The 72,089-nt window shown below is 38.4% G+C and overlaps 1 pseudogene; it reads right to left on the bottom strand.

The window, feature by feature from the left end:
- Positions 1-30,075: 30,075 nt before the first annotated feature.
- Positions 30,076-35,620, bottom strand: LOC140532125 (ubiquitin-conjugating enzyme E2 L3 pseudogene; annotated as a pseudogene).
- Between the last annotated feature and the right edge of the window lie 36,469 nt (positions 35,621-72,089).

The raw sequence follows: 72,089 nt of genomic DNA, 5'->3' as shown, positions 1-72,089 counted from the left end.
TTAAAGCTTGTTTAAATATAGAGATAGAAGATCATTTTGAAATCAAGTGAACTTGGAAAGGAAAATGTTGTTCTAGTGGTGGCTGCATAGCTCTGAAACTAAATTGGCTTAGTCAGTTCAAATGAGCAATCAGCAGACCCGGGTTCTATTCCTTACTCTACCATTGTCATCGTCTGAAGTGGGGGGGAGGGGGGGGTTTGCTACTGCCTTAGCCTTTCTGGGTTTTATTTATTTGTAAAATGTAGCATTTGGCATCATGACTGACTACCATTTCAGAGGCCACATGATGAAAGATGCCATCCTCTTTTGACACAGAGATGATAGACTCAGGGTACAGATTAAAACATTTTTTTTTTTTACACACGGTCACTGTGGGAATTTGTTTAGCTTGACTATGTATATTTGTGGCAGATTTTTCTTTTTGTTTTTGAAGGGAGAAGGAGGTGAGAGGGAGAGATAATTTGATTTTTATTAATTGAAAAAAAGATTTTTTAAAAATGTGGTGTTTGACCTCAATGGTTTCTAAGGATGTTTCTGAATTTCTGTGATTTTGACAATTTAGTCAAAAAATGAATTGTGTTAGTTGATAGTAAAAAAAAAAAAAATCACCATTCCTCTGTTAATCCTGGGAAATTATAAATAGGGAACTGGTGATGAATTGCAAGTCTTGCACTCACCTTACATAAGAAACCTTGCTGTCTTGTTCTTCCATGTTTCCCTTCAACCGCATAGTGGAATTCAATTAAAGGCTGGGTAAGAAATATCCTCTGGCCCCTGCCAGGCATAGGACACTCAAATTTTTCCAATAGACCCTTGTAAACATATAGTGCAATTTAGCTAGGGGTCTGGGCAAAATCTCACCAAGGTATCCCTTCAACCCATGAGATAAACCAAATTTTCTCCAAAGGACCTTTGCCAATACATAGGACAATCCAAGTGGAATATCTAACTTACCTATGATAGGACAAGCAGACTGAATTGAAAAAGAAATAAAGAAACTGAAGTGAATTCTGAAAAGTTGTATGGCTCTCCAAAAGGGATGAAGCATGCAGGGTTGATTGAAATCAGCCATTCAGAAGCCAGACAAGGTGCTCACATCTGAAAATAAGAACCACAGCTGGGCCCAAGAGTCTGGAGCCATTCCACTCTCTTTTTCTTTCTTTTTTGGAAGAGGGAGGTGAGGCAATCAGGGTTAAGTGACTTGCCCAAGGTCACACAACTAGTAAGTGTCTGGTGTCCGGATTTAAATTCAGGTCCTCCTGACTCCAGGGCCAGTGTTCTATTCACTGTGTCAACCAGCAGCCCCAACCTCCTTTTCTTTTCTTTTTCTTTTTTAAAAATAATTTATTTATTTTTAGTTTTTAGCATTCATTTCCACAAAATTTTGAGTTCCAAATTTTCTCCTCATCTGTCCCCTACTCTCACTCCATAATGCCCTGCATTCTGATTACCCCATCCCTCAATCTGCCCTCCCTTCTATCACACCCCTCCCTTCCCTTATCCTTTTCTTCTCTCTTTTCTTGTAGGGCAAGATAGATTTCTATACCCCATTACTCATATTTCTTATTTCTCAGTTATATGTGAAAACAGTTCTCAACATTTATTCCTAATACTTTGAATTCCCACCTCTCTCCTTTCCTTCCTCCCTTCCCATCCCCACTGAGAAGGCAAGCAATTCAATATAGACTGTACATGTATAGTTTTGCAAAAGATTTCCATAATAGTCATATTGTGTAAGACTAACTGTATTTCCCTCCATCCCATCCTGCCCCCCATTTATTCTATTCTCTCTTTTGACCTTGTCCCTCCCCAAAAATGTTTACTTCTGATTATTCATGTCTCCCATTTGCCCTCCCTTCTATCATCCTCTTCACCCCACTTGTCCACTTCTCCCCTACCTTTCTGTAGTGCAAGATATACTTTCATACCAAACTGAGTGAGCATGTTATTCCTTCTTTAAGCCAAATGTGAAGAGAGTAAGCTTCCCTTTTTCTCTCTCACCTCCTCCCTTTTCTTCTCCACAGAAAAAGCTTTTCCTTGCCTCCTTTATGAGTGATAATTTGCCCCATTCAGTTTCTCCCTTCCTCCTCCCAATATATTCTTCTTTCACCCCTCCATTTTGCTTTTTTTAGGTGTCATCCCTTCTTATTCAACTCACCCTGTGCTGTGTGTGTGTGTGTGTGTGTGTGTGTGTGTGTGTGTGTGTAATCCCTCCACCTACCCAAATACTGAGAAAAGTTTCAAGAGTTACAAATATTATCTTTCCATGTAGGAATGTAAACAGTTCAACTTTAGAAAGTCCTTTATGATTTCTCTTTCCTGTTTACCTTTCCATGCTTCTTTTGATTCTTGTGTTTTAAAGTCAAATTTTCTATTCAGTTCTGGTCTTTTCACCAAGAATGCTTGAAAATCCTCTATTTCATTGAATGACTATTTTTTCCCCTAAAGTATTATACTCACTTTTGCTGGATCCCAGTCTCCTTTTCTTTACTAAGGAAAGTCTCTTTGTTCTGAACCTATGTAAACTGTCCAAACTGGGGTCAGTCCTGAGGGAGACTGCCACCTAAAAAATCCAGATTCCTTTACTTAATTCTTTATGTCCTAACCCTAGTGCCTTGCAGAAAAATTATTTAAAGCTTAGATTTTGGATCAGTGCCTCTCCAAAGGGAGGAAGTGGAAAGAAACTCTGTGTATAATGTAGCTGGTGGGTATTTATTTTCACTGCACAAAAGAAATGTTTGACACAAATGCCCACAAGTATGACGAGAAGACTTAAAACAGGCATCAGTAATTTACAACTATTATTATAGTTAGTAGACGTTAACAGAAAATAAACAAAAAACAAAAAGAAGAAAACAAGCTTCTATTAAGCTCCTACTATGATCTGGCTACTGTATTAAGTACTTTACAAATACTCTCATTTGATCCTTACAGCAACCCAGGGCTGTTTTAGGTACCATTGTGATTCATATTTTACAATGACTCACATTTACACAGGAAACTGAGGCAGACAGAAATTGGGTGATTTGCTCAGGGTCATACATCTGCTAAATGTCTGAGGCTGGATTTGAACTCAGATTTTCCTGATGCCAAGCTCAGCGCTCCATTCACTGCACCATCTAGTAGCCTCCCTCCTGGAAGCTGTAATAGCAAGGACCCCAACATACATAGAAGGGCCTGCTGTATAGATTCTTAGATCTGCTTTTCTAAAAGAAAAGGCAACTTTTGAGGGGTCAACAATCACTTTAATCAAGCACATAGATCATTCACTAAGTTCAGGGGGAAAAGTCAGCAACCTGAACTTCAGAGAAAATACAAACAGAGAAACAGAGATCAACAGATAAGGGTCCCTACTGTCTAACCATAAGCAATACATACTGTTTGATCATTACAAACATACATAATTACCAGAGAAAGAAACATCAATATCTGGGTTTTCAAATCTGAGGGCTCCTTAGTGGCTTCCCAGAGTCTCCTCTGGTCAAACAAACACTTTCATTGACTAAGCCCCAACATAAAACCTCATCTCAGAGTATATATACACTTTTCAGAGCCAGAGGGCATCACAACCCTTGAGAGCCAATGCCTCATTAGAAATTAACAAAAGGTGGGGGCCTTCCTACAAAACAAATCTCCCGTAATCAAACTTCCCTTAATGGGCGGGCCTATTAATGGGTCCAGAAGATCTTTAACTCTCATAATTACCATTATGGAAGCTGAGCCATAAGCATCAGAACATAAATCATTCTGTGGGACTATTCGATAGGCATATTATATTTTACCTTGGCTTTTCACTGTTTTCCTCAAAGTCCATGCCTTTTGGAGAGTCAGGGCTTAGTTTCCTTCCTTTGTAGGTGGGAGCAATTCCTCCAGCTGTCAGTCAGTGACAACGAAGAGATCCAGGATCTTCAGCCCAGACTGACTGCACCCATCTCAGGATTGCTATTTGGTCTCCTATCCTTAGAAAGGCAAACATAGTAAAAAAAAGGAAGAAGAAAAGAAAGCCCAGGTTCAATTCAACTACCTGAGTATGTATTGTAGTTTGCCATGTGGGAGATGTTGGCATTTCTTTTGGGACAGGGGAAAGGTCAGCCTCTTTCTATTCTCTGCCCCTCTAGAGATATCCTCTGGTAGACCCGACGCAATCTGCACTCAGAGAGAGAAGATAGTATTTCACAGATATCTTAGATTTCAGTGTCCTGGGGGACTTGATTCAGCTTTGGAGATAATAGGAAATTACCTCATTACTGGAGCCACTATGGTAAAGTGGACAGGATGCCAGATTTTTGGTCTAAGGATCTGGGTTTGTTTCACAGTTCTTATCTTACTGGATGTGCAAACTTTTGGCACTTTGCCTCTTAATTTTCTCATCTGTAAAATAAGAGATCTGGACTAGATGGCTTCCAAAGTCCCTTCCAATCCTAAATCTATGATCCCATGGTCTGATTCTAGTAATTCAACCTAAGCCATTTAAAGTCCATTTGCTGAAGAATCTACTGACAGTTGAGCAGCACTTGGCAGGCAGGTGCTTGACCTTTCTATGTATTTGGAGATATTGTATCCTCCACACTATGACTTTGGATGGACAGAAATTTTAGCTTTTGTTGCCATGGTGATGGGGGGGGGTAGTTAATGTGTTGGAACTCATCATAGAGCAGAGAGGGTTGTTTCACACATTGACTCTGATCTATTCAGCAGCAAGAAGATGACTGGAGGTGCAAGAACATAAAATGGTCAATATAGTTTACCAACCCAACTAAACTCAACATTTTATTTCAGACTTCACTGAAAATAAAACTCTTCAATCAAATCACTCACTTGTTTTTTCATTTTCATACCAACCTCTTGGCTCTGACCTAAGAAGACAATAAAAGCAATCTGAATGACTCAATTCATGCCTCAGTTTACAGCCTGATTGACCTGTCAACTGACAGACTCTGATTACATGTTTGGGAGAATAATAACATCTCCTAGTACAGTGGAAAGATCATTGGATACTGAGTCAAAGGATCTACGTTCAAATTTCAGCTGTGCCACTTACTGCCTTGAAATACGAACCCAGATCCTCTGGAGTACTTCTAAGGCTCCTTCTACTACACCAAAGTTGAATTCCCAGCACCTAGGAAAGTATCTTGCCAAGGGTAAGAACTTAATGAATGCTTGGTGAATTGAATTGAATATATCCTAGAAATGTGGGTGACACTCTACTGTGTCTGATTTAGAGAGGAAGCTGATTCCACAACAACTCAGTAACACCGACTGTTTCTCTTTCAAAGCAGTGGCTTGAACATAATTTGCTTTTTGGCCTGGAGACACATGGCATCTTCTCGTGGGTGCTATGGACGCTCAGTTCTGGGAATAAGAATCATTTCATATGGAGGCTACTGAACAACATTCATGTCAGACATCCTTGTTCTGGCTACTGAATGTGAGAACAGAGACTCTTTAGGAAGAGAGCATTATTGGCTGGTCCAAGACATTTATTGGAAGTATGACCTTGGGCAAATTGCTTAACATCTTTAAGCCTCAATATTCTCCAAGTAAGCTAAGAGCAATACTTACATTACTTTCGTCATTGTGTTGCTGTGAGAAAGGTGCTTTGTATCCCAGAGTAAGTGTTGAATAAATAGTATTCCTTCATTAATTTTTTATTCATTTATTTACTCATCTTCACTCATCCTTTGGCACATTCTCTGTACACAAGGGGAAATAACAGGAATGTGTTTAGCTAATTACAAAGAATTCTACGATGTTGGGACCTGAATGGTCTTCAAAAGCTACTTAATCCAACCCCTTCCCCTGCTCCCTTTCTTTCCCTCCTCCCTCCTTCTCCACTTCTTTCCCTCCCTTTCTCTTTTTCTTTCCTTTTTTCCTTCTTCCTTCCTTCCTTTCTTCCTTCCTTCCTTCCTTCCTTCCTTCCTTCCTTCCTTCCTTCCTTCCTTCCTTCCTTCCTTCCTTCCTTCCTTTCTTTCCTTCCTTCCTTCCTTCCTTCCTTCCTTCCTTCCTTCCTTCCTTCCTTCCTTCCTTCTTTCCTTCTTTCTTTCCTTTTTTCCTTCCTTTCTTCTTAATAAAGTGAGGTCCAGAAAAATTACTTTATTTATCCTAAGTCATATACCATGCAGCTCTCATGAGTATGTGTCAGAGGTTAGAATATCTAGCCCAAAGTTAATAATCTCTTTTGGTGAGTAATAGTCACAGTGGCAACCTGTTTTTACCTCTCAGACACACTTTTTCGATTTAGAATCTTGTCAGGGACTTCCTTAGCCTCAAGCACAATTATCAGAGCATTCATGGGTTCAAACATAGATGGCTTTCTAAGGACACATGTCACAGATAGGTAGGATATTTACCCATTTAGGATGCCACAACAGGTATCCTAAACTCTTGCAGTCATTTCTTCTAGTAATACTGCCTATTTTATGCCTCATTTGGGCTTGTTGAGGAGTTTCAGTCACAAAGATAATTCAATTGAATTCATTTCAACAAACATTTATTAAATGAGAGAATGCATGAATAAAAAAGTATTTGTTAAGAACTGATCATGCCAAGTACTAGGAAAACAAATAGGAGTTAGACAGTCTCTGCTCTGAAGGAGCTCACATTCTAATGAGGAAAGCAACACATATAAAAGGTTTCAGGGGCAAGTCAGATGAAAAGACTCTATGACACATAGGATATGGAGGCAAAGGAGATATTTTGCATTGCTAAAACTTTTCCTTCTGGGTTTTCAGTAGCAGTGGCTGCAGTAGCTGCTGAAGGAGTTGCCAGGTTGGATTTCCATGTGGACTGCTTGTCAAGATAGTTGCTGTAAGGAGTGGTCTGGAAGCTGGTCTGGGTGATGCTGTCACTCTGAGAGCCTTTGGGCTTACCTGCTTGGAGGAAGCAGTTGGTGCTGTTGGTTGTGATAGCAAGGAAGGTGCATCCTTTCTCCACTGTGATTGCTCATTTCAATGATGGCTGCAGGAAGTATGACTGGAGATAGGGTCAATAGTCTCGGAGTGGGGTGAGGGTATGTGTGGGGGTGTGCACAGCTATTTGTGAGATTCTTGCATCCAAAGTCTCAGGCTACCTCTGTTGAAGTCTGTGGGAGTCAGTGATGGCTAAGTAGACTCATAATGTACCAGGCACTGCTACATACTGAGGGTATATGTTCGTCCTTTGTTGCTGAAGAAGACCATGCCATCAGAGAAATAATGACGTGACTTGAACTTGACTTTGTTTTGAGTGAGGGAGGGCTATGCAGGTCATCAGCCTCACTTCTCCTCCAGAGCCATCTGAATCCAGTGGCCAGATATTCATCAGGATGACTGGAGATGACCCAGGATGAGGCAACTGGGGCTAAGTGACTTGCCCAAGGTCACACAGTTAGTGAGTGTCAGTATCTGAGGTTAGATTTGATACATACTGAGGGTACAAAGACAAAAAGAGAGTTATTTCCCTCAAAGAACTTATATTCTATTGTGGAGAAACAAGTATACAAATAAGCAGATAAAAAAATGAAGATCACCTGTCTCAAAAGGTCAGTAAATAAGATCAGGGAGACTTTCAGCTTTCATTTGTAATAAAATCCAAGAAACCAAAATATCCAAAAGAATAAGATTGCAAGCTCCACAGGTGAGTACATTAAAATCTAAGTGAAGCCAGATATTGGGAGGCGTCAAGCAGGGGGCAATCTTATTGCTAGCAGAGGGAGGAACAGAATAATCTAATCTTTCTCTTTCTCTTGAATTTCAGCTCAATCGTTTTTCTGCCATGGCAGAAGAGGAGGACAGGAGAAAGGGAGAGGGAAATATACAAGTCACTCCATGCTTCGCATTTGTAATGGTGAGACCTAAATAGGTTGTGTATTCGGGAAAGAACACCTTCCTTCAGACAAAGCACATTCCCTTCAGGGGAACTATCTCTGGTTATTTCTGGAAACTCACAGGTTCTGAGATCAGATGTCATTTCCACAGCTTCTCTGAGATCTGTCTGGTGGATCTTTCCAGTGGAGGATTTCACCTCTTGCCCTGTGACTGGTGGCCCATTAATCATAGCAAGTGTTTCAACTATTGGAAAAGATAGGATTATAGATGAAGCTGGGGGGAAAATGGAGATCTATCTTCAGAGTAATGGATTTATCTTTTTTCAGACCTAAGTCGAATAACTCAGAATGGAAGAAGCAATTTATCTACTTGAGAGATGATTTCAGAGGCATAGTTGTGGATATGTCAATTCCATAGCTTGCAAACTTAAGGGTAATATATAAAGGACTGAAGCATATTTTCCAGGACTTGGACAATGACATGTTCTTTTGAAGACAACATAAAGCAACGAGGGTGACTATAGATTCCCATATTGATCTGTCTGGCAGTGATGCCAGCAACAGCAGGGTGCTAATTACAAAATCCTTTTCTGAATTTGAATATATATTGTTCCTCTTCACTTCTTTTTGATTATCTCAATGCAATTTAGAAATAGCTGAAGATCAGTGTAAGTGGAGACATGGTTCATATTATTGCCTGCATATGAGCTTAAATAGCTCCCTCTAAAATATGTAGTTTTATTTATGTTCTTTTCATGGTCCTGAATTTCTTTCTGTGTTATTCTTCAAGTTGTATTTAAGCAATAAGGGCATAGATTCATTGTATATCTTATCTGTCTTGTTTTATTTTCATTTTCACCCATGTATAATGAGAAAGTTTATCATTTTTATGTAACTTAAAAATATAATGGAAGAAACACATGTTCCGAGGCCAGGGATGCTCCTATCACTCTTTCCCGTTTCTAGGCCAAATGAATTATCCTCCTCCAAACCCTTTAATGTAAAAAAGAATGCCAATTTGCAGTTTGTACTGGTGATCCGAAGTTAATGTTGTTAATTTGAATTTTCAGCTTTTTCTGTGATGATAAACTGGAATATACATGATTGGTGAGCAAAATATTTTTTAATACTTCAATTTAGGCTGGTGACATGGGGCACACTGGTTTATAGGGCTCCCATTTCCCCTCATCTGTGGACTCAACTCCATCTGCTATATCTATTTGACAAAAGCATTTGTAACCATTTCCTCCATTTTTTTCCCTCCTGAGATAGCTTATTTGTGAACATCTTTCTAGCTCTTCTAAGATGGGTCAGCTGGCAAATAAATATAGTGTATATTTCACAAGAAATGTTTCCTGGAGTCATTGATCTATACTTCTGTCTCTAAGACTTTTCATCTCCCTTCCTAGTCAGAACCAGTGCTCTTGCCTTTGAGCTAATTCTTCTTCTTCACAGTTAGGGACCAATAGAGTAGAGTCTGTGAAAAGTAAAAATGTAAAATAAGTCCAGAGTGTTAGGCTAGTGTCAGATTAAGAAGAGCTTCGTATGCCAAGCTGAGGAATTTATACTTTGGTCTAGAGGCCATAGGGACCCAATGAAGGTTTTGAGTGAGGTAGTGATATACTAGGTCTGAGTTTTAGTATTATCAATTTGGCATCTGTATGGATGATAGATTGGTCTGGGGAGGAACTGGAAGCAAGGAAACTAGGAGACTAGTGCATAGGGGACAAGTTGGGAAGACCTGAGTTTAATAATCACTGCTAGCATTTGTATAGCACTTTAAGGTTGGCAGAATGTTTTACAAATATGTCCTTTGATCCATATAGCAAGGTACTATTAATATCCCAATTTTATAGATGAGGAAAGACATAGAAACATATACATATATAATATATACACACATACATATACATGCACAGATATACGTATGTATATATACACATGTACACACAGAGGTGAAATGACTTGGCCAGAGTCACACAATAAGTATCTCAGTCTAGATCTGAATTCATGTCCTTGTGACTCCATGTCCAGCTCGCTAGCTACTGTGCTACCCAGCTGTTTCTGATGCTTGCTATCTGACCTTGGGCATGTCACTCAGTCTCTCTGAGCTTCAGTTTCCCTTCATTTGCTAGCTGAGAGGAGAACCCAGGAGGAAACCAGAGCAAAATTACGATTGTGGGAAAGTTACCCCCTAAAAGAATATTTTTCTTTTTTAGACAAATTGTATTATTTGGGAATTTGTAAATTGGGGGTACTAATAGCACCTGCTTGTAAAGTCCCTATGTTGTAAGGGACAAATGAGACTATATATGTGTGTGTGTGTCTGTATGTATATATATCTGAAAATTTATATATGTATGTATTTGTATACATATCTAATATATCTATATATCTATATCTACATATATACACACACAACACATAACTTATGACTTTGTGTTTTTAGGTCTCACCATTACAAATGTATATATATATATATATATATACATATATATACATATGTATATTTGAAAAATGTTATATATAGTATACAGATGTTAGCTATTATTATTATTTGAAAGGTGGTAAGGGTATGAAGTAGGATCATGGCTATGTGAATGGAGAGAAGGGGTGTTGTGGAGGTAAAATTGTTAAGGTTTGTCAACTGATTAGCTATGGGCAACAGGGGAGGGGAAAGAGTTATGCACCCTCCAAGGCTGTGAATGTGTGCGATGGAAGGAGGGTAGAGCCCTCAGCAGAAACAATTGCACTAAGACTTTTGAGACTTCCTGTATGATTTGGGAGACATTAGCAGAGACATGATCCATGAAAATCCTCATAAGCCAAGAGACAGTAAGAACAGGATAAGGGACTTGGCCTAGTTCATAAAGTTCTTCTCTTTTCTTTCACTCATACCCCTTAGGCTATCTTTTACCTTTTCCTATCTCTTCTCCTTCAAGCTAGATGTTGTTAATTTTAATTGATGTTACTTGGATTAAAAAAATGTGATGGGACTAAAATAAGGAAAGAAAAATTGTAGAAGGTTGTGACCTCAGAAGACTGGGGCTTCAGGTAGGAGACTGTGTGTGTGTGTGTGTGTGTGTGTGTGTGTGTGTGTGTGTGTGTGTGTGTGTGTGTGTGTGTGTGTGTGTATCTGAGACAGCCAAATGAATGAATGGACAAATGAATGAATAAAAAAGCATTTACTTTGTGCCAAGCACAGTGTTAAGTGTTGGAGATACAAATAGAAGAGCATGATAGGTCCTAGTGTATAGGAGTTCACATTCTAATTGTGGGAGACCACAAATATGGGGAGAGGGGCATCAGAGGCAGGGTGATGGAAGAGCCTGGAAGGTGCATTAACAGCATAGAGGCCACACCAAGTAGTCTCTGGGATGCACTGGTAAAGGTGGATGTTAATACCTGGAGGTAGGAAGGTCTATATATAGCTTGTGACTCCCTCCCTGCACCTCAGAATAGTGTGAATGGTTATGCCCACTTTGTAGACTGGAGAGGGGGTACCAATTCAACCAAGTCAAAGGTTCTTAAAACTTTTCTGGTTGTTGCTGCATTCCCACTTTGTGGCCTACTCATTTCCCAAGGCTTAAGGAGAGATAACCTGAGGGAGGCTCAGTCTTACTCAGCCCTTGAACCTCAGCTGAATTTGTGAAGTGACCATGAAGCCAAAATAATTATGCATCCTTGGTTTAGGTTAATATGATCATACCTTATATCTTATATCAATATCACACTAACTACAGATTAGCTAAATGAACCATAGCAGCTGGGAATGAGCTTTTAAATACAATTATTATTGTAAATGTATTCATATTTTAGTAGGCACCCTGCATATGAAGCTTTTTGCAAATATCAATACACATTTGCTTGACTGACAAAAACAGATCAAACAAAAGTGAGCAAATTAATCTCAGTAATTTTATTTTTACTTTCCCTCTTTGTCTTTTCCTGGGGAGTATAAATGATGGAGAGATCTTGGGTTTAGGCTGGTCTGCCATTGTTCCGATGGTTTATCTGATGATTTATCTCTCAACTTGCCCAATCTATCAATATTTACCAGTACTTTATCTCTCAGAATAATAAATAATTGGGGAAAGATTTTCACCCCTTCCCCCCACCCTCCACTCCAAGCCTCTCCAGAAGGCCACTGGTTGGGACTCACAGAGTTAAAAGGAGAGGTGTTAATGAATATTGTTGAAAGTCTATGTAGGTAGTTCCCAGGGTACAATGGGGGATAATGTTCCAAAGATTCATTTGTAAGTCACTTGTTTGGAACTTAGAATTCCTGGAGAAAAAGATATTAGGTGCATATATGTATATTATGTGGAAAAAAATGTACTGTACAAGGAACAGACTAGACTAGCAAAAGGCACCTATCTATTTATTTACTTCATGCCTTTGCTCATGCTACATCTCATGCCTGGAATGCTCTTCCCTCTGTCTCAAGGAATCCCTACCTTCTTCCAAAGTGCAACTCAAATGTCATCTTCTATAAGAAGCTCATTTGGATACCCTCACTTGCTAATGCCTCTTCTCTGGAAATTACTATTTATTTTTCATTTACTTATCCATGTAGATGTTGTTCCCCACCTCAATTTAAGTTCCTTGAGGATATGGACCATTCTTGTTTCTGTGTCCCCAGTGCCCAGAACAATTCCTGGTACCACTTGTTGGTTGGTTGTTTTCAGTTGTATCAGATTCTTTGTGATTCCTTTTGGGGTTTTCTTTGCAAAGCTATAGGAGTGGCTTGTCATTTCATTCTTCAACTCATTTTACAGATGAGGAAACTGAGACACACAGGGTTAAGTGATCTGCTCAGGATCATATAGCTAGTAAGTATCTAAGGGTGAATTTGAACTCAGGTCTTCCTGATTCCAGGCCCAGTGCTCTATTCACTGAGTCACCTAGCTTCCTAGTACCACAATAAGCACTTAATAAATGCTTATTGTTCTGGGCTGAGTCTGATCCAGGCCAGTTTTCGAGTAGTTTAGGATGGATATTAAGTTAACAAGATACTCACAGGGCAGTCACATCAGAAGGATACGTATTGAGAATTCCTTGAGTTGATTCAACTGAGAGAGGCTCTTGTGATCCACCAGCCAAACGTCTCTGTAATCTTTCAACTCCTCAAGTGGCATTGATAGTCCTTGACTTTTAGTCAACCTAGTCTTGAGGAACATGTCAGTACCTTTTAAGTATAAACTAATCTGGCTTGCATGGGGGAAGGGGTTAGAATATTGCTCTAACTGCACTTGTAAAATGAACAAGTACATACTTAGAACACTTGTGATTTCACCGGTGTGGTGGGTGTTTCCATTGACACATCACCATTGTAACTCATATCTTTGTAGCATTTTAAATATATTCTCTGGGTAGAGCCATGATGGTGGACTAAAGGCAGGGACTTGCCTGAGTTCTCCCACAAACTGCTCCACATACCTTTAAATAATGACTCTAAACAAATTCTTGAGTGTTAGAACCCATAAAAAGATGGAGTAAAACAATTTTCCAGCCCAAGACAACTTAGAGGATCAACAGGAAAGATCTGTTGCACCAGGGTGACAGAGGAACACATCTAGCTCAGGCCACACCAATACAGACCGGGCACCAGCCAACCTGGAGCAGGCCTTGGGGTGACTGAGTCAGTGGCAGCAGTGGTGGTTTCCAGACCTCTCAGCCCACAGATAGTAAGGGAATTGGACAACAGGTCAGAAGGAGATTTAGAAGGGTTCTTTTTCTGGCACCAGGGGCAAGACTCTCTGTTGCATTACCTATACTTGGATCTGGGTCACAGTCCTGGGTCTTAGTCCCAATGTGAGGAGGAACACTAGCACAGCAGAATTTGTGGCTGCAAGGGAGCAGGGACCCTGGTTCCAGAGTTTCAGAGTTGAAAAAAGTACACAGTACAGGAGAGTAGTAAACATGCATCTTTCTAGGTCATATCATCTTGAAAGAGCCAAAAGAACCAAAAATTTACAGATCTGCAGAATTACCTCTGAAAAGAGTTGCAAAAAACCCGGGAGCTTGGGACAGTGCTCCCTCCATTTGGGAAGCAGAACCTCACTGTGGCAGAGTTAAAGTCAAGGAATATGCTGGAAAATGAGCAAACAACAGAAAAAAATCCTGACCATAGAAAGTTACTACAGTGACAAGAAAGATTAAAACACATTCAGAAGAAGACAACAAAGTCAAAATTCCTGCATCCAAAGCCCCAAAGAAAAAATAAGAATTGATCTCAGACCATGGAAGGCCTTAAAAAGGATTTTGGAAATCAAGTAAGAGAGGTTGAGGGAAAATTGAAAGAGATGAGAGTGATACAAGAAAATCATGAACAAAGGTCAACAGCTTGATAAAGGAGATACAAAAAATATTGAAGAAAATCACACCTTAAAAAACAGAATAGGTCAAATGGTAAAAGAGGCACAAAAATCCAATGAAGAGAAGAATGCCTTGAAGAGGCAGAATTGGCCAAATGGAAAAAATATATATGAAAATTCACTGAAGATAAGGACTCCTTAAAGAGTAGAATTGGCCAAATGGGAAAAGAGGTCCAAATGCTCATTGAATTAAATAATTCCTTAAAAGTTAGAACTGGGCAAGTGGAAGCTTTACGAGACATCAAGAAACAATCAAACAAAATTTAAAGAGTGAAAAAATAGAAGAAAACATGAAATATTTAATTGGAAAAACAACTGACCTGTAAAACAGATCTATGAAAGGTAATTTAAGAATTATTGAACTACATGAAAATCATAATAAAAAAGACACCTAGACATCATCTTTCAAAAAATTATCAAGGAAAGTTGACTTGATATTACAGAACCAGAGGGTAAAATAGAAATTGAAAGAATCCATCCATCACTTCCTGAAAGAGATCTCAAAATGAAAACTCCCAGGAATATCATACCAAAATTCCAGGCCTCCAAGATCAAGGAAAAAAACACTACAAGAAGCCAAAAAACCCCCACCAATTCAAATATCATGAAGTCAGAGTCAAGATAACACAAGATTCAGTAGCTTCTATGTTAAAGGATGGGAGGGCTTGGAATATGATATTCTGGAGGGTAAAAGAGCTAGGATTACAACCGAGAATCACCTACCCACCAAAACTGAGTTGAGGAGGACTTTCAAGCATTCCTAATGAAAAGACCAGGGCTGAATAGAAAATTTAACTTTCAAATACAGGTTGACAAACAAGCATATGGTATACAAGAAAGAGAAATCATGAGGGATTCAATAAGGTTAAACTATTTATATTCCTACCTGGGAAAAGGATATAACTCCTAAAAATCTTTGTCATCATTAGATCAGTTAGAAGGAATACACGTAGACAGGCAGAAAGCAGAGGTGTGGGTTGAATGTGATGGTGTGATAATATAAAAAAAAATGTGATAAGAAAGAAGAATGAACTGGGAGAAGGGGAAAGGGAGAGGTAGAATGGGATAGATTCTGTGATATAAAAGAGGCCTGAAAAAGATTTTACAGTGGAGGGGGAAATGGGGGAAGTAGGGAGGGGAGCACATGAATCTTATTCTCATTGGAATTGGCTCAAAGAGGGAATAATGTACACATGCCGTTGGGTGTAGAAATCTATCTTTACATTCAGGAAAGTAGGAAGGAAAGAGGATAAGAGAATGAGTGGAGGGAAGCCAATAGGAGAGAGGGCAGTTTTGAGAAGGTAAAAGTTAGAAGCAAAACACTTTGGGAATGGATAAGGTAAAAAGAGAGAGAGTAGAATAAACATGGGGGGAAATAGGATGGAGGGAAATACATAGTTGGTAATCATCACCGTGAAAAAATTTTTTACAATGAGTTTCTCTGATAAAGATTTGATTTCTTAAACATATAGAAAACTGAGTCAAATTTATAGAAAAAAAGAGCCATTACTCAGTTTCTAAATGGTCAAAGTATATGAATAGGCAGTTTTCAGACAAAATAATCAGTTTAGTTATACGAAAAAAATTCTAAGTTGTCACTGATCAGAGAAATGTAAATTAAAACAACTCTGAGCTACTATGTCACACCACTCAAATTGACAAGGAAAATGGAAAATGACAAATGTTGGAGGGGATGTGGGAAAATTAAAATACTAATATACTATTGGTGAAATTGTATACTGATTCAATCATTCTGGAGAGCAATTTGGGACTATGCCCTAAAGGGTATAAAACCATGTGTACCCTTTGACCAACGACTAAGTCTCTATCCCAAAGAGATAAAAAACATAATGGTAAATGATCTAGGTGTACAAAATATATTTATAGCAGCTCTTTTTACTGGTGGTAAAATTGGAAATTAATGGGATGTCTATCAATTGGGGAATGGCTGAACAAGTTATTTATTATGATTGTGATGGAATAGTATTGTACTGTAAGAAATGATGAACAAGATGCTCTCAGAAAAACATGGAAAGACACACATGAACTAATGCAAAGTGAAACGAGTAGAACCAGAATAACATTATACACAGTGACAGCAATATTGTGTGATGACAGACCATGAATGACTTAGCTCTTCTCAGCAATACAATGATCCAAAACAATTCTGTAGGACTTAGGATGAAAGAACTGGTAGAGCCTGAATGCTGATCAAAGATATTTTTTCTTTATTTCCTTTATTTTTTTTGTTTTTTTTGGTCTGTGTTTCCTTTCAAAGAATAACTTACATGGAATGTATTTTGCATGATTACACATGTATAACCTATGTCAAATTGCTTGCCTTCTCAATGGTGGGGGGAGTTGGAACTCAAAATTTGAAAAAAAAAGAATGTGAAAATTGTTTTTACATGTACTTGGGAAAAATAAAATATTAAATAAAATTTAAAAAACCACTTTGAAACAGTGAAACAAAAAAAAATTCTCACAAGAAACCCATTAAGGTTGGTAGTACAGTTATTATCATACTCACTTAAGAAGTGAGGAAGCTGAGCCTTTGAGAGATTGAGCAGATTGTCCATCATTACACAACTAGTGAGTGTCTTTCTAATAGACTTATAAGATGGTCTTTATGAGTTTCAGCGGCCAAAAGATTCATCATCTTTACAACCTGATAATGATGTGGTTGGTCCATTACCAGGGCCATGTCCAAAGCCTTCCATTTTATGAGGGCCTGTTGCTCCTTGAACTCATCTGTCATAGCCTTCAACATCTCCACACCAAAATTAGATATTGGACTAGGATTTAACGGACGTTGACCCTCACTATGGACAGCTGGGTGGCATGGGGGATAGAGCAGTGAACCTGGAGTCAGGAAGATCTGAGTTCAAATCTTCCGTAAACACTTATTCACTAGCTGTGTGACCCTGGACAACTTACTTAACCTTATTTACCTTGATTCCTCATCTATAACATAGGGACACACTAAGAAGAAAATGACAAAACACTATAATATCTTTGTCACTCAGAGTTAATCATGATTAAACAACAACAACCCTCACTATAGTTGAAATATTGCTTATCTACAAAAGAAACAGTAGAAAGTAAGGCTGTTAAAATATCAATGACCTTTTAAATCAGAAAAAAACATAATTAAACTGAATAAGAAATGTATTTTAACTTAGCTTGAATTCTGGTGCTTGAGAAAGAGACAGTTTGGTTAGGGAAGGATGAAGAGGTAGATGGAAAGCATTGCTCCACTTCTGGTTTATGGAATTGTTTCCAAGGCATTGTGGTGTGGTAGAAAGAACATTGATTCTAGAGTCAGAGGGGCTAGATTCAAATCCTACCATTGATACTTAATACCTGTGTGACCTTGGGTAGGCAACTTTACTTCCTTTGGCCTCAGTTTCCTCATCTATAAATTGTGGGGTTGGTTATTGCAATGTCAGTGATATACTCACAGCAGCTGCTAGGGACATGCATGTGTATTTCCAGGGTAAATTCTCAAAACATACACTCTCTTCCTCAAAGACAAACCAAAACATTTATTCAAACCTCAGAAAGCCAAATCCATCATAGTAACAAAGAAATCTATACCCATTATCTGTGCAGGGAGCATGGCCATCCCCAAGCCATCTCTCCTTCAGGGCTCCTCACAAACAAGCTCCCCTAGGCAAGATTTCACCCTCTCTCACTTGCACTAACTGCCGTACCTTGCTCTCTCTCAGCTCTACATCACTCTCTCTCAACTTTGCCCATCCTGTTCCACCTGTTCAGCAAGCACCTCTCACCATCTGCTTCTTGGACTCAAACTGTGGGCTGGACCAGAGCTTAAAGCAGGTCACATGGGCCTATTAAGGGGCAGGGAAGATCTCCAAATTTCCTTACCATTACAGACAAGAAGAACCCCAGAAAAGGTATTTCCTTCTATAGTTGTATGATTCAGTGATGAGTGATTTGAGTCTGAATCCCAGCTTTGCTACTTAATATCTGTGCTGTCTGGAACAAGTCATTGGGTCTCTGTGACTTCATTCTAATGATCTAATTATAAAACTCCAAGGTCTTTTCAAGAAACTCAGTGGTTGGTGAGATGAGTTTCTTTATTTATTTATGCCCAGCTTCATTTCATGACTTAAGGCTTTCCGTTTCTTTAGTACAAGTTTGTCAGTATCCCTATCAGCCATAATTAGTATTATTTTGGAATTTTATAGAGTACAAAAGATGTAGGAAAGGGAAAGGAAGAAGGAAGAAACATATTTTCCTGATATAACTGGGCAAGAGTTAGACAAGAGATAGGGAAAGAGAATGCATATGTATTTGAGGAAAATGTTCTTTGAAGTGGAAATCTTCAAGACCATGCCTTAAACCCAGTTCACTCTGGCTCTCATGGATGGACCAACAATAGGGCACAGCCCAAGCACCTCTTAGTGGTCATTATTTGGGCCCTGATAGCTCAGAGTGAAAGTAAACAGTAATTGTTTCTATTTTGGCCAGAAACCATGAAGGCTTTCCCTCCCAGATTGATTTTTTTTTATTTTTTAAAATGTTTTGGATTAGGGGTCATTCCTTGACTCATTTTTTACCTACCCTTCATCGCTGAATGGATATTGCCTCAGTCAAAGTGAGAACTGGAAGACTTTAGCTTAAAAAGGCCAAGGTCTCCCACTGCATCTCAGGCCATCTCCAGCTGTCCTGATCTATATCTGGCCACTGAACCCACATGGCTCTGGAGGAGAAAGTGAGGCTGGTGACTTTGCTCAGCCCTACCTCACTTAAATCCAATTCCTGTGCAAGTCATGGCATCACCTTCCTGATGTCATGGTCCTCTTTGAGAAGGAAGGAAAAACAACAGTAACAATGTTGCAAGTGGTGAATGCAGATGTGTAACTTATTATCTTGAGGAGCGAATGAGGGGTGTGGGAGAGGGCAAAGACTCAGATTCTTACAGATTCTGGGATCATTATGGGGGAGTTGTTGGCTCATAGGAACTTTGCTATTGTACATCAGAATGATGTTGAAGTGGGAAGAGAAAGGGAGAAAGGAAACAAAGATTTATTAAGTACTTACTGTGTGCCAAGCACTTTGCAAATATTATTTAATTTGGTCCTCACAACAACCCTGGGAAGTATGAGCTGTTGTTATCCCCATTTTACAGATGAGAAAACTAAGACTGGGGGAGGTTGAATGATTTGCCCAGGATCAATGGAGGTAGTAAATGTCTAAAACAACATCTGAACTAGGTCTTCCTGACTCTAAGTTCAGCTGTCTTATCTACTGTGCTACGGTATGACAGACATATTATTTACAGGAAAATTGTTTCCGTGTTTCCTTGTTATATCCATAATAATGGGGCTTTGTGACTCTAGTGATGCTCAGGAGTCCACTCCCACAGATGTTGTCTGTTTCCTTTTCATAAGGGATATATCTAGCTGTATTTTATTTGCATTGGAGGCTATGGAAAAAGGGTGGGAGTGGGGGAACAAGACTAACCTGAACTGAAGGTAATAATATAATTAGCAATAATGTTTCAAAGTTTGCAGAATCCATCTTATCTGTTATCATTTTTGATTCTCATTACAGTCTTAAAAAGTAAGTGTTATTATTATCCTCACCTTATAGATGGGTAAACTGATCTGAAAGAAGTTAAGTGACTTGCCCAGGGTCAAAGAGGTAGCAAGTGTCTGAACCAGTATTTGAACACAGGTCTTACTGACTCCATGCCTACTATTTTGTTCACCGAACCACTTTATTGTTATTAAGTAGTTTGTCAGTCATGTCTGACTCTGACTGCAGTTGGAATTTTCTTGGGAAAGATACTGGAGTGGTTTGCCATTTTCTTCTCCTGCTCATTTTACAGATGAGAAAACTGAGGCAAACAGGGTTAATGTGATTTTCCTAGGGTCGCACAGTTAGTAATTATCTGAGGCCAGATATGAACTCATGAAGATAAGTCTTCCTGACTCAGGGCCCAGAACTCTATCTATTCTGCCACTGAGTCACTTAGCTGCCTCTAAATAAAGTAAACTTTTCATAGTTTTTATATTTTACCATAAATTAGAGCAGATAGGTGGTGCAGTGGATAGAGGAATCAGGAAGACCTGAGTTAAAATTCGGTCTCAGACACTTAACTAGCTGTATGACCCTGGGCAAATCCCTTGACCCAGTTTGCTTTAGTTTCCTTATCTATAAAATGAGTTGGAGAAGGAAATGGTAAACCACTCCAGTATCTCTGCCAAGGGGTCATGGAGAGTCAAACACAACTGAAAAACAATTGAACAATGAAAACCATATATTAACAATTATCTTCCCACTTCTCTAATGGAATTCCTTCTATCTTTATCTTCTGTCTTAAATAGCACAACTAAGCTTGTTTGAAAAAAATAGAACTGAAACATCAAATCAATCATCAAAAAATCAAAGACACACTTAAGTATTCTAGGCACTTGATTGTCATTGAATGACTACATGAATGAGGATACATGGGGAAAAGAATTGGGCAGGGATCCCTTACTGATTCAGAAGACTCCTTTCTTGAAGCACTCCTCAGTAGAGAGGTTAGATCCAATGTCTGTTTCATCCTTCAGTCCTAAGTCCCCCACTCCCCCCCAAAATCAAGAAAACAAAATCTAGAAATACTCTTTATAGCAAATTTCTTCCATAATATCACAGTTCTAAGCGGTTTGGTAGAATTTTAAAAATATATTTAAAAGAATTATTTACAGAAAAGTCAGCCACTAGGTGATGGATATTTAGCTCATGTCAACTCATGGAACTATTTGCGAAGGATGGAGTGGAGGGGCTCACATCTACTTTGGTGGAAGGATCACCTTTGCTGATGAAATCTCAGACCTTTTGAAGACTTTCTTTGGCATCTGGATAGATTTTGTTAACTAGGGTCTTGTTGAAAACGTGCCTGTGTTCCTGAGGAATTAACACAGGAAAATAGGTATTGCTATTGGAAACGTAGGGCTTTGTACCCTGTGGACCCTTACAAAATGCTTTGTGATTGGTTGGTTGTTGTTTGGAGGAGTTTCAGCTTCAGAACTTGTGCAGAAGAATGTTTGATCTCATTTGTGACAAACCATTTACGTTGTCCTGGGAATGAATACTTATTCCTCTATGTCTAGACTCATCTAACGAGCTACTTTGTGTAGATCTGAGTGGAGCTCTTGGTCATAGACTCATAATTTAGGGTTAGAAGGGGCTCCCAGGGCTCATCTAACTCAATTTTGCAATTGAGGAAACTGAGAACCAGTGAGACCAAATGACTTTCCTAAGGTTACAAGGTGTTTTTAGTGGGAGACTCAGGATTCAAACCTAGATCCCTTGTCTCCAAATTCAACCCTTTCCCCCTATACCATGGTTACACCTGCCTCCCTCACTACATCCCATCTGATTCTGACTGCCCTATGTTAGCTTTTGTTGTCAATCCATAGAACTCATCGATTTTTCTCATGACATTTGAAAGAACAAATTGGAAATCTTTCTTTTATTGGAAAACTATTTTACTTAAATTTTCACAACTTGATGCCAACTGTGAGAAAGGGGATTTCTTTAAAAAGTAGGTAAATAAATCAGCAATCAAAGGGGATATGCACAGATGTGTATGGGCTTGACATTAGGACTTCATTGCCTGCAATATTTGGGGCCAAAAGAGCATCATTCATTAGGAAAAAAAGCAAAACTGTTGGCTATGGTGTGGTGATGTCACTAGGCAAGGATTCTGATGACCAAGGAGTTATCTATATGAGGTGAGAAAGTTTAAAAGGAAATAAAACTGTAGAATGAAGAACAGATATGAGGAGTAACTAATGGGATTATGCATGCAAGGGAAGACAGAAGAGGACCAAATGGACCAGTAGAGTCACAGCATTCCTGAACCCAGATGGTGTGATACTAAAGAAAGGAGTCAGAAAAATTGAATTCAAAGTCTGCCTTTGTCACTTATTACCTGTATGGCTTTGCTGTAGGGTAGTTTTAGTCATGTCTGAATCTCTGTAACCCCATTTGGGGTTTTCTTAGCAAAGATATTAGAGTGATGTGCCATTTCCTTCTCCAACTCATTTTACAAATGAGGAAACTGAGGCAAACAAGGTTAAGTGACACAAAGTTACACAGATAGTAAGCATCTGAGGTTGGATTTGAACTCATGAAAATGAATCTTCCTGACTCAAAGCCTGGTACTCTATCCACTGTACCACCTAACTGCCTGTGTGGCTTTGGACAAGTCAATTAACTCTCTTGACTTTCAGTTTCCTCAACTGTAAAGTAAAAGACATTGGACTGAAAGGTCTTTGAGGTCCCTTCTAATTTTAGATTTGTTATTCTATTTTATGAACTGACTCTAGAACCAAGGTAAGAGATTTCAGTTGTTCTGTATACAGATGCTAAACATTTACTATTGAGGCTGTGAATCTGGAAGGGGCTGAGAAAAATCATAGGGAGATAATGAATTCCCTGGTTACAGTAGAAGAGATTATTCCCCTTTGTATACGGGGCCAAGAATTTTTCTACTATTTCATTCTTGCCATTATTTGCATTGCTTTATGTCTTGGTTAAACGTTTTTGCCATTGAATTGTCATGTCTTGTATGATCTGGTGGTAGAGAGTAGAAGGAATGGGGGCTCGTATTGTGAGTTGCACAGATGACTATTCCAAATAAGCCCACACTGAACCTTGGGGTACGTAATACGGAGTGCTACATGTATTCTATCTTTCAAAATACAGACAAAGAAAAACTTCCCAAGGAACAAGAATAATAATGCAAATAGCACAAATAATCCGAGGGATCTGTTTATGCAAAAGGTGAACTTCATCCTTCCTGTTAACACTTCTTCCCCATTCTCCTTCTGTGGATGTGGAATTCTGAAATTTATGAGTTATGGCTCTAACTTGAATTTGGGGATGGGCACAAAGCACCCACTTTAGAGGTAACTCCTACTGATCTCTAACCAAGGAGATGGAAAACTTAGATTCTTTTTTTAAAAAAAGGAGAACTCTGATCACAACAGGCAGGTACCAATTCAATAGAAATGTTTTTTTTTTTTCTGGTAGGTAGATTCAAAATAAAACCTTCCTCTAAGGAAATGCCAGAAAGTTTACCCTGAGGCATATAAGAAATTTCAGGGCATATAGCCAATTCTCCATGGCACCGCCTCTCTTCCTGACCCTGGCCATGGTAGGTGAAATAATAACCGAGAAAAACTATGAGACAATTGTCCCCGAGCTACAGTGGCCCTGATAGTTAATATGGATCATTTTGAAATGCCTCAAGGATGAGGGACTCTGCAGAGACCACCCACGACTAAACCTGTGACCTCCAAAAGGAAACGACTGAAGAAGAGATAAAAGAGAATGTGTGGTCATGTCTCCTTCTTGACTAGAAAAGTATGTCTGTTCATTACTGAGCCTTTGCTAAGTGTATCAGCTAATGGAGCAAGAGACATGAAAGATTTTCACAGGCCATCTGGAAATGTAATTCAAACCTAACCTGAGGAGGTCAGAGTGAGTATGATTAATTCTCATCTTGCTTTTTCTTACAATATCCACCTTTGCCTTAGAAAAAAGTTATTTAAAAAGAGATAATTCAGTGTTTATCTGGCATCTGGATATGCTTTGTTAACTGTAGTCTTGTTGGAAATGTACCTGGTTCTCTGGGAACTGGCGTTGGAAAATGTTTATTGATCTTTGGTACAGAAAATAATCACTCTGAGTTTGAAACCTATCAAGTATTGGAAATTCAAATTAAGCCATTTGTGAAGTTCTTTTTAATGAAGGTTATTAACTGATCTATTCATTTATTAGTATTATCAACTGACCTCTTCGATTCCCTTCCATTGTTATCCCCAGGGGGCAGAGACTGAACATTCTCTCTCTCTCTCTCTCTCTCTCTCTCTCTCTCTCTCTCTCTCTCTCTCTCTCTCTCTCTCTCTCTCTCTCTCTCTCTCTCTCTCTCCTTTTTTAAATGTATCCAGTGGTGAGATCAGGATAGGGAGAATACAATTTTATAAATGGCATCTTTTGTCTCCACAAAATCTGTCGAGCATTTTGCCAGAAATTCCACCTTTTATTCTAGCTTGGTTTTTAATCAATTCTTAGCTCTTAGCTCTGCTGCGTACTATCTGTGTGTGACAGGCAAATCATTTAACCTCTCTGCTTCTCTCATTTGCCTAATTTATAAAATGAGGCAGTAGGTTTGGATGACCTCTAAGGTCCATTCAAGTTCTAGACCTATGATCCTATAACTGTCTTTTATTTGGGTTTGTATTTGTGTTCCTAGTACTGAGCCCAGTCAGTGCCTGGCAAATATTCAAAATTTAATAAATCTTTTCTCTACTCTAACTCTACTCTGTCTTCCATTTACTGTTCCACCTTTTTCTTTCTTTCCCCTTCCACTTCATTATTGCCTTGATTGTAGTTCTTCATTTATATAGAAACATAAGCATAAAGTTTAGACCAATAGTTCTATCTTCTTCTCCATAAGAACTTGATGGTCAAAGTGGAGAAGGGTTCCATGGGAACATCAATTGAACATGAGTCACCTGGTCGTAAAGGAATAAGCTAATTGGGAGAGATAGGTTATCATTCTATTGCCTTTAGCTTTCAGAAGGGAGCTGGTCTATATGCCTGAATTCATAAGGTTTTGGATGAGTTCTCAAGAGAAAACTCTGGGGCCAGAGTATACTTTCTGACATAAGAACTCAGATGTGCTTTTAGGGGAGTCTCACAAAATTTGTCTAGTTTATGCCCCCATCTGGGGAAACTTTAGGAATGCTAGTATTTGATCCATCTTTCCCAGTTCGAAAGCTTTCTAACTTTCTACCAAAGCAGTCAGGCTAATAAAATATCAAATATCAAAGTTTTATTGAACTTAAAAATAAATGCAAAAATGGCTCGTAACCCAGGTTTACCAATTGTAAAGAAAACTCTTCTGTAGGGAGGGGATCAAGAAAGTGGGTCCCTCTCTCCCCAGGTACTTAGTTCACATGACTGTGCTTCCTTAATTCTTTGTGTATGGGGTTCCTTGTTGCACCAATGTTTCTGAATCCTCCAGTTCCCTTTTCCATTGCTCTCATTAAGGTCTCATCTCCATCGCCTCTTTCTCTTGTTGAGCAACCTCCTCTCTGGAAGCAGGTAGATTAGTGACCTTCATTGCAAATATTTTTCCAGGTGAGACAGCAGTTCAGCGTCTCCATCTAGCACCAACTCCATCTGGCTTTCTTTCTCCAAAGTGGATTGAATCCTTGTATTTAGAAACAGTTACATTTGCACATGTGCCTTGGAGTCTGTTAATTGTAACCTAGTTGTTAACTGGTGTCCAGTGGGAAATGCCACAGAGGGATTTGGAGATATGGAAAACATATCAATTAATAAGCATTTATTAAGAGTTTACCATGTGCTGGGCACTGTCCTAAGTCTTGGGAAAAACAAAGAATAAAGAAAAAAACTTCTACCATCAAAAAACTTATGTTCCAATGAAAGAGACAAGATGTGTACAAACAGGTATATTTATATACATGCAGATACAGAGTAGACGTATGGTAACCTTATGGGTAACCCCTATTCAACTGAAAACAAAAAAAAAAATTATGGCAAACAGCCTTGTATAATTGAAAGAGCTCTGGATTTAGAGTCAAAATATCTGGATTCAAATGTGTGAGCTCCCTGAGGATAGGGACTTGTCTTTTTCCTGTATCACAAAGCTTAGAACAATGTCTGGCACATAAAAGGCATTTAATAAATGACTGACCATGGGGGCATGGCTGACCATGTCATTTTGATTTCTGTTTCAGTTTCCTCCTTTCTAAAATAAAGGAATTGCCAGATTCTGGGATAAGAACTTCCTATTTGACAAAAACTGCTGGGAAAACTGGAAACAGTGTGATAGAAAGCAGACATAGATCAACATCTTATGTCATATACCTAGATAAGGTCAAAATGGGTACACAATTTAAATATAGCATGATTTAAATACGAAAGAGGCAATGAAGATGAGACCTTGATGAGAGCAATGGAAAAGGGAATTGTAGGAGAGAGAAAGAGAAAGAGAGGGTGAAGCAAATTAAGAGAACAAGGAATAGTTTACCTGTGGAGAATAGAAGAATTTATGACCAAACAAGAGATGGAGAACATTATGAAATGCAAAATGGATTATTTTGATTACATTAAATTAAAAAGTTTCTGCACAAGCAAAACTAATGCAACCAAGATTAGAAGGGAAGTAGAGAACTGGGAAACCAATTTTACAGACAATGTGAAGACCTCATTTCTAAAATATATAGAGAACTGAGTCAAATTTATAAGAATACACGTAATTCCCCAGTTGCTAAATGGTCAAAGAATGTGAACAAGCAGTTTTCAAATGAAGAAATTAAAGCTATCTATAGTCAGATGAGAGAATGCTCTAAATCACTATTAATTAGAGCAATGCATATTAAAACAATTCTGAAGTACCACATCATACCTGTCAAATTGGTTAACATGACAAAACAGGAAAATGATAAATGTTGGAGAAGATGTGGGAAAATTGGAACACCAATTCATTTTTAGCAGAGTTGTGAATTGATCCAACCATTCTGGAGTTTGGATCTACATCCAAAGGGCTATAAAACTATGCCCAAAGGGCATATATACTCTTTGATCTAGCAATACCACTTCTAAGTCTGTATCCCAAAGAGATCATAAAAATGGGAAAAGGACCCACATGTAAAAAAATATTTATAGCAATTCTTTTTGTAGTAGCAAAGAAATGGAAATTGAGGGGATGCCTATCAACTGGGGAATAGCTGAACAAGTTGTGGCATATGAATGTAATGGAATACTATTGTTCCATAAGAAATGACAAGCAGGTAGATTTCGGAAAAACCTGGAAAAACTAATATGAACTGATGCTGAGTGAAGTGAACAGAACCAGAACACTGTACATGTTAACATTGTGTGATGACCAACTTTGATAGACTTAGCTCTTCTCAGCAATGCATGTATCTAAGACAGTTCCAAAAGACTGGAAAATGCTATCCACATCCAGAGAAAGAGCTATGAAGTCTGAATGCGGATTGAAACACATTTTCTCTTTTTTTTGTTTTTTGAGGTTTTTACTTTTGGTTCTGATTCTTCTTTACAATATGACTGATGTGCAAATATGTTTAATAAGATTGTACATGTATAGCCTATATCAGATTATATGCTGTCTTGGAGAGGGGGGAGGAGAGAGAGGGAGAAAAAGTGAGAACTCTAAAATCTCATAAAACTGAATATTGAAAACTAAAAATAAATAAGCAAATAAATAAATAAGGAAATAAATAAACAGCTTTAAAAAGTGAAATAAAGGAGTATAAATCCAATGACCCTAAAACTTGAGGCATGGAACCACCTCAAGGGGTTTTTAGAAAGTATAGATGAATCATGTTTATTGATTGATTATCCTCAGTTACCCATGCAAAAGCCAGAATTAAACGAATAAAAAATTGCAGTCACAGAAACAATGTACTTCAAAATAAGTGATGCATATGCTTTATCCTATGGAGGATTTATGGAAAGCTGAGAAGATTTGGTTCAATTATGATCTGTACTAAGTCCAATGCTTAGCACAGTGCCAGGCACATAGTAATCACTTAATAAATGCTTGTTGACCGATGGCCGGTACAGGTGGAGGAAATATCTTCTCAGATAAGATCATGAATCTGTTGAAGTATAGACATTTTATAGTTTTCATTGGCTTATCAGGTATGGAAATGAAAGTCTTTGTTCTGGGAGTCACAGGTTCCTTTTGGAATCACTCATAGGAATCAGAGCAATGATCTGACCAGCCTCTGGTAGGGCAGTTTTTTTTTCTTTTGATAACTATATTCTGAAAAAGTATTTATGAAGTAAGCATTTACTCTGTGCCAAGTACTGTGCTAACTGCATTACCAAACTCTTGTTCAGTCATGTCCAACTCTTTGTGATCCCATGCATAGCATGCTAGTACTGTCGAAAGGGTTTTCTTGGCAAAGATACTGGAGTGGTTTGTCATTTCCTTCTCCAGTGGATTAAAGTAAGCAGGGGTTAAGTGACTTGCCTAGGGTCATACAGGTAGTGTCTGAGGCTGGCATTGAACTCAGGTCTTCCTGACTTCAGTCCCAGTGCTCTATCCATTGAACCATCTTGCTGCCTCCTTTAAGCTCTAGTTGTAGGAAACAATAATTATAAAGGGAGTGGAGACTGTAGGAAGACATTTTAGTCTGGGAAATCTCAGGGATGATGATAGCAAACTACGTCTTTAGCATTGTTTAATACTATTTCAAAAGAGAAATTGGGAACAGCAGTCTTACTAACATTTTCATAAATAAGGATGAAAAAAGAATTCAAGACTTTTGGGGATGTATCCTTTACATTACCAGTAGCATGCATAAGTCTATAAACTGGAAGGGACTATGGTGATCATTTAATTTAGATCCCTCATTTTATAGAGAAGAAAATTGTAGCCCAGAGATGGTAAGTGACTTGACCAAAGTCACACAGCTTATATGTGACAGCTAGAATTTAGAACCTACATTTCTTCAGTCTTAGTTTAGGGCTTTCCCCTAGAATGACAATAAGAGAAAAACAAGAAGACACACTATGCTATCTCTCTAAATAGTTTCCTGCCTTTAATACATGTATGAATTGTGAAAAAACTTACAACTTTCAATGTTAAGTATTTAATTGTATCATATAACAACAACTTATAGGCTACAGTAATAAACTGCAATTTAAAAATATTTTTGATTATTAACACAATAACTATCAAGTCATCAAACATTTATTAAGCACTTATAGGCCAGGCACTGTAGAAAATCATGAGACAAAAAACCCCATTACAATTTGGTAAAAAGGGAAAAACACATATATGCATTGAGAATACAGTACTTCAATTGTTGATGAGAAACAGGGCAAGAATCACCAGTGCCTTTCATCTTTCTCTACCCAGATCCTGTGATTTGCATAATCTACAACTGCCACCATGGGAGTGTAAAGGAACTTTAGGTCAAATAAGAGTTTAAAATGAGTGATCTAGACATGAGAAAAAGAGTTAAAAGAGACATTTAAAAAATGTCTATGTGTTTCTCTAGCAAGCTGACTGGGTTCTGATGACTGAAGTCTGCATTACAAAAGAACTAAAATTGTCCATGGGGTTATAAGTAAAGAACTGAAAGAAAGCATGTGGGCTGCAGAGATTGTTATGTACAATTAGTGGCCCTATTTTTATTTGAGTTTGACACCCATACCATTCATGTGATATCTCTGACTCAGATGGATCTATCTCATAGGATTATAAAGTGATAGAATTAGAAATGGTTTTAGAAAGAATCTAATCCAATCCCCTCCTTTTACTGGTGAAGAAAAAAATGAGGTTCAGAGGTTTAATGACTTGGTCAAATACACACAGGCACTAAAGGGTGGATTGGGAATCTGAACTATTATTGGTGGAACATGGTCAGAGATTTGAATGGATGAAATTTTGTTGTTGTTGTTATTAAGCACTTATTATGTGCCAAGAACGATACTATGTGCTGGGAATAAAAATAGGAAAGTCATGATAGTTCCTGATCTCAAGAAGTTCATGCTCTAATTGGCAGATACACATAAGAGAAGGTTCAGCTTCAGGGCAGATGAAAAGACCTGGAAGTCTTCAAGTGTCACCAGTAGGGAAGATGGCAAGGCTCAAGGGTCTTGAAGCATTGGGGGGTGGGGTGGGGCAGTGCAGTGCAGAACCAAAGCAACCAAAGAGGAGGGGAAGAACAGACTGACAATGGAGTGACGGTTTTGATTAGCCTAGGCTATATATTTTGGGTGTTTGTATCCTTTTCAGACAACCTTTTATGTCATACCCCTTTCTTCTTAAAGAGGAGTCAAGTACAGGAGCATACACCCTTACGACTGCTCTTTGACTTCCTCTGTGTACAAATAGGCAACTGCTCCAACCCTCCCGATGTCAAATTTGAGTGTCATGTCAGAGCTATGTAGATGCTCCTTGATATTTCTCCTTATCTTATTCTCATCTTCCTCAAAGTTTCTGCTATTAGTAGGATACAACTTGAAGAGCAACAAAAAGCTGACAAAATGAATTCTGACAAAAGATAATTGCACGGCTCCTTCGTAGTTAAGCACTTAGCATGACTCCACACTGTCAGTTCTTATTTCATTCAAATCCTGGAATTGACACCATGTATATACTACACAGGTATGGGACTTGGACAGTATTAAAGGGGGTGGGGTGGGAGGAAATTGATTCAAGCTCAGGGGAAAAAGAAAAAAAAAGACTCATCTTGAACCCCCAAAGTTGGTATGTAGGAACTTTCTTACAAAATGGAGGCACGTGGCATGTCATTTTTCAATTTCCACTTTGGGTCTAGGGTAACATCTCAGACAAACTAATGGTGTATTTGAGGGATTGACACATTGACACCATTAGTCAGAATGGGAATAGCAATTGTAATGAGCAGTAAATGCCTTGATGAGCCAGGAAAGGGATTGCTTCTGTGTGAGACAACTAACTCACCTCCCAAAGGTGAGGAGAGACACAGAAGTTAGGGAATTCAAGTGACCTTGCAGAATCACACGGGCACTTGCTACTTAGGTTATACTGCTGAGGTGAATGGAGTTTTCTGAAACACAGCCTTGAGAAGCCTGTTTCTTCTAAAAATCTAAATATTTCTTCTTGTGCTTATGGGGATGATGCCCTTTTCTGATGAGAGGAAAGCTTCAGAAAATTATGTATGGTATTGTTATAATCAGTCATTAAGTTGTTAATCATCATTTATTAAGCACCTAATTTGTGCAGGCATTGTGTTAACTTCTGGGGGTACAAAGGAAGGCAAAAGACCATCTCTGCCCTTAAGGAACTGATAGTCCAATGGAGGAGACAACATGATAACAAATAGATAAAAACACACTACATGCAGGATAAACTGGAGATATTTAACAGAAGGAAAGCATTAGAAATAAGGGGGATCAGTAAAGTCTTCCTGTGGAAGCCAGGATTTTTAGCTGACAGGACTTGGCAACAGCTTGCATATGGAGGGTGAGAGACTGAAGAATTGAGGATCACACCTAGGTCTTAGGAAAGTGGGGTGGGAATTAGGAGAAAGATTGTTCAGTTTTGCACACATTGATTTCAAGATATCTGTGGGACATCCGGTTTGAGATGTCCTAAAAAACAGCTGGAAATGCTAGAGGGGAGGTCAGAGAAAAGTTAGGGCTACCTAAGTAGATCTGAGAATCAGCAGCGTAGAGGTGATAATTGAATTCATGGAAGTTGGTGAGATCACCAAGTGAAATAGTATATGTAGAGAGGAGTGGACCCAGGACAAAACCTTATGGGACAACAGTTACTGGGTTTGATCCGAACATGACATGAATGAAAATTCAACAAAGGAGCCTGAGAAGGAAAAGCAGGAGGAGAACCAGTAGAGAATAATTTAGAAAATCTACAAAGAAATAAGATTCAAGGAGAAGAGGGTGATTGTTGGGTGTTAAAGGCTGATGCGAGGTTAAGAAAGATACATTCCAGATATATGAAGGGGATACAGGGAAGGAAGAAAAACAGTTCTGACTTGCCCCCCCCCCCCAGTCTATAAAACAGAGGAAATTGAAGAATTATTGAATAGTATCTTTTTCTTTTCTCTTTTTGGTTTAGTAATATAAAAATAAATGCTGTCTTTTGATTTACATATAGAAATGACATGATGGAGCATTTTAGAACTTGAGTTCAATGTCTTCTTTCCGACTCAAAAATCTCATATGGAGGTTATATTGCAGCTATCCCTTCCACATTGTGGAGTTTAGGGGTATGGTGTGATGATCTGGAAAATCCAAATAAAATTTTATGGCCCTCCATGCTAGAGAAGGTCTGAATTATTATAGTATTAAATGATAAAATATGTTGATATTATACAATACTACACATTTATTTTATGCATTCTGAGTTTCTAAGCTTTTTCTGTCATCTGCCAACTTTCATGTGTCATCTCTGACTTCCACAAAACTCCCTCAAAATTCCCATTTAATTTCTTGTGCTGACCCTTGATATGTGGAAGCTACAATGGGGAAAGTTGCAATGTGGAAGGGATAACTATATGGTCTAGTATAAAGAATTCTAGAATGAAAGCCAGCAGTAAGATCATTCTTTAGCTTGAGCAAATCATTTACCTTGTTGGGCTGTTCTCCTCATTGCTAAAGTAAATAGGTTGGGTTTTTAAAAAACCCAACATTTTTAAAAACACTTTTAAAAGTCTTTGTTAAAGACGTTAATGAGGTTAACAAGACTTTTTGAAAATATAGTTTGGTAGTATAGATAGATGAGTGTTGTAAATTTAAAACAACTGGCAATTGAATTTTGAGACCACTGTAGTACCAAGATGACCAGTTATCGTGAAAAACATTAAGACTACTCCTATTTCAGGTAGGGTAGATGACCTCTAATGCCATCTTTCAATTCTGAGAGTCTAGTATACTCTGATTCTGTGACTTCAAAGGTCCTTTTCAGCTCTAAGATTTTAAAATTCTCATGTAGCAAGAAGATGTTCTAGGCTTGACATCTGGATAGATGACCAGCCTTGGGAGAGGTTCAAGTCCAGTCCTTGACATATACTGTATGACCATGGATAGATCATCTTAATGTTAAGATGAATCACTAGTCAAAGCAGGGAACTTTCACATGGGTAATTCCTCACAGCAATGTAATCACAGATAAAGGGGTTGTAGTGGTGAGGGAAGACTGTAACCAATTAGTGAGTTTGCAGAACTATGGGAACTAGTCACCTCACTGTCCAGGAAAACTTTTTATAAGTCCTTATGACTTTAACTACCTTCCCAGAATATCAGAGGGCTCAAGGGGGAAGAGAGGGACTTTCCTCATCAATCGAATACATCCAAATACTTGATGAAATTATGTTTTGTGTACTTCCCTCCCCCCCCCCCCCGCAAGAACTACCCTACAGCCTTGGGAACTCTAACAAAAAGAAGGTCTTCAGTTCTGGGCTCACAAAGATCTAAGTTCATCCTGGAGTTGGAGCCTGACCTCAAAGAGGGGAAACATCCCTCATCCTACTTTGTTAGATATCCAAGGAGGACAAAGTGCTGGCAGAATTCCAAAAGAGAAGCACACACAAAGTGGATGGAGTTATTTCTATAACCTAAGTAGAGACAATTTTCCTACCTCACAAGTGCCTATCCTCCTTATTCTCAATGACCAATCGTCTTTATTACATCTCCCAATCACAAGGATCAATTTGGAGTTGTCACCTTAGCAAAATCATGTCCTTTCAGAAGAGAGTGGAGTCTATGTCCATCTTTGTGCAAGGTGTCTATTACAGATTGAAAAGACTTAATTGATCATGGACATCCTTGATCAACAACCCCCTCCTCCCTTATCCCCATCCCACTGCATCACCTAAGGGTTTAAAAGACTAAAAATAAGTACATTCAACTTAAGAAAGCATGTTGGGTGGTTTTGTCGTTCATTCACTTTCAGTTGTGTGTGACTCTTTGTGTCCCCATTTTGGATTTTCTGGGCAAGGTATTGAAGTGCTTTGTCATTTCCTTCTCCAACTTATTTTACAGTTGAGGAAACTGAGGTAAACAGGGCTAAATGATTTATCCAGAGTCATGCAACTATTAAGTATCTGAGGCTGGATTTGAACTCAGGTCTTCCTGGCACCAGACCTGGCACTTTATCCATGGTGCCACCTTGCTGCCCTCTTGAGTAGTTAGATAGAGGAAAAACAGTATTGTTTAAAAGGAGGTAAAAATGAACCCCAAGGGTCTAAAAGCAATGTGTTAGACTTGTGCTTTGCTGGGAGCATCTTCCCATTAGACTCGATGCCATGATCACAGCCGTTTTTCAAGCATCACTGATGGTATTCCAGTGGTCATATCTGCCAGTACATTACCCAAAGATGTACTTTACCTGAGCCAGGCCACTTGAATTCAATGAGCCAGATAGGCATTCTCTTACTATTTGCTGTCTCTCATTTTTAAGCTTAGGTTTCTATTCCTTATTAGCCATTTTTGGGTCTATCCTTTTCAGTTCATAGATCATTCTCTTTGGCAGAGAAAACTGAGCAAAGTAAAAATTAAGCAGTGTTTCCTTCTTTTTTTTACTCTTATTCATTGCCCCTTTTAACCTGAGAAACAATTCTTTTCCTTCTTTGGTCTTCCTTTTTCTCAATAAAGCTAGGAAGCTCCATTTTGTTCTCCTTAGCTTTTCTCAGCAGACTTAGTTCATTCTGAGCTTTCGCATCCTTCATACTAGTTTTAAAGGGTCATGCCACAGTTTTGTGTTTGGGTATCCGTGCTCTTATCTTCTGTAATTGGTCTTTCCAAGACTATGATGAATTCATTGTGCATCTGCCAGGCCTAGAGGCCTGAGGGCTACCCGAGTCTTACCTTACCTATCGCAGGTCTTTGGCTGGCCAAACCGGATAAACGTATGAGAGAAGAGACTTTCCAGAGTCGAACAAGGGTTAGGCTTTATTCAGGGTCTTGGTTACATGTGCAGGGGGAACTCTTCCTTAGGAGAGAGAGAAATCTCCCAAGGAGGCAAAGATCTTACAGTAAGAGAATGAAAGCAGAAGTGGAAGTGGGGAGAGAGGGGAGAGGGGCCTTCTGTCCTGTAAGGGTCCCTCAGCCCTAAGAGCCTTCAGGCTTTCCTGACCCTACTTAAGCTCTCTGGCCGCATAGTTTGCACCTGAATACTGTGCCTGTTAGATAACAATAGGTGTGCCCAGATCTGGGCCAATCTCGAGGGCAGGGATGCTCTCTCCCAGCACTTTTCTCACGGGAAGAGGCGGAAATGCACGAGATAGCTCGGTCTCACACCTCAATTCCCTGCTGTTCCCTGGGGGGCCTCATGAGAACTCTAAGATTTAGAAGCTCTCACCTTTACCCGCCCGAGACTGTCCACATGGAACTGAGCTTACACCCCCAACATGCATCCACATTAGTTGCCTAAGACAAATTCTCCTCTTCTGCCTTAGAGTTCGTTTTTCCTCATATTTCCTTGTCAACTTTTCAATGTTCTTACAGAATTTTTTATGGTCCTCGGAGTACTCTTCATCTAGGTCAGCCTGAAGGGGGTGCTCAGGCTAGGGGTCATTCACCAGTGCTATGAAGGATTGAATGACTTGATAAATTTTGGTTGCTGGCTTCCAGTTTTCAACACTAATCATTGGTGGATAGTCCTGCACTTTTTCATCAATGTTGGGGTGGCAAGTCTTTATTTTAAAAGTGACCTTAGGTGGTTTGAATGGATACTCTGCTGATTCTGGACTCCCTTGTTATATGGAGGGTTGTCAGGAATGATGAGCCTTTGCCAAGTCAATAAATTAGCTTCATCAACCTGGATGTTACAAAAGGTTTTCATCTCACACTTGTGGATTTCTTCCAGCAACTTCACCAGCCTCCTGCTGGCCACCATCTTGGTCTGGTGTTGCTGCTGTCCCATAGTCCTTTCCCTTCTGTGGAGAGAAGTAGGAAGTGGACCCTCTGGGATACCTCTATGTCTCTCTCCTCTCTGCTCTCCTGACACAGCTCACAATTCCTCTCTGCAATTTAAGATTCCTTTTCTATTGGCTTCTTCACATTGAATGTTTTTTTTCTTCTGTCTGATAGCTTGGAGGGTGAAGAATCATTCCTTGAGTCTCTTGACTTTCTCTTTTAGGAAGTAAAAGAGCCATGGCTTTGAGCGAAGTTAATATTCTCTTAGCCACCACAGAAATACAAACATCACACTCTCTATTGTAGGTTATTGTAAAATTGATCTTGTTCTTCATATTTGGTAAAAGTGAGATTGTCAGTTCTTTAACATTCTCACTAACTATTTCCCTGTAGAACTTCTCTGGCACACTGCTTGTCAGGGTCTTCAACATTAAAGCTGTCACTCTTCTCAAAGGATCAGTGACTTTTAATTTCATGAGAATCTTGACAACCACATCCAACTTTATTTACCTTGTTTCAGCTTATCTTTTCTTATCAACTTGCCTTAATGAGTTCTTTTATCTCTTCTACCAGCTCTTCCTTCTGGGATCCTTCTACTCAGGTGGAGTTCCTCTTCTCCTCTTCAACTCCAGCTCTTCTCTTCCTTCCACTTGAGGTCTTCCTGCTCCATTATTCTTAGTCCTTCTTCTCTCTCTCCTTCTTTCCAAGACCTCTAAAATTTCCCTTTCCACAAAATCATCTCTAACCTTTCTCACAATTTTAAAACACTCAAACTCTCCTTTGCACTCTTCTTTCTTTCAGCTCAAGTCTTTGCTCATGCACATTGCTTTCTGTAATTGAAATTAGAAGTAGTCCTGGATACACCAAGTTAACCCATCAGTACATATATGTTGGAAGTCACTGAACATGAGCAATAAGTTGGGTCTAGAATTGCATAGGAAATGAAGATTGGGACAGACATCAATTGGAAATCCATGTAACATTTTTCAGGATATATTTTTTTTAGACAAGGTCTTCCTATTTCACCAAGGTAGTGTGTGTAGGGTAGCTCAACTCCACTGCTGATAGTACAGAAACTTTGACTGGTTCCCTTTTCAACAGGCGTCAGTTCTTCCCTTGTCAGAGGACCTCATGCTTCTCCCCTCCCTCCACTATGGGAGCTCACTATAATGATGTCAGACTTAGAAAAGACTGAAGTGATGGATGTTAGACCAACTTTAGCTCAGAACTCCCGAATTCGAGTGATGTGTTAGCTTCAGCCTACCCAGCCTCAGATCTTCAATTTCTTCCTGACAAAAAATCCTATATTTTAAGTATATATATATATATATATATATATATATATATATATATATATATATATATATATATATATATATATATATATATATACTTCCTGTGATGTTATGTGGTTGTGCATTGTGGACCATTTGGATGACAGAAGAATAAAAATTACAGGTGTCTCAAAGCATACCAAAGGATTTTTTACAAAAATTAACCCTGAAAAAAAGGGTAAACACAAGCATAGTTCATCACTTTGCCACATTAGTGAAATACCATTTTGATGGAGTAAGAGTGCCTAATGAAGACAACAACCATCTGTTAGCTGGACAAACCATTAGGTTGAGAATAGAAATGTCAACATAGGAACAATCTACTAATTTGCTGATTGTTTATGGACATTAGCCATGCCATCTGTTGGAAGTATTCTTGGTTTATTAAGTGTTTCATGCTGAGAAATGGTCCTTTGACTTTGCAGGGTGTATACTGTAATCCATAGACAATAGTTTGCTTTTAAGGTGCTTTGACCTCCTCAGGCAGAGATACTTCAAAGTTTAATTAATAATATTAATGTAGTTATTTTGCTTCTTAATATTCTCTTAATATATTAATCAGTTAATTATTATGTTAGTAATTCAACATAACAATAAGAAAAATTATGTGGTAAGCATTGCTTAGCACTTTTTCTTTCCAAGGTAAATGTTGCCATTTTAAAGGGATTTCCAAAAAAAGCAGCATGGTTTAATGCAAAAAAAAATTACTTGGCTTGGAATCATAAGATCTGCCACTTCACAGAACACTAGGGCTAGAAGAGACCAAAGAGGTCATCTTGTAAACCTATACCACCTGAACCATAACTGTTCTTAACAAGTCTATAACGTCTCTGATACATATTCATTCAGATGATATAGACTTCTAAGTTTTTCCTTTTCTTTTAAATTTTCTTTTAAAAAATTGAACTTAAACATAAGAAAAAGGACATTTCCATATACACAATAAAACAGAAAAAGGGCATTCTATTACATGGATCTCCATTTCATGCCATTTATATTTTTGTAAAAAGGATATTACAGATCTCATATGTTACTTTCAAAACTTTCCTGCTTTTCGGTGCTTCCTTCTGAACTTCCCTTTTTTCCTAGATATTTTTAGAAATGTTGTGATGGTCATTTTATTTGCCATGACTATTGCTAACCCTCCCTCCTGTTACCTCCCTATCCCTCAGTTAACTGAGAGAAAGAAAGGAAGGAAGAAACAAACCTTGCAATACATAGGTATAGTTAAGCAAAATTCACACAGATGTATGTGTATGCACCTTATGTCTATCATTTCTCTGTCAAGAGATGGGTAATACTCCTGATTATATGTCCTCTGGAAACATTGTTGACCGTGGCTTTGATCAGAGTTCTTAAGTATTTTAAAGTTATTTTTCTTTATAGCATTGTTGTCCTTGTATAAATTCTTCTAGTTCTTACTTTGCTCTGAATGAGTTCATATTACTCAGGATTATGTGAAATCAACTTTCATCATTTCTTGCACTGCTATTATATTCCATTATATTAGTATACTACATTTTCAGCCATTCCCCAACTATCCAAGAGGTAATCTGAGGCAATCTTTTAGATTCTAGTTCTTTTCTTTCCTCCCATCTTTTAATCCTCCTTTAAACCACCTTTTATTTCTCCTTTCAGGATCAGGAAATTTGTTCTACTTGTGACTAATTCATCTCCAACATTATCCTCCCTTTAACTCTCTTCTCCCCATCCTTGATGGTTTCCTTGTTGAGTGTGATGCATGTTAAACTCTCATTTATGTATTTCAGGCAAGATTAAGCTCATCTGATACCTACTTCCATCCCTTTCTTCATGTTTGTATAGTCTTTTCTTGCATTGCAATTTTGAGAAATAGAAAATTCCTTCCCTTCTTTCTCCTTTCTACACTTATGTTTTCCTTCTTTCTCTTTTCCATTTTCAAACCCTCAGAACAGAGCCAATCTACCTCACAGAGCCTCTGTTTTCCTAATTTAACTCCCTCAATCTTCTTTGAATATATTTAGGTTCTGAAGAGATATTTGTTCCTTTTCCCCCATTAGAATGTTAGCACTACTTCATCATACAGCTCCTTCAATTGGTCAGACAAATTTACCTTTCTGAGTTTCTTTGGATTCTTGGGTTTATATTTCAAAGTTCCGACTTACCTCTAATCTTTCCATCAGAAATGTTTGGCAGTCCTTTATTTAATTGAAGGTTTATTTTTTCTTCTGTATGAGAATAATGAGTATAAACTGACCTTCACTGAATGAATTATTCTTGGTTGTAACTAACTCTATATCTTTTGCCTTTTGAAATATTGTGTTGCAAGTACTCTTCCTATTTTGAGTAGATGCCTCCAGGTCTTCTACGATCCTGGCTGTCATTCCTTGTGAACTTCTTTCAAATGCAGGCAGTAATTTTTCCTTGATGGAAGTTCTGATTTTTGGCTATGATGTTTTTTGGGGGAGGGGTTCTTCACAGGAAAGATCTTACACTTTCCTTTTTTTGGTATTTGGATTATTTTCTAGTAGTTTTTTCTGTGTTGTGGAGTCTTTGATTTCTGTTTGGTGTATTCTGCTTTTCAGGGAGTCCATTTCTTGGACAAAGTTTGGCACTTTTTATTCTAAGATCATTGTTCTCTTTCCAATTCTTTGCTCAAGAGCTTTCATTTCATTTTTTCTTTTACTTTGCTTCTTCTAGATATTCATGTAATTCTTGTGGAAAAATCAGTTTTTTTCTTTTAGCCTTTGTTTGAACTTTTATGGAGTTAGATTTCCAATAATATTTGATACTGGTTGATGTTTTCCTTGATTTACTCATTTCTCCAGTTTTAGTTCCTGAATTGAGGCCTTGTGTCAAGGCTAAGCTTTACCTACCTCTTTGCCTTTGAGTGGGGTGATGGTTTGCCCTGCTTGGTTTTGTTTTGGATCTTCTTGGCTGTTATTCTGACTTCTACCTCTTGGAATTAGTCTCTCCTTGATCTTCAGGGCCCTCTTTGGGGTATCAGGATAGAATATTAGGGATGTGGGAATTCATTGGTTTGGGCTAGCCAATTCTGAGTGCTTAGGTACCATGTTGGTCTCTGGCACTATGTGGATCAGTATCATGCTATTCATTTACTATTACTGTTCCCCAAGGCTTCCAAAGTTCCCAGCTGGGGATTTTTTTTTTTTTTACCACTCCAGTCTTTCTCAGAGAAATTCTCTACTCATGTGTTCCCCTGGATACAGAAACTTTCAGGCTACGAATGAATGCCTGATCACTAATTGGGCCAAGGCTTGCTTTGTTGAAATCCCCGCTTTCCTTTTACTCTCAGACTTCTGACAGAATTTGTGAAGTTCTGTGGTGGAAGATACTGTTTAATGTTGTCATCCACTGGATTTCTTAATTATTATTTGGTTTGGTGAAAACTAGAATTTTGACAGAGTAGGTATTGGGGAACTGGGCAGCCTTTATCCTATTTAGGCTGCCATCTTGGCACTAGTTGTAAAGACTTCCTATTATGAAGAAGTCACAACTTCTCTAGGAAGTCCATCCCATTTTTTTACACAACTCTAATTTTTAGAAAGATTTTGTTTATGTTGTACTTGGAGGCAGCGTTTCTTCTCTCCAGCTCCCACAGAAGTCACTCACATAAGAAGATTTCAGGATCTTGGTACTCTGAGGATCTGTTTCCACTCAAAAACCATAGCACACAAGCCCTCACCAATGCATTTAACTCTTTCAATTGCTTTGACTACTTCTGAAATTGAAGTTACATTGTTCTTGTGATGTTCGCTGTTATTACTTGATTCTAATCTCCCATGTAACCAGCAAAATAGAATAAACTCAACACCCAGGACCTCCATTCTTTTTCTTTACTATTTTTTTTTATCACCTAGCTATCCCAGCTAGTGGGATTTTGAAGGGATGCTTATCCTCTTCTATCTTGATTAGAATGTAAGCACTTGATTCATATTGGACCCTAGATAGATATTAATCTCTCTAGGTTTCTACTGTTTCCTGGATTAGCATTTGAAAGTTTCTAAGCATCTCTGCTCCTTTCATCAGGAAGTATCAAAAGTCTTCTATGTTATTAAAAGGGCATTTCACTCCTGTAGGAATTCACCAACTTTGAATATTAAATTATTCTTAATTGTAGGGTTATTTTCTTTTTCTTTTGCAGTACTGTATCCCAAGGTTTTCTTTGCTTTAATTTAGCCATAGTGAGGCTTGTGTTATTAACTAGTATTAGTTATTAGGGCAGGTAGGTGGCTTAGTGGATACAGCCCTGGGCTTGGACTCAGGAAGACCTCAGGTCAAATCTGGCCTCAGACACTGTATGACCCTGGACAAGTCACTTAACCTTCTTTACTTCTAGTTTCCTCCTTTGTAAAATGAGCTAAAGAAGTATCTTTGCCAAGAAAAATCCAAATGAGTCACAAAGAGTTGGGCACCGCTGAACAGCAAAAAGGTTTGTGGGATATCAACTCTGGTTTCTTGGTGCTTATGCTCTTTTCCTGGCTGCTTACAGCATTTTTTTTCTAGGAGCTTTTAAGTTTCACTCTGACATTCTTGATGTCTCCCGTTTGGAGTTTCTTTTGCAATGCCACCAATGGATTTTTTCTCTTTTCATTTTGCCCTCTATTTCTAATAGTTCTAGACACTTTTCTTTTATGATTTCTTGGAATATGACACCCAGGTTTTTTGTTTGGTCATATTTTCCAGGAAATTTGATAATTTGTAAATTGTCTCTTTGTTCTATTTTAGAATCCATTTAAAAAAACAAGTTGATAACACACTTTCTGATTTTTCAGTTTGATGTTATTCTAGTATTACTTTTTGTCCTATATAGTCACTGAGTTCTTTTTGCTCCATTCCATTTTTTATGGAGCTCATTACTTGAATCCCATTTTCAACTTTATTTTCTAGGATTTATTTATTTATTTATTCTAGGACTTATATACTAGGATCTATTCTCTTCCTAATTTTTTTCTTGAAGTGCTCCAATGGAATATTTTTCCTTTTGCTCCATTTCGTCGATCTACTCTTAGAGTCCAAGTAGTCACAACATTCTTTTTTTGCCCCCTGATCTTCTACTTGTACTTATTATGGATCACTTTCTGTTTCTGGGTTTACCTCTGAGTCTTCTCTTAATCCATCTTATTTTTCATCATGTTTGGAGTTTTCTTTGGTCTCCAGTCTTTGTTTTGGCATTGGAAATTTTTATGTTTGAGTAATTTGAAGCAATCAAATGAGTATCAAGTATTTACATTCTAATAGAAGAGAATCTTCAAGGTTTACATAGGGAATAAAGAAAAAAAATGTGATCTCTGAACTTCTCTCCCTCTTGGATGGGGTAGTAAATCCCTGGCCCTATCCCTGCAGCTGTAAGAATGTTATTGGCTCACCACTGCTCTGTTTGATCTCTTCTTTATCCTTGACCAGGGTTAGGGAATTGTACCATGTGTTGCCTACTGCCTCAGTCCCTGGCTTTGATCTCTGTCTCTGTCCCCCAGCGGTCTGGAAAGAAAACTGGCCTCAATCTTGTCCTTATCCCCTTTTTCTTGCACTTAATCCAACTATGAGTTGGATTTGTGACCAGATGCAGCTATGACTGTTCCTGTTAGCCCATCATAACTTGTTCTGGCTTTAGTCCTCCTTAAGAGCATAGTGTAGGATTTCTGGACCTCCGTCCCAATTCTGTACTCTGCAGTGTCACTTATTGGGAGTAGGCTTTGTGCCCTCATGTGGCTTTGACAGGCTAAGACGGAGCTCCCAGTGACTTCAGGGACTTTTACTGGATATCCTACTGTTAACTTCAGGGCCCCCTGATAGGACAGCAACCAGAGGGCCCACAGGCTTTTTACAGTACTTTTTTTTTCTTTTTTTGCTTTCTTCTTGTATGGTATTGGACTAGATGGAAAAGCTTATTGGTATTTCTCCATTAGTCTTATTGATAGTTTTATTTCCTTTTAAGTATTTTTGCTGGGGCATTTCTGAGGGCAGCTGACCTAGACTAGAGTCTTTCATGTCCTTTGCTGAACATGTATGTCATTATTCAGGAATACAAGAAACTACTTCCTCCTCACTGAATCCAGCTGTTCACTGATCCTATCCTTCCTTCCTTCCTTCCTTCCTTCCTTCCTTCCTTCCTTCCTTCTCTTCTTTCTTTCCTTCTCTTCTTTCCTTGTCTTTTTCTTTCTTTCTCTCTCTCTTTCTTTCTTTCTTTCTTTCTTTCTTTCTTTCTTTCTTTCTTTCTTTCTTTCTTTCTTTCTTTCTTTCTTTCTTTCCTTCTTTCTTTTTTTCCTACTTGCACAAATTAGGGATCTTCTCTTTTTCTTTTAATTTCTTCCCCACCCTTTTTGACCTTAACCAATTCTTTCTTTTCCCTCTAGATAACTCTTTTTGGTCCTTATTCCATCCCCACCCCCAACAACCTGGAAAGCAGAGGTCTTTGCTTCTTTCATATTCTCTGAGGTGGCTCAAAGTCCACTTGCATAAGACTCTCCTTTTTGGTTGAAATTAATTACTTCTTGCTCCATGCCTGCATGAGGGTTAGAGTTGCTGAAAACTGGAGAGAGAAGAGAAAGACTAGTCTTTTCTGGCTTCCAGCTTTGAGAGAGAAGGCACATGATTGGAGACTCTCTTCAGGCTCCATCAACTCTTCCCCTCAGGAAGTCATGGAGCATTGAGTAATCAATCTCCACCAATAAGGAGAATCTTTTTTTGCATAAGCAAATGGACTTTGAGCCATCCCTCACACGATCAGCCAACCTGCATTTTGTGCATTTGTAGCCATTATTTGTTCTGGAAGGAAACATAAACATTTAGCTCAATGAACAATTCCACTTCTCCTCCTTGATTTTTGGAAGTAAGATTCTCTCACTAGCTGTGTGATCTTGGGCTAGTAAGTTAATCTTTCCAAGCTTTGGTTCCTTATTTGCAAATTGGTCATAATAATAATGGCTATGCTGACCTCAATATATCATTTTGGAAGGATCAAATTTTAAAAAATATACATACATAATGCATATGCTGTAGTTACATACATGCATATGTACTCATAATTATGCAGACTACGTATGTGATTATGAAAGTGTTTTGTAAAGCACAAAGCATTACATAAATAAAAGTAAGGAAGAGTTTCTATTACTATGATGGCGCTGGACAAACACATGATGGATTTATTCATACAACGTTTATTTGTTAAACCAAAACTTTTCTCTTTATCATCAGCTCACAATTCCCCGATGACTTTGTGGAGTCATTAAACTAATTATTATAACAATGCAGAAATGTATCCAACTTGAATTGCCCTAAAGTTCCAAAAGTTTCTAAGTTGTGTGTAACTTGAATGCATTTTGTGATAGAAATAATGCTGCAAATGTTGGCTAATTCCCAGGCCAGCACACAAATCCCTATGGAAACCCAATTGTAGTTGGAATTCTGTCATCTTTAAATAAAGAGTAGAAAGCGTATCTTTACACACATAGCTTTCAAGGATGTGTGATTTCACACCATACTGCTTCTATGCCTTATCTTTAAGAGCTGTTGTGGCTAAAAAAGTCATCACTCTGTGATAAACCCAAGGATGAACCTCCCTCATCCCAGCTTGGTGACTCTTGGATGAAAGACACAGTCTATTTTGAGACCTTTTCAGCTTCGTGAAAAGCCCTAGAGCTTATATTCTACTGGAAAACTTTGCCAAACCCATGGTTATTTTGATGTTATGGTGAAACATCAGAATAAGACATTACTTACTCTATAAGGATGGATAATAAACAATACTTTTGGAATATTGTAAGTGAAAAAAAACCACAAACAAACCTATTTTTTAAAGCAAGATTCTTTCTTCATTATTTTGAATGCTGGCAGAGGGTATTGAAGTGGAACTTTTAAGGGAAGTGACTTGCATTAACTAGGATATTGAAGAAATGGCAAATTTCATTGCTGAGACACTGTCAGTGATCTTTGAAAAAGAGTGGAAAACAGTAGCAATGTCACACAATAGAACTAATCAAGTGTTCTGATTTTCAACAAAAGAAAAATGTAGAGTGTTCAAATTGTATGCCATTCAGTTTGATTTAATTCCTGGCAGAATTCTAGACTATCCTATGAAAGGGATGGGTTATGAGAATTTAGAAAGGGAAGACGTGATCATTAAGAACCATGGCTTCAAGTTTAATAATGCTAACAGCTAGTATTAATGTAGCATTTCAGGTTTGCAAAATGCTTCACAGATATCTCATTTTATCTTCACAATAACCCTCTGAAGTAAGTGCTTTTAATAACCAAATTCCACAGATGAGAAATTGGGAAAAACAAAAGTTAAGGGACTTGTCCAGTATTATACTGCTGGTAAGTGTCTGAAGTCAGATTTGAGCTTGGGTCTTCCTGACTTCAGTCCAGTGCTTCACTGTTACCACCCAGCTTGCCTCTGATCATGCCATGCCCTGCTAATCTCACAAACATTTTGAATTCATTACCAGGCTGGTTGGCAAATTCCATAAATAGAAGACATTCTAATTTCTGCACATCTGGCAAAATCTCCCATGTCGTCCTTATGGTAAAGACAAAGATGTGGGCTACATGATAAGATAGTTAAATGGCGTCAAAAATATTTGAACCCAAACAATAGTCAATGGTTCTATGTCAATGTGGAGGGAAACCTTTAGTGTAGCGCTCTGGAGATCTGTTATAGACCAAGTATTATACAACAATTTTTATCTGTGACTTGGAAGAAGCCATAAATAACATGCTTACCAAATTTGAAGATGACATGAAGCTGGGAGGGGTAACTTTGGGTGACAAAATCAAGAACCTTAAAAGATGGTATGCTACAATTACAGGAAGAATTTAATAAGATATACTTTTATAAGGATAAATGTAAATTCCTATACAGGTTAAAAATCAATTTTACAAGTTCAGGATGGGGGAGTAGTGGCTAATCAGCAATTCTGTGGGAAAAGATGAAGACTGAAAATTCAGCATAAGTCAATGGTGTGACATGACAGTCAAAAAAATCTTTAACACGATTTACATGGTATTAATAGAGGTATGATATCAAGAATGAAGGAAATGATGTTGGCATTTGTCAGACTGTTTCTGTAATATTGCATTCAGTTGTGAGAACCACATTTTAGAAAGAACAATGACAAAATGCTGGGTGCCAGATAAGGTAAGCAAGATGGTAATGAGACTGGAAACCGCATTAAGCAAAGACTGATGGAAGGAACTGGACATTTTTGATCAGGGACTTGGGGTGTCAGGAGGGAAACATGTAATACCTGTCCTCAAGTAAATGAAGGGAGGTCATGTGGAAAAGGGATTAGACTTTTCCTGTTTGATTCTAGAAGATAGAACTAGGAGTTATGCAGGGGAAGCCATAGGGTAACATTTTAGTTCTTTTCAATTAAACCTTTCCTAGCAATTAGAATTATCCAAAAGTAGGATATTCTGCTTTAGAAGGTAGAGTTCCCTGTAACTGAAGGTCTTTCTTCAAGAGGAGGCTGGATGACTTTTTGTTCATAGAAATTGTAGGGAGAATGTTCTTTATGGGTTGAGTCAGATGACCTCTAAGGTCACTTCTAACTCTGGGTTTTATGCCTGTGATTCTGTGAAATCTTGAGGTTTAATTATACATGGAGATAATCTTGGGTTTTCAAAGAATATGTCAGAAGTGCACACCTCACCCAATAGCATGTTATCACATATCATGCCAGTCACATGACACATCATGTCATGCTATACTATGGGATATAATATCATATCCTATCATGTCACACTATGTCATATCATATTAATTCTTCACATCATATCTGGTGTGCAGGTAAGCCCTTCCTATCTTTGGATATTCTCCTGACTAGTTCATAAGGGATACCTGGATTCTATAATGGTGGAAGGGTACACATCTTGATATAAATAGAAATATATGGACTTTGAGGACAAGAGACAGAGACATTAAGCAGTGTGCACACCTAGAGAAGTCTTCTCATCCATGTGTTGCCTTTAGAAAACCTCACCACTAATGAACCGATGTGTGTGGTTTGTCCTTAGTTCTTGAAGAGAACCATGACATCACAAGGAGACGATGACATGATTTGCAATTGACTTTGATGTGAGGAAGGGAGGACTGTGCAAGGTCACCAGCCTCACTTTCTCCTCCAGAGCCATCAGGGTTCAGTGGCCAGATATAGATCAGGATGACTGGAAATGGCCCAGGATGAACCAATGTCACAGGGAGGTCTGAGAGATCAACAGAGCCAAAAAGGGAAGGAGGAAATCAATGGACTTTGTCCTGACTTGTACTAGGGAGAGTCATGTTGCAGCAAATAGTGTCCTCTGAATAAGGGGACTCATCCATACCATATGAAAGAGTGCCCAAAGGCATCTGTAATCCATCATAGAGGCAACAAGAAGAGGAGAGAGTTTCTGGAGGTCAAGGGGTTCAGGTTCCAATTGTGGAAGATGGTTTTTTGGTTAGCTTAAATAAAACTGATCTTTTCAATTTCTTGTTGTCCCAAATACTTTGTAGGGAAGAGAAGCCTCCTTTAGAGAGGGAAACAAAATGAATTAGATAATGACATCCTCAGGGTTATTTTTCCTGGGTGATGGCATGAGCCAGGGAAATTTTTCTAAAACTGCACCTGCTTATGCCCAGAAGCAGTTGACATATGAATTATAGGTATATATAATAAATGTATTTTTACACACATTTCATTCAATTCAACACTTAGTGAGTACTTTCTATAGAGAAGGTGGATAGTGAGGCAGGTGCTTAGAGAGAATTCTAAATAAATAAGACAGCCCATGCACTCATGAAATATATAGTCCAGTAAAAATATACTTATGCATATATTTTAAATCAGTCAAAAAATTTTTTTCTTGTCTATTTTTTCCTACCTACCCCAAGTTATCCTCTAGCATTTGCTGTATGAAAGTAGATTTTTAAATTCTTGTATTCTTTCTACCTTTTTTTTTTTTTTTTTTTTTGCTTCATCTCAGTTTTCTCCATTTAGGGATTAGAAACCCTTTCTCATGTGTATTCTGGGAAACCTGCCTTGGTAGGTGAGATGACTTCTTTAATCGGTAGCTTTGTTCTCAAACCATCCAAGATTCATCCTGTCTAAAATGCTGAGCCATTTGGCTATTGAGACCTACTTTCTGTGACAGAAAAAAAAACAATCTGCCTCCACTCAGGCTTCCTTCCCTCCCCTTCCCCCTCTGCCCACCCACCCAACTGGCTTCAAAATCATGCTCAGATCACACTTCTTTTACTTGTTGTGCCAACCCTGCAGGGCAATTCTTCTCAGAGCTCCAGGTTCCTAGATTCCTCAGAACCAAATACATGAGACCAATCTGACTGGCCTTAGAATCATTTGGATCCCCTGCAGACTTCTATTTAATGAGTTATGGAATAACTAGGTCTGCCTGTAATCGAAACGGGAGTACAAGGCTTGATGTGGTCCCTGAATTAATTCAATCATGTCAGAAAAGGTATAGAGACCAAATATGCTCTGCCACCCCCAAGGACCTGGGGAGAGATGCTGTTTGCCATTACTTCCATTTTGTGGGAACTGTTTTTCCTCACTACGACGCAATCTGAAAACAGTATAAAAGTCTATTATTTGCTGCTCCTGCTGCCACACTGAGTCAATTTGTTGAAAAATGTTCCTTCTCCACATTGGTCTCTTGCCTCCATTTCCATATTATTCTGATGGGCAAAGAGATCATTTAATGTCATTTCTGAACTAAAATGCCCACTATTATTTTATTCCCCTGTCCTCTCACTCCCAATTTTCTTTCAGAAGAGACTTGTGAACATAAAGCAAATGAAGCCAGAATTACAATTACAAGGAGACTTTCTCTACATGCATGCAGTAAAATTGAACAGGTCTCAGATACGAGGCCCCTGCAATTTTGGTCAGTTTGTTAAGGGGAGCCCTGTGAGCAGCACTCCTGACATTCATAGGTCCTGGGCTCTCCCCTGGCCACCCAGATTGTCCAAGGAGAGTCAAAATTGCAGCTATAACTTGGACTTTTCGCACCTGGACCACGCAGGGGAAAGGGAATCAGCATTTTTAAAGCACCTACTGTTAAAAGCTCTTTTACCAAACATCTCATGTGCTGCACAAAACAATTCTGAGACATATATGCTGTTATTATCCCCATTTTATAGTTGAAGAAACTGAGGCATAACTTAAATAACTTGCCCAGGAAGTGGGAAGTGTTTGAGGCTCTTTTTAAACTCAAGTCTTCCTGACTCCAGGCCCAAACACTCTATCCACTGTGCCACGAGCTGCAAATGATATGTAGTATGACCTCAGGATTTTTATTTCACTAATTAATTTCTATATATTTATATATTTCTTCCTTTCTCCAATCTTCCTTCTTCCTTCTCTCCCTGCTTCTTTCTCTCCCTTCCTTCCTCCCCATCCTTCCCTTTTCCTCCCTCCCACCCTCCCTTCCTTCCTCCCTTCCTTCCTTCCTTCCTTCCTTCCTTCCTTCCTTCCTTCCTTCCTTCCTTCCTTCCTTCCTTCCTTCCTTCCTTCCTTCCTTCCTTCTTTCCTTCTTTTTTCTCTCTCTTCTTTTAGGAAGCACATAGAGTGGTGTAGAGGAGGCATTCACCTGACCCCTAACTAGATGCTAAGCTCTGTTTATTCTATATTGTTGAAGGATTACAAAAGCTACAAGTAAATTTTGTCTCCTAGGTCAAAGCCCTAGTTGCCCTGCTAGTTTTGGTTTTGGCCAGCAGGGCCAAATTCTTTTGTCTTATCTGATTTAAGTATCTATTAAGTATCTACTATGTGATAGGCACTGTGCCAGGAATCAGGGATATGAATATAATGAACAAACAATCCATTGTCTCAAGGTTCTTACATTTTAAAGGAGGAGGGAGCTAAGTACATATATGTGTATATATCTCACAAACACTGAGTTAATAAGTATTAATATGTACAAAGTAGTTGTATTACAAATCAATAGAAAGTAGTCGAGGATGGATGACGCTAGTGACTGAAGTATTTAGGAAAGGCTTCGTGCAGAGAATAGGGCTTGAACCGCATCTTAAGGAAAAGAGGGATTCTGTGACCAGAAGACAAAGGGTGGTGGGGTGCATTCCAGGCATGTGGGGCAGCCTGTCTTTTGTGAGAAAAAATGAATTTGACTGAATGACAGAATTGGATAAGTGACATGATTTCTACTGAGAATGGAAAGATAGGTGAAGGGCCTAAAAGGTAAACAGAGGATTTTATATTTTAACCTAGAAGAAATAGGAAGTGGCCCTGGAGTTGACTGAGTAGGTGAATGATGTGCTCAGATCTGTGGTTAAGGAAGTAATTTTGGCAATAGAGTGTAGGGCATACTGAAATGGGGAGAGACTTGAGGTTGGGAGACCAATTAGGAGACTGTTGTAATAATAATCCAGACAAGCAGTGATGAGGATCTGAACAAGCCGTGTGGATGGAGACAAGGGGTCAGATGTGAAAGATGTAGAGATAGAAAGAGCAAGAGTTGACATCTGATTGGATAGGACAGAAACTGGAAGGGTGTTGGTACGTTAGACAGAAACAGAGAAATTTGGAAAAAGATATAGTTTAGGTGGGTATAAAAATAGAAAATACTGAAATATAAAGAGGTCAAACAACACAGCTGGTGCTTCAAAACATAAGCCATCAAAAATCATCTGTCTTCTTGCTTTCAATCCAAGAGACTCTATCAACTCTGTCAACATTGGCCAAGTAAATATAATGGGAACTTGAGGAAGCATCTCATTTGTATTATATACACTGAGAGGACATTGCTTTGGAATAAAATCTTCCCTTTCTCCTTACTATTGAACACTTTGCCCAGACTCAAATTTCTGCATTAACCACATCACAAGCAAATGAATAGGAGAGCCAAGTCCTGACAGAAACTTGCCTAGCGATAATGCTGTTTAACCCAAAAGGAAAGAAAATCTATTAATGTCTATTTAGACTGAAACACTAAGAAATCATTAGTGAGTCAAGTTCAATGACAAAAGAGGACCTAAATGGAATTATTTGCTTAAGTTTGCCAATTTCAAAGCTTAGGGAATGAAGCCAACCTAGCATAGAGAATACAGTTCCATGGAAGTGCTCAGCTACACATTCTCAGCTATTGAAACTCTAGCCAAAAACAAATTGGTCTACCTGGGTGTAATTGCTACAGTGAGTCAATCTGTTTACAGATGGATGAAGACTTGGCTGCAAGCTTAAAAAAAACCCAACAGAAACACCAGCAGCAATTCAACAATACATTTGGCAACACATAGGTATATGACAAACGCCAGGAAGTGAGACTGACTTTAGAGAGACTTTAAGTTCTGTAAATTGAACCTCTCCTTGTTATCTTTAATTTCAATAATAATATTAGGCATTTATTGATCCTCTCTACTATGGGTAACACAGAGGAAGATGCAGCTTCTGTCTTTACTTTAGATGTAAAGACTATGGGTATTTAAGGAAGACTGTAGCAAGTAGGGAGAGAGAAGTGATGCTTTTAGTGGTTGAAAGTTATCACCTTTATGTATCATTGTGACTAATAATCCTTCTCTATTTATGTTTTAGGCTACCTCATGTCCAGGTCAAGGATAAAACCACTGGATTCTAGCCAGTGTCTCTAAGCCAAACCTTTGTTGAGGGATGTAGATAGAACTATCAGAGGAACTGGTGACTGTGATGCACCCTTGGAGAAACTGAGGTAAGATCTCTAGCCACAGATAAACAAGAAAAGGATGAGCTATGGCATTAATGACTCTCAAAAGTGATCCATGGTTATATATTTTTCATTTTTTTCTTGAACTATAACTCAAGTTCCTAAAAATGATGTTCAGAGTTGGTAATCAGGTTGTGAGTTGTCAGAATCCATACATTCTCATCTTTTCCCCAGGACCTTCAAGTTCTTTTTCCTTTCCTGTGCAATTCTTTCATTCCCCACTTTATCACATAGCTGTTGGGACATAGAGAAGGAAGAAACCTCTGTCCATGTTTTCGTATTTCCATGACAGTGAAAAAGCATGAGAAAGGGGATGAGGATGAATATTGGTATTTTCTTTCTTGGTTTGCATGTTTGGGTATACCACATCAGCACTCCCTCTTCTGTGACTACCTAGTCCACAGTTTCCTCTTTGACTGCCTTCCTGAGCATATATATCCTTTCTTCCCTGCTCCTCTCTGGTTCTGGAACCGTGAAGTACATGGCATTAGTTCAGATCAATTCAATATTTGTTCTTAGATGGAGTGCATCAATCTACTCTCATGTGGACCCATTCATCAACCCTAGAACTTCCCAGATCAAAGTGCCTCTCCCTGGCCACCATTTCCCTAGGTGATCTTTTTCTCTGATTAGAATGTAGTCTCCTTGATGAAGGTTGGCTTTGATGTTGTATTTGTACCACCAATCCTAAACATAGTGGCACATAGTAAATGCTTAATAAATGTGTCTTCCTTCCTTCCTTCCTTCCTTCCTCCATTGATCAATGCTTGGATCTTCTTTTAGCTAGAAAGAACAAGAATGTGGACAGATGCCTCCCTTATGACCATTCAGTCTTCATTTCCTTTGATCTAGAAATCTATTTGGTCTCCAGAATGGTTTAGGATTGCACTGAATCCCATAATATCATCTGGTGTTTCTATTTGTTTTATTACTTTTTTGGAAGTGAGCTGAAGTGAGCAATGGAATCAGCTTTTTAAAGAAGATCTTTATTTGATGACTCCCACATTCCCCAAATAGATTGATCTTACAGAGACCTTGTCCATCCTTAACCATCACAAGTTCCCAAAGAGAGGTTTTTCATTCCTGTGCCCCCAATGGTGGATAAAGGGATGAGTGGTGATGGCCTATTATTGCTCATTGATAATCAAATATAATTTCAGGAAAAAGAATTTTGTCCTGGTCTGACTTTGATGGAAATTGTAGGTCTGACACCAAAAGCACTGGATGTAAGCAATTTATTACTTTTGGGTGAAATATAATATGTTCCTCTCAATCTCATGTTCACCTTTCCTTTTGTATTCTTTGGGCAAATTACCTCCCTGAAAGCCAAATAGGATTTGATAGTACAAGGAGGGATAATGGAATCTAATACTTTAGAGAACTATAAGTGACACTGACAAAGAATTAGAAACTGAGGGGGTACCCATTAATTGGGGAAATGACTACACAAATTATGGCATGTGGATGTGATGGAATGCTATAGGGCTCTAAAAATGATGAAAGAGATGGTTTTAGAAAAACTTAGGAAGAATCATATGTACTGATGCAAAGTGAGGGCAAAAAAAAGAAAGCAATTTCTACAATTAAAACAATATTCTAAAGGTAAACAATTTAGGAACTCTGATCAACATAATAGAACTGACCACAGTTCCAGAGGACTTATGATGAAATATGATATCTGCCTCCAAATGCAGGTGTGTTGGACTCAGAATGCAGATTGAAACATGTGTTTTGGATATGGCCAATATGGGAATTTGTTATGCTCGACTATGTATTTTTGTAATGAGTTTTATATTTCTTGTTTTCTCAATTTGTGGGGAAGGGGGATGTGAGGGGCAGTGAATTTGGAATGGAAAATGTGAAACAACCAAATTATAAAAATTAAAAATAAAAAAAAGACAGTGCATAATTTGGGGAAGGGACAAATTAAGTGAAAGATAGGGAAAAGTGTTCAATCTAGCACATGGATAAAAGTCAAAGGATGTACAGTGAAACTCCTAGAGGAACTTGAGAATCATTTCACTTCATGACAAAAATTACTGTTCATTCATCAGAAGGTGGATGTCTCCTGAGGAACAGGTGGCAGATATGATATCAGAAAATATGGAATAGTTGGAAAAACAAGGGGAAAGGAGATATTCTCTCAGGTTGAGGGGCAAGTTCTAAACAAGGAGATCATAAAACCCTAGGTTCTGCTTACAGATACAATTTTTCAGATATCTTAGGACAGAGATGCCCTCTAAATTCTGCTGGTTTTTAATTGCTGGTCTTTTGTTCTAGGTTGTTTTCCTCTTGGTACAGAACAGTGAACCTCTGGATACACTGTAGGCTTCTAACTGTTTTATGATCTTGGTGGCATCATGGTTCGGACTTTGGAAGGGTTGGTTTTACCTTTGATAATGACTGCTTTCCCTTAGTTTAGAGTGTCCCTTATGTGCTTTTCCTCCTTTTTTTTTGCTAATACCTATAAAAGGAGGTCTGAACTAAATACAGAATTGATCCTGTTGTGACCTCACCAGAATTGATGCCAAGGGGGTAGAATGTCTTAGCTCTTACTCTGTGCCCAGGCTATGCACTTTAAGGGGCTGATTGGGTTATATGGCATTAGTAATTTGAGGTTTATGATTTTTGAGATATTACAATTATTCTGATTTGGGGAATGAGGGTAGGGTTTGTCTATTTGCTAGTACATAGAACCAAAGTCTGGGTCACTTACCATTAAGCGTAAAATATGGTCTTGATCCCAGTGTCACCTCATCAGAATTAATACCATGGGGTGGAATATTACTCTATGCCTATGCCATAAAACCTAAGCTACATGACATTAACTATTTAATGTGCATATGTAACATTTTGTTACAGAGACCTGGAATGGAGTGAAGCTAAATGTACTAAGGTCAGCTTTTTGGTGAATCCCACACCAGAACTGAGGCAAGAACATAGCTCTTTAAACATGATAGACTTTTAAAAAAATACTTTGTGGGCTGTTATTGTTATCATCCTTGTGGGCATTGACCTGGAAAGCCATATCTGGCCATATATCCTTACTATTTGTATGTATTGGGGGGTGGAGCCAAGATGGCGGACTAGAAAGACACACTTACTTAGGGTCCTTCCCACAGCCCGTAAAAATACCTGTAGAGAGGGACTCTCAACAAATTTTGGAGCAGGAGAAGTAGAGAACAACAGAGTGGAGGAGATTTCCAGCCCATGGTGACCTGAAAGGACTATGGAAACGGCAGTTGCTCTGGACTCAGAGTAGAGCTCAGCCCAGCCTTGGCCACGCTGTGAGACTCTGGGAGGAGGACACTTGAGGGCGGAATCTCCAGTCACAGCAGCGGTTCCTGAGATCCCTCAACCCACAGGTGCCAGAGGTCAGTGATGGGGTTTTATCAGCTGGCGAGGAAGGGAGAAGGGCCTTCCTATAGCTCTGGAAGCAGGCAGCAGCCACAGAGCCTGCACAACTCCATTGTTGGAACTTAAAAAGCCCTGGGGGCATTGAAGAGCTGAGTCTTACCTCAGCCCTGGGTGGAGGCCCTGGCCTAGCTGGTCTTTGTCTCAAACTGAATGATGGCCCTGCCCATCCAGCTTATCTGAAAATCAGCCCCCAGTGGACTTGATGGAACTGTAGGACAGGTGGCTGTGGAGAGGTAACTGCTAAAATTCTGGGCATAAAAATCCCTCTCTGCTTCCAGACCAGTACATGCATGATTGTGCCACCTAGGAGGAACTGAGATCTCACAGATTCCCAGAGTATACCCTACTCTTGACGAAGGACCCAAAAGTCAAGTAACTGATTGGGAAAATGACCAAAAAAGAGGAAAAAAATAAGACCAAAGAAGGTTACTTTCTTGGTGAACAGATATCTCCTCCCATCCTTTCAGAGGAGGAAGAACAATGCTTACCAACAGGGAAAGACATAGAAGTCAAGGCTTCTGTATCCCAAACATCTAAAATAAATATTCCATGGGCTCTGGCCATGGAAGAGCTCAAAAGGGATTTTGAAAATCAAGTTAGAGAGGTGGAGGAAAAACTGGGAAGAGAAATGAGAGAGATGCAAGAAAAGCATGAAAAGCAAGTCAACACCTTGCTAAAGGAGACCCAAAAAAATGCTGAAGAAAATAACACCTTGAAAAATAGGCTAACTCACTGGAGAGGATGTGGGAGAGTTGGAACACTAATTCATTGCTGGTGGAGCTGTGAGCGCATCCAACCATTCTGGAGAGCAATTTGGAACTATGCCCAAAGGGCTACAAAAATGTGCATACCCTTTGACCCAGCAATATCGCTACTAGGACTATATCCCCAAGAGATCATAAAAATGGGAAAGGGTCCCACATGTACAAAAATATTTATAGCAGCACTCTATGTAGTTGCCAAAAACTGGAAGTCAAGGGGATGTCCATCAATTGGGGAATGGCTGAATAAATTATGGTATATGAATGTAATGGAGTACTATTGTGCCATAAGAAATGATGAACAAGAAGACTTCAGAGAGGCCTGGAAGGACTTATATGACCTGATGCTGAGTGAAAGGAGCAGAACCAGGAGAACTTTATGCACAGCAACAACCACAGTGTGTGAGAGTTTTTTCTGGTAGACTTAGATTTTTGTAATAACACAAGAACTTCTGAAAAAAAAAAAAATCCCAATGGTGGACCTCAAGGCAAAATGCCTTCCACACTCAGAGAGAGAAATATGGAAGTCACTCACATAATGTAGCAGATCATGTTTGTGTATGTGTATCTGTTTGTGTATCATGTTCTGATTTGTTATACGGATTCTTTCATTTATCTTAGTCTGACTACATAGCATGACTATAGTGAAAATATACTCAATAGGAAAGTATATGTAGAATCTATACAGAATTGTATGCAGTCGTGGGGAGGGAGGGAGGTAGTGGGGGGTGGGTGGGGAGGGATAAAATCGCAATTGTATGGCAGTGATTGTTAAACATTAAAAAAATAAAAAAATTAATAAAAAAAAAATAGGCTAACTCAACTGGCAAAAGAGGTTCAAAAAGCCAATGAGAAGAAGAATGCTTTAAGATATGATCCCATCCTCTTCAATTCATTCTGCGTACTCTGTCTATATGTGTGTGTGCATGTGTGCATGTGTGTGTGTATAATCCCACCCAGAACCCAGATACAGAAAAGTTTCAAGAGTTACAAATATTGTCTTTCCATGTAGGAATGTAAACAGTTCAGCTTTAGTAAGTCCCTTATGACTTCTCTGTGCTGTTCACCTTTTCATGCTTCTCTTCATTCTTGTGTTTGAAAGTCAAATTTTCTTTTCAACTCTGGTCTTTTTATCAAGAATGCTTGAAAGTCCTCTATTTCATTGAAAGACCAATTTTTCCCCTGAAGTATTATACTCAGTTTTGCTAGGTAGGTGATTCTTGGTTTTAGTCCTAGTTCCTTTGACTTCTGGAATATCCTATTCCATGCCTTCGATCCCTTAATGTAGAAGCTGCTAGATCTTGTGTTATCCTGATTGTATTTCCACAATACTTGAATAGTTTCTTTCTAGCTGCTTGCAATATTTTCTCCTTGACCTGGGGACTCTGGAATTTGGCCACAATGTTCCTAGGAGTTTCTCTTTTTGGATCTCTTTCAGGCGGTGTTCTGTGGATTCCTTGAATATTTATTTTGCCCCCTGGTCCTAGAATCTCAGGGCAGTTTTCCTTGATAATTTCATGAAAGATGATGTCTAGGCTCTTCTTTTGATCATGGCTTTCAGGTAGTCCCATAATTTTTAAATTGTCTCTCCTGGATCTATTTTCCAGGTCAATTGTTTTTCCAATGAGATATTTCACATTATCTTCCATTTTTTCATTCTTTTGGTTTTGTTTTGTGATTTCTTGGTTTCTCATAAAGTCATTAGCCTCCATCTGTTCCATTCTAATTTTGAAAGAACTATTTTCTTCAGTGAGATTTTGAACCTCCTTTTCCATTTGGCTAATTCTGCTTTTTAAAGCATTCTTCTCCTCATTGACTTTTTGAACCTCTTTTGCCAATTGAGTTAGCCTATTTTTCAAGGTGTTATTTTCTTCAGCATTTTTTTGGGTCTCCTTTAGCAGGGTGCTGACCTGCTGTTCATGCTTTGACTGCATGTCTCTCATTTCTCTTCCCAGCTTTTCCTCCACCTCTCTAACTTGATTTTCAAAATTCTTTTTCAGCTCTTCCATGGCCTGAGCCCATTGAGTGGGCTGGGATACAGAAGCCTTGACTTCTGTGTCTTTGCCTGATGGTGAGCATTGTTCTTCCTCATCAGAAAGGAAGGGAGGAAATGCCTGTTCACCAAGAAAGTAACCTTCTATAGTCTTATTTCTTTTCCATTTTCTGGGCATTTTCCCAGCCAGTGACTTGAGCTCTGAATATTCTCCTCACACCCACCTCGCCTCCTGATCTTGCCAGCCAGCGCTTGGGATCTGAGATTCAGATGCTGCTTCCCAGCCTCAGGGCTTTGGGCAGGGGCAGGGCTGCTATTCAGTGTGAGATTAAGTTCAGGTGCTCAGGTGGGGGCAGGGACGCCTCTCAGGCTCAGTTCCCTCAGGGGGTTTATGCAGAGACCTTCAACAGTGGATCCAGGCTCCTGCCTGCTTGGGGAGGCCTGGTCTGCTGCTGCCTCAGCTGCTGCCTCCTGAGGGGCCCTGAGTTATGGGGGCACCCCACTCCCCTCTTGACCCGCCTAAGAGACCCTCTCACCAACCCCTGTCACCTGTGGGTGGAGGGACCCGCACGGCTGCTGGAGATCCCATCCCTGAAGCCCGCTTGGATCTGCTCCTCTCAGAGCTGCACAGCAAGGCTGTGCTGGGCTCCCAGTCCCGGCACCCAGTCCGTGGCGTGAAGGACCTTTTGCGAGAAGTTTGCAGGTCCCTCTGGAACAGAAATCTCCTTCGCTCCCCTGTTCTGTGGCCTCTACTGCTCCAGAATTCGCTGTGAGTTCCTTTTTACAGATGTTCTATGGGTTGTGGATTCGGAGCTATGTGTATGTGCGTCTTTCTACTCCACCATCTTGGCTCCACCCCAGAAGAATGCTTTAAAAAGCATAATTAGCCAAATGAAAAAGGAGGTTCAAAAGCTCACTGAAGAAAATAGTTCTTTCAAAATTAGAATGGAACAGATGGAGGTTAATGACTTTATGAGAAACCAAGAAATCACAAAAAAATACCAAAAGAATGATAAAATGGAAGATAATGTGAAATATCTCATTGGAAAAACAACTGACCTGGAAAATAGATCCAGGAGAGACAATTTAAAAATTATGGGACTACCTGAAAGCCATGATCAAAAAAGGAACCTAGACATCATCTTTCATGAAATTATCAAGGAAAACTGCCCTGAGATTCTAGGACCAGGGGGCAAAATAAATATTCAAGGAATCCACAGAACACCGCCTGAAAGAGATCCAAAAAGAGAAACTCCTAGGAACATTGTGGCCAAATTCCAGAGTCCCCAGGTCAAGGAGAAAATATTGCAAGCAGCTAGAAAGAAACTATTCAAGTATTGTGGAAATACAATCAGGATAACACAAGATCTAGCAGCTTCTACATTAAGGGATCGAAGGCATGGAATAGGATATTCCAGAAGTCAAAGGAACTAGGACTAAAACCAAGAATCACCTACCTAGCAAAACTGAGTATAATACTTCAGGGGAAAAATTGGTCTTTCAATGAAATAGAGGACTTTCAAGCATTCTTGATGAAAAGACCAGAGCTGAAAAGAAAATTTGACTTTCAAACACAAGAATGAAGAGAAGCATGAAAAGGTGAACAGCATAGAGAAGTCATAAGGGACTTACTGAAGCTGAACTGTTTACATTCCTACATGGAAAGACAATATTTGTAACTCTTGAAACTTTTCAGTATCTGGGTAGTTGGTGGGATTACACACACACACACACACACACACACACACACATACACACATACACACACAGAGCACAGAGTAAATGGAATAGGTTGGGATCATATCTTAAAAAAATGAAATCAAGCAGTGAGAGAGAAATATATTGGGAGGAGAAAGGGAGAAATGGAATGGGGCAAACTCTCTCTCATAAAAGAGGCAAGCAAAAGACTTTTTAGTGGAGAGAAAAAGAGGGGAGGTGAGAGAAAAACATGAGGCTTACTCTAATCACATTCGACTAAAGGGAGGAATAAAATGCACACTCATTTTGGTATGAAAACCTATCTTACAATACAAGTGGGGGAGAAGGGGATAAGCAGGGTGGGGGGAATGATGGAAGGGAGGGCAGTGGGAGGAGGGAGCAATTTTAAGTCAACACTCTTGGGGAGGGACAGGATCCAAAGAGAGAACAGAAGCAATGGGGGGCAGGATAGGACGGAGGGAAATGTAGTTAGTCTTACACAACATGACAATTATGGAAGTCATACACAGATATGGCCTATATTGAATTGCTTGCCTTCCCAAAAGGAATGGGTGGGGAGGGAGGGATGAAGAGAACTTGGAAGTGAAAGTTTTAGGAACAACTGTCGAGTATTGTTCTTACTACTAGGAAATAAGAAATACAAGTAATGGGGTATAGAAAGTTATCTGGCCCTACAGGACAAAATACCAGATGGGGAGAAGGGGAGGGAGGGATGTTAGAAGAGAGGGCAGATCAGTGATAAGAGGCAATTAGAATGCTTGGTGTTTTGGGGTAGGGGGAGGGGAGAAATGGGGAGAAAATTTGCAACGCAAAATTTTGTGAAAATGAATGTTAAAAGTTAAATAAATTAAAAAAACTATTTGTATGTATTTAGTAAAAAAATATTAAAGAAAAAATATGGAACAAACAAATGGAGAAAGAAAAGAAAAGCAAAAGACAGCTCAGAGGGAAACAGTCTTTCAGATTCAAATACAAAGAGGTTGAATTTGAGATAGGCCACATATATCCAGAAGGTCTTAAAACTGAGAAAATATCATATCTTCAATGATGCAAAATCTTGAATAATTTGTTCCTAAAATGTCAGACTATTAAAAGCTTAAGATGAAGGTTGTTAAGATACCAAAACTCTTCCCCTATCATACATTCTCCTTGTGTTATCTTTTGTTCCTGTGCTTCTTTGAAGTGCCTTATTGGTTGTTTGTTGCAGCCTCTTAACATCCTACCATGCATCTCTCCATTGCCTTCAGTACATTTACCCATTTTTACTTTTTCGGAGATCATTATATTCTATATTTTGTAGCTGTGCAACAAAACTGGTTTAAAACTGGTATTAAAAAGATGGACCTTTATTTCTGGAGCAAATCTGTAGTCATTAAAGAAGTCTGGCTATATTCTGAGAGCAATTTTTCTGATCCAGTTTCTTCTTGTTTAATTTGGGGGCTAGCTCATTTTTTATTTGTACTGTCTGTCACAGATGTTCAAGTTTTATAGGTTGTGCATCCAATTTAATGTCATAATATGGGTCAAAGATGCTACTAATCTACTGTGTCTTTCCTATAGATGATTGGGCTGGACTCATGTTAGTTACTAATCTCTTTTAGGAGACTGAAATGTCAAAGTGCTTGTTGCAAGCAATGCAAAGTAATCCATGAACAAAAGTAACGTGGACCTCATTATCTATAGGGGATCCTTCTTCAACTGAGACTGTTCAGTTTCCAGCAATGCCTTTGGTGAGCATACATCTGTCTCACTTTGCCTCATCTGATGTTTGTGATTAGAGATGTGTATGATGTTTATTGAATGAGCTTATTTTTATTACAGCTTTCAAGGAATCTTGATTCTGATTGGAAGCACCATGTTGAAAGAGAGCCTTAAAGGAAACTTTTTTCTCTTATTTTTGAATTGTTTCAGTCGTGTCTTATTCTTCATCATCCCTTTTGGAGTTTTCTTGTCAATAGAATTAGACTGGTTTGTCATTTTCTTCTTCAGTTCATTTTAAAGATAAGGAACTGAGACAAACAAAGTTAAGTGACTTATCCAGGGTCACATAGCTAGAATTGTCTGAGGCCGGATTTGAACTCATGAAGTTGAACCCTCCTGATTCCAGGTCTGGCACTCTATCCACTGTGCCACCTAGCTGGTCACTGTCTTTGCCTTTAAGGAATTTAATTGACCTTGTCTTCCCTTCATTTTTGTTCTCGTATTCTCCCCCCACTCCCTGTCCCTGGCTGCTGTGGCTGAGTTTGAGTCAAGAATCTCTGGTAATTGTCATTTAGCAAGTCAACCCATAGTCTCTATTAGGAGCAGATTATGCATCCCACAAATTTGAAAGCGCTTATTTGTGCTAGGCATTGTATCTAGTTCCCAAGAATAGAGATATAGACACTGTCCCTGTGATTTAACTGGTATAGGGAACTCCTAGGTAAGGAAACGCCCTCTATCAATGAAGACGGGCACCTTCTTTGCAACTGATAGTCACACAGAGTTGGGCATGGCACTGATAGGTTAAATGAATTGCTCAGGGTCACATAGTGAGCAAAGGTCAGAGTCAAGATTTGACCATACTGTGATACTGGGGATACAAAGAAAAAAAATGGAGGCATTTGTTGGTGCACCTTTGTCATGGCCTGGTCTTACTTTCACTGAAGCAAAAATGCATAAATGCCATATTTAAAACTTGAAAAGAAGTTCTTATAAATGCCATTTTCAATCCTCTTCCTAGTCACTTTATACCTTCTCTATTCTCATCTTTCTTCTCAAACACACAGACATACCTACAGATACCTTCACAAACAGAGCTTTCCATCCCTTTATTAAACAATTTTCTCCTTAGAAATTCTCCCTGGGTGGGGGAGGAGTGGAGGGAGCAGACAAAGAATGACTTAAGGGAGGAACAGATATTAGGAGACCAATATCCTAATGAACTCTGCCACTGATGGCTGTATAAATCAGTGTGACTCCCTGTTCTTTATTAAATGGGGCAGAGAATGAGAAGATTAATGAAGTCTCTTAAGAAGCTTCATTGCTCACCTTCATTCACTCTACGTTTCAGCCAAACTGGTCTCTTCTCCATTTCTGAGACGAGATATTCATTTTCCCACTTGTACACTTTGGCACAAAATGTTCCCTTTGTCTGGAACTTGTGCCTTCCTCCCCTTCATCTGCTAAAATGCTTTGCTTCCTTCAAGGCTAAGCTCAGGTGCACACTTCTACAGGAAGCCTTCCGAATCTCCCTTGTTATTAGAGTTCTCTCACTTCAATTTACCTTCTATTTACTTATTTGTTTGCTTGTTGTATCTCCCAGTAGAATGCAAATTCCCTGAGTAGGAGGATGACTTTCCCCTTTGCCCCCTTTGATGTTGTATCCCCTGGGACTGGACACCTGCCATGGCTTTGTTGTTATTCAGTTGTGTTCAACTCTTTGTGACTCATTTGGGATTTTCTTGGCAAAGATGCAGGAGTAGTTTGTCATTCCTTCTCCAGCTCATCTTACAGATAAGGAAATTGAGGCAAACAGACTTACTCAGGGTCATGCAACTAGTAAGTGTTTGAGACCAGATTTGAACTCAGGAAGATGAATCTATCCGCTGTGCTACATAGCTGCTCTACTTAGCATAGCACCTGTTATTGTTGAATTTGACTCAGTTGAAAGGGTGAAGTTGAGTAGGACCAGGGGTGTACTAGAGTCAGTTTGAAATAGCTCAGGAGAGCTGATCGTTGTATTTTCATTGTGAACATTTATACCTCAGAAATAGGCAAACACTACAAGTTAGTCTGCTTCATTGTTTTATTTATTGTCTAGACATACGAAAGTGATGGAGAAAATGCTACTAATGCAGGTTAAATTTAAAAATGTATCTGAGGTTTTGGAGAAACTATTGTTAAACAACTATCAGCACACCACTGGGGAGGACATAGATGAGAAAGATGTGAAACTTTTGCGAAAAAATACAGTCTATTTTTGTTTTTACATTTAAAGTCTCCTCTTGGGTATATAGCTTTAATTGAATAAGACAACCTAGGTATGTCTTCTGAACCTGACTCTTCCATCTTCTCCACAGGGCCATTGCTGACTGGGCTAATTTGATTGATTTTGTGTTATGGCCCTCACCAGGGACAAATAACATTGAAAATGATAGATTGTCTTATAAGTTGTAAAGTGAATGATACTTTAAAACATGGCACCCAGGGAAAACATGTCTAGGGTTCAGAAAACATTATTTTATGTTTGTTTTTGTTTCATTCAACTCATTCTTGTTTAAAATGGAGAGATTTTTAAAGTATAATTTTGAACTGAAATTGAAATAAAGAACTTCAGTATCTCATGAATTATTCGACCTAGTCACACTGTTAAGTATTTGGGGTGCTTAGAGACATCTGTCTAGGTGTAGTTTTGTAGCTTAATGTGAGTTAGGGCAGGTCACCATCGCTGGTCAATAATTAGCATCTTCCTGCTTCTTCAAAGGAGGAAGCATAACTCAGCTATTAAACTCAGTGATCTAGGTAGCAATTCAGAGGAAAAAGTCAATTCAACAAGCATTTATTAAGCACCTACTATGTGCAAGGCACACAAAGACAGGAATTAGCACTGTGATTGTCCTGGTTTAGAAACTCTTCTTGTTAATGCCAATATGCACTTTCTCTTGAACTTAGAGTCTCAAAGAGTTGCCTAGAGCACTGAGGAATTAAGTGATTTGTCCATGGACAGAAACCTAGCCAGTAGGTATCTAAGATGGCATTTCAATTTAGATGTTCCTGGTTTCCAGGTTAATTCTTTATATCTACTACAACATGTTGCCCTTATAGTATACATACACAAGCATACACAGTCACCCAAAGGTGTGTGTAGACAAATATGAATATATATACATGTATACACATATATGTGTATGCACACATATATGTCAGAACTGAATAATGCAATAATCAATCTTGATTGCAGAGTGCTAATGGTGAAAAATGCCACCTTCTGTCAAAAGGTGATGGACTTCATATGCAGGAGTCACACATTTTTGAATATGGCTAATACACAAAGTTGTTTTGCTTAAGTATGCATATTTGTTATAAGGGTTTAATTTTTCTTTTTCTTTTTTTTTAAGTGTGGGGAGGAGGGAAGGAAAAAAATAAATGCTTGTTAATTTTAAAAAGACCATCCTTTCGTTTTGTGGGAGGCAGACTACAGTTAATCAGAACACTAACAGCTCATAGAATCTTAGCATCCTAAGACATACTTAAGAAATCATTTAGTTTTCACTTAGAGCTCCCCTAGTAGTTCATCTTTTTCTTACGCATTTTAAAAAATATTTTAGTTTTTGCAATTATGTATAAAAAAGCAATTTTACCATTCTTTTTTAAAAATTATGAATTCTAAATTATTTCCCTTCCTTTCCCTCTCATTGAGAAGACAAGCAATTTGATATAGATTATACATGTGCAGTTGTGTGAAACATATTTCCACATTAGTCATGTTGTGAAAGACACAGACCAAAAACATTCCAAGAAAAATAAAGGCAGTATATATACACATATATGTATACATTTATTTTGATCTGCATTCAGACTCCATCAGTTCTTTCTCTGGAGGTGGATAGCATGTTTCATCAGAAGTCCTTTGGAATTGTCTTAGATCTTTGTATTACTGAGAACAGCCAAGTCGTTCACAGCTGATCATCATACAACGTTACTGTTGCTGTGCACAATTTTCTCTTGGTTCTGCTTACTTCACTTTGCATCAGTTCATGTAAGTCTTTCTGTGTTTCTCTGAAACCATTCTTCTTTTCATTTCTTACAGCACAAGAGTATTCCATTATAATCATACATCACAACTTGTTCAACCATTCCCCAAATGATGCATATCCCCTCAGTTTCCAATTCTTTGCCACCACAAAAAGAGTTGTTACAAATATTTTTGAATGTGTAAGTCCTTTTCTTTTTTTTTAAATTTCTTTGTGATACAGACCTGGTAGTAGTGTTGCTGAACTGAAGGATCTGAACAGTTTTATAGCCCTTTGGGCATAGTGTCAAGTTGCTCTCCAGAATGGTTGGGTCAGTTCACAACTCTGCCATCAGTTCTAGCAGTTCATCTCCCTAATATTGTAGATGAGGAAACTGAGGTCCAGAGAAATTGTGACTTGCCTAAGGTCCCAGAGCTAATTATTGCCACAGATCAGATTAGAATTCTCAAATCCAAGCTCTTAGCATGAAGCAGTAGGAGGAAGTGAGAAGAATGCTGAATCTGGGGGTCTGAAGTCCTAGATTCAAATCTTGGTGATACCATCCACTACCTGTGAGGTTTTGGATGAGGCACTTAACCTCTTGGCCTCAGTTTCTTCTGCTAACATATAGGGAATTTTGTACTATATGACTTCTAAAGTCCCTTCTAGTTCTAAATCTATGATCTTATGATCTGGCATTTTTTCCCAACCAGAAACTGTGCCATTCATCCAATCAATTATTCAACAAGCATTTATTAAGGCCTACTATGTGCCTATATAGTACTTAAGTATTTAGGCTGATTATCAATAGTAACTGTTGCTGTTTCCCACCCAGCCTGATGTCTTTGTTTTTCTTGACCTCATTAAAGGGGCCATGCCCTGACTACTTCTGAAATAGGCCTATGCAATGAATGGGTGTTGCCTCACCCTAAGTGAGTACCTGCAAAGACCTTGACCTAAAGGGCCCAAGGTCTCCCAGTGCATCCTGGGCCATCTCCACTCATCCTGAGGAATATCAGGTCACTGGATTCAGATGGCTCTGGAGGATAAGTGAGGCTGTTCAACCTGCACAGCCCTCCTTCACTCAAAACAAAGTCAAGTGCAAGTCATGTCATCATTTCTCTGATGGCATGGTCTTCTTCGACAATGAAGGACAAACATCATGACGACAACTTAGATATTGTATTAAATGATAAATGTACTTACAGTTCAATTGTACAAATTGTTTCATTTTGTTTATATATAAATTAATCCTTATGATGAAAGTCTTCTGATTTGACTTAATTCTCTTCTACCACTGGCACACTGATTGCATTCTCACAGGAACTCTACTGAACAATTGGCCAGTGTTACCAATCAATTAATTTGAAAATATACTAGATAGGAGAATAGTAGCATAAACAGAAGATATTTAAATTGGAAAATAACAAGGCGGTTAGTGATACAGTAAATAGAGCACTGAGCCTGGAATTTGGATTACTTGAAATCAGATCTGGCCTCAGTAAAAACTAGCTGTGAAACCCTGGGAAAGTTTCTTAACTCTGTTTGCCTCAGTTTCCTCATTTGTAAAATGAAGATGATAACAGGATTTACCTTCCAGGGATAAAGTGAAATAATATTTGTAGAAAGTACTTAGCACAGTGCTTGGCACATAGGCACTATAGAAATGCTTATTTCTTCCCCCTTTTCCCTTGTTCTCTCCCCAAAGGAAAGGCAATATTAGGTTTGTTTCTACAGAGCATTTGTGATGGTCCATGATCGTTTCAAGATGACTGATTGTGTGCATGGCCAGCAAGGATCATGATTTTCACCCTGATCTTTGCATTATAAAACATCTTGATCACATGATTACCCAGTGAATGAAGTGTGATTACAAGGTAATAGAGGGGAACAAAGGAGCTTTTCTGTTGTAATTTACAGAACTCTATATACAAATGTACATACATATGACAATCCATTGGGAATCAGTTTGTACTTAAATGTCAAACCCTTGTAACAGTTTGGAAACAATTTGATGACAGGCTGAGAAACTATACGAACATTTTCAGCTTAACTTACTCAGATGTGGTCAAAGTGTGATGTAAAGTAGGGTTGGGGGTACCGGCAGCCTCAAGGCCACATGTGACCTTCCTTCTAGTTACTTGGGTGCAGCTTTTTGGATGAATCCAAGTTTTACAGAATAAATCTATTTAAGGGGATTAGTTCTGCAAAGTTTGCATTTGGTCAAAGTGTCACACTTGAGGACCCAGAGGACCACATGTGGCCTCAAGGCTGCAGATTCCCTACCCCTGAGTAAACAGTTCGTGAATTCCAAAATATAGGATTGTGTTAGTTTCTAATTGTTAATTTCTAATTTATTTAGAAACAAAACTATAATTCTTCAAAAATACATATGCTAATTGTCACAGAGAAAAATATATTTGTAGAGCATTTGGGTGATTATTTATCACTTAAGGTGCCATTAGAAAATTTTTAACATAGACTCCTTGATTATCTTCACAAACCCCAAAGGAGATTGCAAACAACTAAATGGGAACCACTGTTCTAATGCTTTTTTTCTGAGATTATCTCCCATTTTCACGTCTGTTTTGCACATATATATTTATAATGTGAGATCTTTAAGTGCACAAGTTGTGATTTTTGCCTTTTTTATATTCCAGTGCATGGCACATTTATATTCACATAGCATGGTGTCTGGAAAGCAGTAAGTGATTAATAAATGGTTATAGTAGTTTTGAAATTTTTGTTTTTTTATTTGAGGTTGGGTATTACTAGACTTTCTTCCTTCCTCCCTTTAAAATGATTTTCTTTGAAATTCTGGACATCTTGTTCCTCCAGAAAAATTTTAATATTTTGTCTAGTTCTAAAATGGGACTCTTTAGTACTTTGATTGTTATGGCACTGAATCTGTAAATTAATTTAGACAGCATCATTATGCTACTGTATCAGCACAATTCAACCAAGAGCAATAAATCTAAGTCTTTATTTTTGTAACGAGTCTTTTGTAGTTGCATTTATATAGTTTCCATGTGTCTTGGAAGTGAAACTACAAGATAGTCTGTGGATTCTGGAGTTACTTTAAATGGAGGTTTTTTCCTATATATTCCTTCTGTATTATGTTGGTAATCTATGGAAAGCTAATGATTTTTGTTGGTCTATTACTTTGTAATATTTATGTATAGACCATATATTATATCTTTATTATAATTATAATATTTATAGTTATTATTTTATATTAATTTATTGAAAGTATTGCTTAAAGTAATTTTTACTGAATCTCTAGGGTTATTTAAATAAAATATCATATGATGTGTAAAAATGATGCTTTTCTTTCTTTGCTTAGGCTTCAACTTCTTACTCTTGTCATTGCTATAAATAACATTTCTAGCATAATAATGGTGATAATAAACAATATCTTTGCTTTACTCCAGATATTATTGAAGGTCCTCTGGCATTTTTTCCATTACAGATAATACTGGCTTTGGATTTTAGATACTACTTACGATATTAGAGAATGGTCCAGTTATTCCTATGCTTTTTAATATTTTTTTTTAACAAAAATTAGTTATTTTTGTCAAAAGCTTTTTCTGCTTCTGTGAATAAAATAATGACTTTTTAATGTCTGTTATTAATATGTTCTATAATGTTTATAGTTTTCCCAATATAACCAACTCTTCATTCTTTCTATAAATCCAACCTAGTCAGAATGTTTGCTACCATTTTATTCTTTATTTTTGTATTAATATTCATTAGTGAGAGTGGTCTATAGTTTTCTTTCTTTGTTCTATTTTTCCATCACTTAGCTAACAGGATCACATTTGTTTCATGTAAAGAATTATTTCCATAATCTTGCACACAATTTTATAATATTGAAACTAATTGACATTTGAATATTTTATAGAATTCACTTGTAAATTATTTCATTTATGTCTTGTTCAACTTCTTTTTTCTGATATTAGATTATTTAAAATATTTACTATTTTTTTTCAATTTGAGCATTTTATATTTTTGAAACATTTATTCATCTCATGTCAGTCCTCAGGTTTATTGAGATATAATTGAGAAAAATACTTTCTAATAATTTGCTACATTTCTATATATTTCATGTGAATTCTGTTCAAGTTTTAAGGTTGTCATTTTAGTTTCTTTCTCTTTCAAAAGTAGATTAACTAATGATTCTCCTACTTTATCCTTTTTAAAAATAACCAGTTACTTTTAAAGTTTATCGGTTCAGTAAGATTTAAAATAAATTTCTGTATATAGTTTGACTTTTTGTGTTTAGTTAGCTTTTTAAAAAAACGCTACTTTTCTATTTTCTTTTTAGTTACATATCCAATTCACTGATGTATTCTCTCTTTTGTTGATGAAAATGTTTTGAGATACAAATTTTTCCCCAAGGAATTCTTTGGCTGAAACATAAAATGTTGGTCTGTTGTTTCATTGTTTTTGTGGTTTTTTTTTTTTTTTTGATGAAATTGTCAACTGTTTCTATTATTGTTTTTTTGACCCACATTTTCTTTAGGATCAAATGATTTATTCTCCACTATCTGGCTCAACTTATTTTTGCAGCTTTACTTCATACTATTTCTCTTCACAAACTCTGTGTTTCAGTCAAATTGCCCTTCTCGTTATTTCCTAAGTTTTATATTCTATGTTCGGCTTTTTACAATTACGTAAGACATCCCTCATCCCTGGATTCTCTCTCTGCATCTCACAATTCTTGTCTTCCTTTAAACCTTGAGCCTTCCTAGAGTCTCAAGTGCTGTCTTTCCTGTGAAACTTTGCTTGCTGCCCCCAGTTGTAAGTGTTCTTTCCTCATGTGATATTATTTATTTTATGTTACACCCATAACATGTTATGGTGCGTCACTAAAATATAAGCTTCTTGACAGCAGGAGCTCTTTCATAAACACATATACATACACGCATGTATGCATGTGTATATATACATGATATACATGCACACACATAAATGTGTACATATCCTTTTGGTGGTGGTGGGGAGGCAATGAGCATAAATGACCTGCCCAGCATCACACAGCTAGGAAGTGTGTAAGGCCAGATCTGAACTCAGGTTGTCTTGACTTCAGGGCTGGTACTCTATGCATTCATTGTACCGCCTAGCTGCCCCAATATGCATAAAATTACATATATACCATATATAAAATTATATATATATATATTTTGGGGAGGCCATTGGGATGTAAATATCCTTACATTCTGCACTGCACACAGTAGCTGCTTGCTGACTGTTTATTGAATTAAATTGAATTGAGAGGATAGAGATCGGGATACTAAGAAAGGATGGGATATAGAGAATACTGAAACTTTAAAGGGGCAAGACATACAATGCACTTTGGAAAATCGGAGAAAGAAGCAACTGCCTAAAGAGTCCAAGACCTAGGGAGAATGAAACATAGACAGAAGACATAGAGGACAGTCTGGCATCATGGGTAGAGTGCTGACTTAGGGGTCAGGAAAACTTGAGGTCAAATCCTGTTTCCAAAAAGTGCTATGTGACCCTGAGCAAGTTTCTTATCCTGTGGCTGTTTTCATCTGTAAAATGGGAATAATTATACCTGTAATACCTGCCTGTAGTGTTACTCTGAAGCTTAAATGAGTTAATCTATATCGAGTACTTTGAAAATCTCAAGCCACTGTATAAAAGCCATACATACAGACACGTATGTATGTGTATGTATATATAAATGCATGTACATACACACATATTCAGAGAGAGAGAGAGAGAGAGAGAGAGAGTTAGAGTTGTACGAGGAAGAGATGAATGGAGAAAGAGATTCAAAGAGAATTTAGTTCAGTTCAGTTAACAAATTATTAAGCATCTACTGTGCACCAAGCAACGTGTTAGGCATAAAGACAAAAAGACGAAGACAAAACCGTCCTCACCCAAAAGGAGCTTATGAGATAAGCTGGAATTTATCACTCCTAACACCATCATTATTTGCTCCCTTTTTCTTTTATCTCCAGGTTTCAGAGTGATTCTATAATCCAGATGCTAAGTCACTTGGATACATATCTTAGGTGAAACTGGAAAGTTTGCACAAGCAAAGATAACTTAAACCCAAATGAAAATCTCTTTTGGATATTACTACCATGGAAATGGCCTAGGGCCCCCAAAGAGGTTTTTAAAATTTCTGTTCCTAGGAATCTCTATAAATACTTAAACAATTTCTAGCCTGTTAACCCAGGTCTCCACCACCTTTCCCCCTTTGTGCCTCTGCTTCCTTATGCACAGAGTTCAAGGCAAAGCATAGTGGATATGGTGCTGGAGTTAGAGAGGAAAGGTCTGAGATTCAACTCATACCTTGGATATTTACTAGTTGTGCAACCCTTGGCAGATCATTTAACCCCTCTGACCCTCAGAGTCTTCATCAATAAAAACTGAAACAATAGTAGGCACCTATCTCACAAGGGTATTGTTAGAATCAGATGAGATGTATGTATGTAAGGCTCTTTGCAAATCGGAAAGTATTAGCTTTTATTATTAGCTGATTTCCGGAGGTTTTGTCTAGCTGGGGAAATCTGTGGATGCATGTCCTTTAAAAAAAACTCCCCTCATCCCCCTCATCTTTGCACGTTGTGCTAAAATATTTCTCTGGCTAAGCCTCAGTTCCCATTCATCATTGTGAAGCACTTTACCTAGTGGGACAGGATGTCTGAGACACTGTAAATCTCCCAAGGAATAAATGTGTCTGGAAGAGTTGGTTGAATAATTAGAGCAGCTCTCTTTGCACAGGCCTAATCTTTATTTAAAACACTTAACTTAGATACACATCTAGTAAACGATTCAAAAG

The sequence above is a fragment of the Notamacropus eugenii genome, chromosome 3, assembly GCF_028372415.1.
Source record: "Notamacropus eugenii isolate mMacEug1 chromosome 3, mMacEug1.pri_v2, whole genome shotgun sequence".
NCBI lineage: Eukaryota > Metazoa > Chordata > Mammalia > Diprotodontia > Macropodidae > Notamacropus > Notamacropus eugenii.
Note: the sequence above shows the minus strand (reverse complement) of the source record. Positions and strands in the feature narration are given on the sequence as shown.